This window comes from Coregonus clupeaformis, chromosome 26 (assembly GCF_020615455.1).
Source record: "Coregonus clupeaformis isolate EN_2021a chromosome 26, ASM2061545v1, whole genome shotgun sequence".
In the NCBI taxonomy this organism is placed as follows: Eukaryota; Metazoa; Chordata; class Actinopteri; order Salmoniformes; family Salmonidae; genus Coregonus; species Coregonus clupeaformis.
Genome location: NC_059217.1, coordinates 33,583,592 through 33,655,680, shown reverse-complemented (window position 1 = coordinate 33,655,680; position 72,089 = coordinate 33,583,592). Strand labels below are relative to the sequence as shown.

The 72,089-nt window shown below is 42.7% G+C and overlaps 2 protein-coding genes across 3 annotated transcripts; one reads left to right on the top strand and one right to left on the bottom strand.

The window, feature by feature from the left end:
• The first annotated feature begins 9,642 nt into the window (after positions 1-9,642).
• Positions 9,643-23,741, top strand: LOC121540208 (E3 ubiquitin-protein ligase RNF170-like). Its single transcript, XM_041848897.1, has 6 exons — positions 9,643-9,782; positions 10,654-10,708; positions 13,788-13,896; positions 20,406-20,479; positions 20,641-20,751; positions 23,001-23,741. The coding sequence occupies exons 1-6, from the start codon at positions 9,754-9,756 to the stop codon at positions 23,316-23,318; spliced, it is 696 nt and encodes a 231-aa protein (XP_041704831.1). The 5' UTR covers positions 9,643-9,753; the 3' UTR covers positions 23,319-23,741.
• Positions 23,742-30,342: 6,601 nt separating this feature from the next.
• LOC121540207 (importin-13-like) lies at positions 30,343-71,137 on the bottom strand. 2 transcript variants are annotated; one of them, XM_041848895.2, is made up of 23 exons: positions 70,618-71,137; positions 58,689-58,814; positions 58,474-58,617; positions 58,110-58,322; positions 57,723-57,976; positions 45,122-45,262; positions 44,215-44,356; positions 43,923-44,089; positions 43,319-43,439; positions 43,089-43,236; positions 42,684-42,865; positions 42,549-42,575; positions 41,960-42,094; positions 40,574-40,726; positions 40,342-40,422; positions 40,027-40,164; positions 39,798-39,894; positions 38,171-38,223; positions 36,751-36,817; positions 34,868-34,926; positions 32,813-32,902; positions 32,512-32,693; positions 30,343-32,361 (listed from the first exon to the last, which is right to left on the bottom strand). In XM_041848895.2, exons 1-23 carry the CDS (start codon positions 70,684-70,686, stop codon positions 32,265-32,267), a joined length of 2,886 nt encoding a protein of 961 aa, XP_041704829.1. In that variant the 5' UTR covers positions 70,687-71,137; the 3' UTR covers positions 30,343-32,264. The 2 variants fall into 2 exon arrangements, with proteins under 2 accessions (XP_041704829.1, XP_045063758.1); XM_045207823.1 differs by lacking the exons at positions 30,343-32,361; positions 32,512-32,693; positions 32,813-32,902; positions 38,171-38,223.
• Between the last annotated feature and the right edge of the window lie 952 nt (positions 71,138-72,089).

Genomic DNA, 72,089 nt, shown 5'->3' with positions numbered 1-72,089 from the left:
TAGGGCTGATGGAATGTTTAGGTTAAAATGTTGATAAACTATTATTTCTTCACAGTTTATGCGCAGCAATGCACTCACATTTCTTTGGTGGGATTTTGGCTATAGGCTACTTTGAAGCAAGGTAAGACATGCCTCATAATATGAAGTAAAACGTCCAGGTTTCAAACAATTAAGAAACAGAACAAATATAGAGATGCTAATGATAGGCCTAACCAGATGGAAAGGCTTTCCCAAAAACCTTCTCTATTAAATGTTAACTAGCTACAAATTAGCCTATGCCTACCTGTCAGAATGATATCATGATTATTTGTTTCAATCCAGTGGCCATTTCTTTTGCAAACTCATGTGCTACAGAAACAACACTAATCAAACAATAGCTTTAGGTGCCTGCACACTTGAATTAAAGGGTAAGTACTCTCAAAAATCTAACTTTTTTGTATCTTTCCCAGACCTCAAAAGTTGTCTCCTGATGTGGTTTAATCATCGTTACGGACTTAGAGCATAAAATGTTGTTTTTCTGTTAACAAAGGTGTGACTTTGAGAACGAAAACCTGGAAAAAATTGGGGTGAAATCTGAAACCTGTGAATTTATGACTCAGTTTATCTGTTTCAATTGTAGGCCTACTATTAGCCTACTGCACAGTACAGCTTGGATTGGCCTGACTGTGAAAGACTAATATGGGATTCATAATTTTAGGTCATTCAGAGTGCGTCACTGTTTCTCATATAATTTTTCTCACAGGGCACCTTTCCTTCGCAGGGCAGACCATTTGGAAAAATGTTGACAAAATTTGAGTATACCCACTTCTCCAGGCACCGACGTCGGTTCAATTTATTTTGTATTTTATTTCACCTTTATTTAACCAGGTAAGCCAGTTGAGAACAAGTTCTAATTTACAACTGCGACCTGGCCAAGATAAAGCAAAGCAGTGCAGTAAAAACAACAACACAGAGTTACATATGGAATAACAAAACATACAGTCAATAACACAATAGAAAATCTATATGTGAGCTGTGTTCGAATACTCATACTAACAGCACATACCTTACTATTTGTGACTATTTGTGACGTAAATTGAGTATGTAGTATGCTTATTGGTCATAGTATGGATATAGTTAGTATGCCAAAAGTTCCCGAATGTCGTACTACATTTGCCAAAATACGAAGTATACAAACAGTGGACACTATTTCTGTGCTTTTAGGGCCCATAATGCAATTCTTCATAAAATGGGCTTCACAACGTTTTCAGATTTTAAGAAAATGGCATAAAATATGCAGCCGAAGTCCGACGAGAGCGGATACAAATTCATTGCTTTAACTAATTATGACAAATGTTAAGAAAATGTTGAGCAATGTAATAAAGTAATGACTTTTCAAATAAGTTACACATTATGTTGGCTGACATTTTGTTAGCTACGCTATCCTTACAAGCCGCATAGGAAATCATTACAGCAGTATGTACCAGTATGTTAGCTAGCTAACCTAACGTTAGTTGGCTACTAGTATATCGAACTTGCCAGTATATTAACTATATGCAATCTAACTAACTACCCAACGTTTATTGACTTGATTATTCACATCATTCTTAGCTTAGCTAAGTGGTATAGTCATTGTGTGTTCTCAATGGACATTGTTAATTCAGGGAGTAGTTCGTAAATTTGCTCTGGCTATCTAGTCCGATTTCAGAGCACTCTTGTCTGAGGGTGCCAGAGCGCAGAATAACAGATTAATTTACGAACGCTCAACACCGGTTGAATATGGCCAGTCATTAAATTGTTGCCAGCAGCACAGTTACAGTCACCAACGCTCTGGATAACAAGAAAACAGCCTAACCAGCTCTGCTAGGGCGAGTAAAATGGTCAGAGTGAGGTGTTCTCTCACTTGTGTCTGGAAGAAGCTAGCCAACGTTAGCCAGTTAGCTTGGGTGCTTGACTGCCGTTGTGAGGTCAGAACGCTTGGATCAATCCTACTCCTTGGCCAGAACGTCCAGTGTGCGCTCTGAACTCTCCGAGAGCGAAACACTCTGAATTTACGAATGGAAAATCTGACAACGCTCTGAATTTATGCACGACCAGAACGCACTCTGAGCGCACTCTGGCACTCCAGATTGAATTTAAGAACACACCCCTAGTAATTTGTTATGCTAATGTAGTGTCTTAGAGTCTAGAATATGCTGACCGTTGCAGAAAGTGTGTTAGAGGAAACTTGACTCTAAGATTTTGCTGATGTGGCAAAATGGTGTAATAGATGAACTGTATTCTACTTTGCTGAAAACATCTGGAAAGCATTACTAAAGTTCATGGAAAATGATAGGGGGAGAGATGTAGAAAAGAACAGGGATTGGTTTTTAGAATCACACCATATTACGTCATAAATGAGATAAAACCATGTCTTGAACAATAGAAGAGGAGAATAGCGAATTACAGAATTTGGCTCTTGCTGTTCCCAGATATCTGCAGTATCTGTCAAATTCCGATGCTGTATACCCTTTGTTATAATAAACCTTTATAAACAGAGTACAGTGTCGGCGGATTCCTTATCATTACAGCATGGACCAGCAAAGGTGTGTCTTTTAGACACTACACCTTCATGGTCGAATTGCTGCAAAGAAACCACTACTAAAGGACACCAATAATAATAAGAAACCTGCTTGGACCAAGAAACACAAGCAATGGACATTAGACCGGTGTAAATTTGTCCTTTGGTCTGGAGTCCAAATTTGAGATTTTTTGTTCAAACCTCCGTGTCTTTGTGAGATGCGGTGTGGGTGAACGGATGATCTCAGCATGTGTAGTTCCCACCGTAAAGCATGGAGGGGGAGGTGCTTTGCTTGTGACACTGTCTGTGATTTATTTAGAATTCACTAAACACTTAACCAGCATGGCTACCACAGCATTCTGCAGCGATACGCCATCCCATCTGGTTTGGGCTTAGTGGGACTATCATTTATTTATCAACAGGACAATTACCCAACACACCACCAGGCTGTGTAAGGGATATTTGACCAAGAAGGAGAGTGATGGAGTGCTGCATCAGATGACCTGGCCTCCACAATTCCCCGACCTCAACCCAATTGAGATGGTTTGGGATGAGTCGGACGGCAGAGTGAAGGAAAAGCAGCCAACAAGTGCTGTGCATATGTGGAAAATCCTTCATGACTGTTGGAAAAGCATTCCAGGTGAAGATGGTTGAGAGAAAAAAAAAAAAAAGAATGCCAAGAGTGTGCAAAGCTGTCATCAAGGCAAAGGGTGGTTATTTGAAGAATCTCAAAAATAAAATATATTTTGATTTGTTTAACACTTTTTTGGTTACTACATGATTCCATATGTGTTATTTCATAGTTTTGATGTCTTCACTATTATTCTACAATGTAAAAAAGAGTAAAAATAAAGAAAAACCCTTGAATGAGTAGATGTGTCCACGCTTTTGACTGGTACTGTATATTTAATATCTATATTCAGTCAGGTCCATAAATATTTGGACATTGACCAAGTAATTCTTATTTTAGCGGTCTACCACAACATATTGGAGTTGAAATTAAATATTGAATATGAGCTGAAAGTGCAGACTTTCAGCTTTAATTTGAGGGTATTTACAGTGAGGGAAAAAAAGTATTTGATCCCCTGCTGATTTTGTACGTTTGCCCACTGACAAAGAAATGATCAGTCTATAATTTTAATGGTAGGTTTATTTGAACAGTGAGAGACAGAATAACAACAACAAAATCCAGAAAACGCATGTAACAATTTTTTATAAATTGATTAGCATTTTAATGAGGGAAATAAGTATTTGACCCCCTCTCAATCAGAAAGATTTCTGGCTCCCAGGTGTCTTTTATACAGGTAACGAGCTGAGATTAGGAGCACACTCTTAAAGGGAGTGCTCATAATCTCAGCTTGTTACCTGTATAAAAGACACCTGTCCACAGAAGCAATCAATCAATCAGATTCCAAACTCTCCACCATGGCCAAGACCAAAGAGCTCTCCAAGGATGTCAGGGACAAGATTGTAGACCTACACAAGGCTGGAATGGGCTACAAGACCATCGCCAAGCAGCTTGGTGAGTAGGTGACAACAGTTGGTGCAATTATTCGCAAATGGAAGACACACAAAATAACTGTCAATCTCCCTCGGCCTGGGGCTCCATGCAAGATCTTAACTACACGGGAGGATCTTGTCAATGATCTCAAGGCAGCTGGGACCATAGTCACCAAGAAAACAATTGGTAACACACTACGCCGTGAAGGACTGAAATCCTGCAGCACCCGCAAGGTCCCCCTGCTCAAGAAAGCACATATACAGTGGGGAGAACAAGTATTTGATACACTGCCGATTTTACAGGTTTTCCTACTTACAAAGCATGTAGAGGTCTGTAATTTTTATCATAGGTACACTTCAACTGTGAGAGACGGAATCTAAAACAAAAATCCAGAAAATCAAATTGTATGATTTTTAAGTAATTCATTTGCATTTTATTGCATGACATAAGTATTTGATCACCTACCAACCAGTAAGAATTCCGGCTCTCACAGACCTGTTAGTTTTTCTTTAAGAAGCCCTCCTGTTCTCCACTCATTACCTGTATTAACTGCACCTGTTTGAACTCGTTACCTGTATAAAAGACACCTGTCCACACACTCAATCAAACAGACTCCAACCTCTCCACAATGGCCAAGACCAGAGAGCTGTGTAAGGACATCAGGGATAAAATTGTAGACCTGCACAAGGCTGGGATGGGCTACAGGACAATAGGCAAACAGCTTGGTGAGAAGGCAACAACTGTTGGCGCAATTATTAGAAAATGGAAGAAGTTCAAGATGACGGTCAATCACCCTCGGTCTGGGGCTCCATGCAAGATCTCACCTCGTGGGGCATCAATGATCATGAGGAAGGTGAGGGATCAGCCCAGAACTACACGGCAGGACCTGGTCAATGACCTGAAGAGAGCTGGGACCACAGTCTCAAAGAAAACCATTAGTAAAACACTACGCTGTCATGGATTAAAATCCTGCAGCGCACGCAAGGTCCCCCTGCTCAAGCCAGCGAATGTCCAGGCCCGTCTGAAGTTTGCCAATGACCATCTGGATGATCCAGAGGAGGAATGGGAGAAGGTCATGTGGTCTGATGAGACAAAAATATAGCTTTTTGGTCTAAACTCCACTCGCCGTGTTTGGAGGAAGAAGAAGGATGAGTACAACCCCAAGAACACCATCCCAACCGTGAAGCATGGAGGTGGAAACATCATTCTTTGGGGATGCTTTTCTGCAAAGGGGACAGGACGACTGCACCGTATTGAGGGGAGGATGGATGGGGCCATGTATCGCGAGATCTTGGCCAACAACCTCCTTCCCTCAGTAAGAGCATTGAAGATGGGTCGTGGCTGGGTCTTCCAGCATGACAACGACCCGAAACACACAGCCAGGGCAACTAAGGAGTGGCTCCGTAAGAAGCTTCTCAAGGTCCTGGAGTGGCCTAGCCAGTCTCCAGACCTGAACCCAATAGAAAATAATTGGAGGGAGCTGAAAGTCCGTATTGCCCAGCGACAGCCCCCGAAACCTGAGACAGAAGGTCTGTATGGAGGAGTGGGCCAAAATCCCTGCTGCAGTGTGTGCAAACCTGGTCAAGACCTACAGGAAACATATGATCTCTGTAATTGCAAACAAAGGTTTCTGTACCAAATATTAAGTTCTGCTTTTCTGATGTATCAAATACTTATGTCATGCAATAAAATGCAAATGAATTACTTAAAAATCATACAATTTGATTTTCTGGATTTTTGTTTTAGATTCCGTCTCTCACAGTTGAAGTGTACCTATGATAAAAATTACAGACCTCTACATGCTTTGTAAGTAGGAAAACCTGCAAAATCGGCAGTGTATCAAATACTTGTTCTCCCCACTGTACATGCCCGTCTGAAGTTTGCCAATGAACATCTGAATGATTCAGAGGAGAACTGGGTGAAAGTGTTGTGGTCAGATGAGACCAAAATCGAGCTCTTTGGCATCAACTCAACTCGCCGTGTTTGGAGGAGGAGGAATGCTGCCTATGACCCCAAGAACACCATCCCCACCATCAAACATGGAGGTGGAAACATTAAGCTTTGGGGGTGTTTTTCTGCTAAGGAGACAGGACAACTTCACTGCATCAAAGGGACGATGGATGGGGCCATGTACCGTCAAATCTTGGGTGAAAACCTTCTTCCCTCAGCCAGGGCATTGAAAATGGGTTGTGGATGGGTATTCCAGCATGACAATGACCCAAAACACACGGCCAAGGCAACAAAGGAGTGGCTCAAGAAGAAGCACATTAAGGTCCTGGAGTGGCCTAGCCAGTCTCCAGACCTTAATCCCATAGCAAATCTGTGGAGGGAGCTGAAGGTTTGAGTTGCCAAACGTCAGCCTCGAAACCTTAATGACTTGGAGAAGATCTGCAAAGAGGAGTGGAACAAAAATCCCTCCTGAGATTTGTGCACACCTGGTGGCCAACTACAAGAAATGTCTGACCTCTGTGATTGCCAACAACGGTTTTGCCACCAAGTACTAAGTCATGTTTTGCAGAGGGGTCAAATACTTATTTCCCTCATTAAAATGCTAATCAATTTATAACATTTTTGACATGCGTTTTTCAGTTTTTTGTTGTTGTTATTCTGTCTCTCACTGTTCAAATAAACCTACCATTAAAATTATAGGCTGATCATGTCTTTGTCAGTGGGCAAACGTACAAAATCAGTAGGGGATCAAATACTTTTTTTCCCTCACTGTACATCCAAATCGGGTGAATGGTGAAGGAATTACAGCACTTTTAAATGTGGTCCCCCCCATTTTTAAGGGACCGAAAGTAATTGAACAATTGGCTGCTCAGCTTTTCCATGGCCAGGTGTGTGTTATTCCCTCATTAGTTAATTTACAATTAAGCAGATAAAAGGTCTAGAGTTTGCATTTGGAATCTGTTGCTGTTAACCCTCATATTGAATTCCAAAGAGATGTCACTGCCAGTGAAGCAAGCCATCATTAGGCGGAAAAATCAAAACAAACCCATCAGAGAGATAGCAAAAACATTAGGTGTGGACAAATAAACTATTTGGTACATTCTTAAAAAGAAAGAACGCACTGGTGAGCTCAGGAACACCAAAAGGCCCGGAAGACCACGGAAAACAACTGTGGTGGATGACAGAATAATTATTTTCCTGGTGAAGAAAAACCCCTTCACAACAGTTGGCGAGATCAAGAACACCCTCCAGGAGGTAGGCGTATCTGTGTCAAAGTCAACAATCAAGAGAAGACTTCACCAGAGTAAATACAGAAGGTTTAACACAAGATGTAAACCATTGGTCATTCTCAAAAACAGGAAGACCAGATTTTGCCAAAAAAAACATCTAAAAAAGCCTGTACAGTTCTGGAACAACATCCTATGGACAGATAAGACAAAGATCAACTTGTACCAGAATGATGGGAAGAGAAGAGTATGGAGAAGGGAAGGAACTGCTCATGATCCAAAGCATACCACCTCATCTGTGAAGCATGGTGGAGGTAGTGTTATGGCGTGGTCATGTGTGGCTGCCAATGGAACAGGTTCCCTTGTATTTATTGATGATGTGACTGTTGACAAAAGCAGAAGGATGAATTCTGAAGTGTTTAGGGCTATATTATCTGCTCAGATTCAGCCAAATGCTTCAAAACTCATTGGACGGCGTTTCACAGCGCAGATGGACAATGACACAAAGCATACTGCTGTCACGCCCTGACTCTGAGGACTTTTGTTGAGTCAGGGTGTGTATTTTCTGTGTTGTTTGCTATGTCGATGTTCTATGTTTAAGATCTAGAATGTGTAGATCTATGTTGGCCTGTGTGGTTCCCAATCAGAGGCAGCTGTTGCTCGTTGTCTCTGATTGGGGACCATACTTAGGCAGCCTGTTGGCACCAGTTAGTTGTGGGATCTTGTTCCGTGTAAGGTATGTTGTTTGTATGCTACCTTGGACTTCACTTTTCGTTTGTTGTTTTGTCGGGTGTTTATTCAGTAGATAAATAAACATGAATGCTTATCACGCTGCGCCTTGGTCCTTCTCGTTCGTAAACGATCGTGACAACTGCGAAAGCAACCCAATACTTTTTTAAGGCAAAGAAGTGGAATGTTCTGCAATGTCCAAGTCAATCACCTGACCTGAATCCAATTGAGCATGCATTTCACTTGCTGAAGGCAAAACGCCCCAAGAACAAGCAGGAACTGAAGACAGCTGCAGTAAAGGCCTGGCAGAGCATTACCAGGGAAGAAACCCAGCATCTGGTGATGTCTATGGGTTCCAGACTTCAGACAGTCATTGACAGCAAATGATTTGCAACCAAGTATTAAAACTCACAATTTAATTTATGATTATGTTAGTTTGTCCAATTACTTTAGAGCCCCTAAAATTGAGGGGCTATGTATAAAAATGGTTGTAATTATTACACGGTTCATACAATAATTTTGACAAAACCCTTAAATTAAAGATGCAAGTCTACACTTAAAGCACATCTTGATTGTTGAGCCAAAATGATGCAAATTGTATCACTGTCCAAATACTTATGGACCTGACTGTATATATTTTGTAATGTCATATATTTAACCTGGACTCACTGGCCAGCCACGATGCCTTAGTAAGGAATGTGGGACAAACTGCTAGTAATCAGTGTGTGTGTGACATGGGACTTTAGCCATCTCCAGCGGCAAAGTCACTGTTAGTGGCCCCTGCGACATCGATCAACTCTTGTTATAATTAGACATTCTGAGGCATTTTGACCTTCTACTTTTGGCCAGGAACTGTAAGGTAAACGTTTGTGTAAATGTTATTATTCATTATCATGGCAGACTGTGGGAATTCAGTTGTAATCTTGACCTTGGGAATTGCTCATCTGTATCTACCAGTACCAATGTGACAGACTTATATATGAAGACTATTATGATGCCAATCCTAGTGAATTTAGAGAGGGTTTGATGTTCCTTTCAACTGGGTAGCTCTTCAACAGTAGTCCAATACATATTGATCGATAGACAATAAGTTATTTCACAACTCTATTTCACCACCACAGAGCTGGTGTTTTATGGTAAAAGAAAACTATGTGGGCCAGAGCTGAGTAAACGTATAGTAAATCATTGGCAAAGTTGGACTGAAAAGGTGGGGCCAAAGAGGATAGCTTTGACCTTGCGTGGGTGGTCACATGATCAAAATAGAATGTGGAGATGGGAGTGGCCACAGAAACAATTTCCGTTTTTTGTTTTGAGCCCTTATTGATTTCATGTTATAAACAAATTTACCAATCACATCTATCACATATGAGAGAATCTGCGTCTATGTTATGTCATACTAGTACATTGGCCCCGTGTAGCTCCGTTGGTAGAGCATGGTGCTTGCAACGCCAGGGTTGTGGGTTCGTTTCCCACGGGGGGCCAGTATGAAAATGTATGCACTCACTAACTGTAAGTCGCTCTGGATAAGAGCGTCTGCTAAATGGCTAAAATGTAAATTGTCATTCAATGGTCTCTCTAGGTCTTTGGCAGGCAGGCAGCCCTCAGCTCCCAGATCGAAAGGCCTAGTTAATGATTAACTGACCAGTCAGATATATTGTGTACAGTGATGCTGTCAGGAAGCCTTTCCTTCTCTAGCCTCTCCGGGAAACACACTCTACAGAGACACACTCTCAGGCTCTCTGCCTTTCTACAGCTACCAGACCTACACTTCTAGCTCCAGATCAGACAGCTGCCAGAAGAATCAGACCATGCAACCCTACCACAGCTCTCATCCCAGGTAAGTTTTTGAGCCCCTAAAATTGGGGGGCTTTGTATAAAAATGGTTGTAATTCCTCACGGTTCATACAATAATTTTGACAAAACCCTTAAATTAAAGATGAAAGTCTACACTTAAAGCACATCTTGTCTGTTTCCTTTCAAATCCATTGTGAGCCAAAATGATGCAAATTGTGTCACTGTCCAAATACTTATGGACCTGACTATATATTTTGTAATGTCATATTTAACCTGGACTCGCTGGCCAGCCACGATGCCTTAGTAAGGAATGTGGGACAAACTGCTAGTAATCAGTGTGAATCAGACCATGCAACCTTACCACAGCTCTCATCCCAGGTAAGTTTTCTTCTCTGGGCATAAACAGAGGATCTATACCCTCTCCTCTATACACCACCCACTCACACACTGCAGAGGCTGCTAGTGTAGGTGTGGTTGGGTGTTTCATGTGTGGGTGTCAGAAAATGTGGGTGCCTGGTACATAGACTGTAACGGTCTGGTATCTTGGGATTTTCACGGTTAACTAGTTTGGGTACTTGGTATAGGGCGAACATAATGGGGTATCTAGTATCTGGTTACTAGCTTTTATACCAACTAACTAAACTTGCACTGGGCGAATAGCCATAAGATCCCAGTTTGGCAGCAATGTATGTGTATTGTCCTCTATAGACAATGTATAGATGTTGGACAAACTATCTACAGACTTCAGTCAGTATCAACTGCAACTTCCAACAAGCAACTATTTGTACAGCTATGGTGATATTTTTATATTATATATTTTTATTGATCGTTTGAGCATCTACAAATCCTCTTCAGGGGAGACTATCCATTTAAATTGGGGAAGTAATTCTGAACCCCCTCCCCCCCTCCTCTAGATCCTCAGAACACACACAGGACCGAACAGCCCTCAAACATGTAAGCTACAGCAAGGTGAGGCCACACACACACACACACACACAGGGGTCAATTACTGATGACCCCTAACATCTAAAAATGCTAGGCCCGGTTGCATAAAACATCTTAAGTTAATTTCCCCCTTATCTTTTCCTTTAAAGTTTCCTTATCTTTAGGTCAGTTGTACAAAACATTTTAAAGTGAGTTTCCCCCTTAAATTAGGTGAAAAAGCTAAGGGCGCCCATAAGGTCCCTTAAGTGCTTCATTCAGTATGGATATCAATGTAAACAGCATTTGTGGAGTTGAATGTTGCTTTCCTCTGCCCTGGTTTCCAAAGGAAAACATCCACCGTTAGCTACTTAGTTAAACAATGGAAGGTGCACAATCCATGGCTACAAAGCTAGATGGCTAGCTACTTACTCTGTAAATTAGCTTGAAGTGCTAGAAAGTAATTGAAACAAGTTGAGAAAAAAGTAACTAAAATAAACGTGTTTTATTATCTTCTGAATGAATTTGTTTCTCCTGTCTTAAATTTAGCTAGAAGTTCTATTTTGATATCTCCCAAAATAAATCTCTTTGATGAGTAGTTCATTCAGTGAATCAGGTCATCTCCATGGTAACCAGAGACTCTTTCTGCCATACACATAGAGATCCTATTATATTACTAGAGGGGCTATGTCATAAATCCTCAATGTTCCATAATGGGGCCAAAATGACAGCCATATTGGTCAGGGAAAAATCTAAAACCAGTCTAATTGGAATTAATGGCAGTAGAGACATAGGCAGGGATGAAAGTAAGACGGTACGGTCTGGTATGGAGTCCCGTCAAAAGAGATAGAGGAGGTATGCCGTACCGGTAAAACATGAGCCTATCACAATAATTAAAACAAAATGTCAAGAAAACTGTAGGCTATTACACCATTATTTATCATTACCGTATGTCAGAGGCAGGAAAAATAAGCGAATGGACTTGAAAACAGGTGGTATAGCCTACGCTCCAAAATGCGATGTGGTTAAACGAAAACACTGACATTTTGCCAAGGCAGAGATGAGTGGCCGACACCGAAAACACACACGGACAGCAGTGGACGCATAAATTCTGGCCTAATGACAATCGCCAAATGTCATTACAGTTTTTGATGTTTTGTGTAAGAGATGTCTCTTTCCATTCACCACTGTTTGGAGACTGGGAATATGTTGCGAGTGGATGAACTTGCGCAGGTAGGAGCTGTTTTAAGTGATTGTTTGACGATCAGATGAAAACATCCTGACTGGTTGTATTTATGCCACAATAAAGGTAATACATTTTAAAAGTTAAATGACAAATCTTTACGACTAAGCCTACAGAGATCCTATTGAATTATGCGCAAAGACGTGCACATATAGGAGGTCCCGTACCGGGAAGAAATTAATTATACTTTCACCCCTGGGCATAGGTGATGCATTTCCTGCTTTTACTTAGACAGGAAAATAAAAGTAAGGCATGCTATGAATCAGAAATTGTGTAATGGAATTATAGTCAACCTAAAATATTATCATATAATAATAAATACAGTTTATACGGGTTTTATGCCCATTTTCTGTATAAATAGCCTCTAAAATATATGTAAACAGACCATAAATGTCTCAGATTTTGTTTTCATGGATAGCTGTGAGTGCTATTATATGATACAATATCAGTACTTGTTGCATTTACAACTTGTCTAAGTCCTATCATCAACTGATTTGAGCCAGTGTATGATTGGCTGTGGATTGACTGCATTGTTTTAAATGGAATGTTGGCATATTGGCAGTTAATTAAACACATTTATGGAATCATTCCTCTAAAACTGTCTGGCTAGCTAGCTAACACACATACAGTGCAGATCAATTCTTCACATTCATTGTTTTACACAATATCTTATCACAGCACTGGCAAACCATGGTAGACCAACTCCCTGACCAAAATGGCTGACCTTTGGACCATCATAAGAAGGTTCATGTCCATTCTAGTATTCTAATTCCTAATTCTATGGCCATACATGCCTTCAAACTACCATAAAACCCTTAAATTATGCCCTTACCTAAGGAAATGTTTGAGGGGCTCTATGCAACACCCTTACACAATTCCCTTAGAGAAGGGACAATTATTCCTTAAGGTAAACCCTTAAAGGCAAATGTCAAAGAAGTTCAACTTCATATTCATCATCTCCAGCACCAACATGCTGTATGTGTAAATAGAGTGTTTCTATGTTTTGTAGTCAAAAAGAGAGGAAGATAAGGGTTTCCAATGACACCATCAACTAATTAGTAGACAATTAGCAGGCAATGCCTACCCATAATTGGTTAAAATCACATGATGTACACCGATGATGTCATTGGAAACAGTTATCTTCCTTTTTTCTCCCCACAAAACATAGAAACTTGCCATTTTCACATATGTTGATGTTGGGGTGGTGCTGGAGATTATGAATATGAAGTCGAACATTTTTGAAATGTCCCTTTAAGGGAAACACTTAAGATGTGTTATGCAACTGCCCTGCAGGGTTCTAAGACCTAATGTGACAACCACTACAATCACACTGCAGTGTCAATCAAATTATGTTACAATGGACACTACAAGGTGTTCATAATTTTTTGTACACTCAGTGTATGTCCATTTGAAAGTGGTTACAATTCATGACATTTTGATTACGGTAGTATGAAAACATTTTCATCAAGGTTTTGACATTTTTATTTTTACTTTTTGTAAATACTAATATTAATGGACCAAAAAAATCAAAAAATGTGATAACTGATAACTTTTACTAATACTTATTACTGTTATTAATAATGCTGAGAACAGAGGCAGTCTGGAGTGAAGGAGGATATGGTAGAGCTCCATCAAGCTGGCAAGCTAACTTAGATTATATTTCCTTATGATGAGGTCCACTGTGATTTATAGGACCTTGGCTTCATCTCTTCCCTGGTGTTTGTTTCTGTTAATGTCCTGCTATTCCAGGGGTGTGTATCTCATGTTCCTGAGGGCCACAGTGTCCAATCACTCTTTTGTGATCAATTAAGTGCAGAGGAGAAACAGAAACCTGTGTTATATTTACCTATCTCTTACCGTACCAATGTACTCCTCTTTCTCAAGGACACCTCTCAGATCTGTCCATCCGCGGGCCACAGGGACTGGCTCTGCCCTGTGTGTCTGCAAACTGCCAGCTTCCCCGTACAGACCAACTGTGGCCATCTCTTCTGTGGTAAGACAGCACCACGACCACCATCACTACCACCTGTATATGACCAGATTTATCAAAGGGTCAAGAGAGACTTGTACAGATAGAAAGAGGTCTTCAGGGCCCAGAAGGTAGCATATTAACATTAACATTTACATAAAATCAAATCCAATCAAGCTTTATTTATACATCACATTTCAGACATGGAATGCAACACAATGTGCTTCATAGGAAAAAAACAAATAAAAAACAATGGGCTTAAAAACAAAGGTGTCATTGTACGCTGATGATTCATGTTTTCTTTTAAATCCACAACTAGAATCCCTCCACAGCCTCATAGAGGATCTAGATACATTTTCTAACCTCTCTGGATTACAACCAAATTATGACAAATGTACTATATTACGTATTGGATCACTAAAAAATACAATTTTTACATTACCATGTAGTTTACCAATAAAATGGTCTGATGGTGATGTGGATATACTTGGAATACATATCCCAAAGGAAATAAATGATCTCACTTCAATACATTTTAATAGAAAGTTAGCAAAAATAGATAAGATCTTACTACCATGGAAAGGTACAGTGGGGAAAAAAAGTATTTAGTCAGCCACCAATTGTGCAAGTTCTCCCACTTAAAAAGAAGAGAGATGCCTGTAATTTTCATCATAGGTACACATCAACTATGACAGACAAAATGAGAAAAACAAATCCAGAAAATCACATTGTAGGATTTTTTATGAATTTATTTGCAAATTATGGTGGAAAATAAGTATTTGGTCAATAACAAAAGTTTCTCAATACTTTGTTATATACCCTTTGTTGGCAATGACACAGGTCAAACGTTTTCTGTAAGTCTTCACAAGGTTTTCACACACTGTTGCTGGTATTTTGGCCCATTCCTCCATGCAGATCTCCTCTAGAGCAGTGATGTTTTGGGGCTGTCGCTGGGCAACACAGACTTTCAACTCCCTCCAAAGATTTTCTATGGGGTTGAGATCTGGAGACTGGCTAGGCCACTCCAGGACCTTGAAATGCTTCTTACGAAGCCACTCCTTTGCTGCCCGGTTGGTGGCGTTTGGGATCATTGTCATGCTGAAAGACCCAGCCACGTTTCATCTTCAATGCCCTTGCTGATGGAAGGAGGTTTTCACTCAAAATCTCACGATACATGGCCCCATTCATTCTTTCCTTTACACGGATCAGTCGTCCTGGTCCCTTTGCAGAAAAACAGCCCCAAAGCATGATGTTTCCACCCCCATGCTTCACAGTAGGTATGGTGTTCTTTGGATGCAACTCAGCATTCTTTGTCCTCCAAACACGACGAGTTGAGTTTTTACCAAAAAGTTATATTTTTGTTTCATCTGACCATAAGACATTCTCCCAATCCTCTTCTGGATCATCCAAATGCACTCTAGCTTCAGACGGGCCTGGACATGTACTGGCTTAAGCAGGGGGACACGTCTGGCACTGCAGGATTTTGACCCCACGGGGTGAGATCTTGCGTGGAGCCCCAGATTGAGGGAGATTATCAGTGGTCTTGTATGTCTTCCATTTCCTAATAATTGCTCCCACAGTTGATTTCTTCAAACCAAGCTGCTTACCTATTGCAGATTCAGTCTTCCCAGCCTGGTGCAGGTCTACAATTTTGTTTCTGGTGTCCTTTGACAGCACTTTGGTCTTGGCCATAGTGGAGTTTGGAGTGTGACTGTTTGAGGTTGTGGACAGGTGTCTTTTATACTGATAACAAGTTCAAACAGGTGCCATTAATACAGGTAACGAGTGGAGTACAGAGGAGCCTCTTAAAGAAGAAGTTACAGGTCTGTGAGAGACAGAAATCTTGCTTGTTTGTAGGTGACCAAATACTTATTTTCCACCATAATTTGCAAATAAATTCATTAAAAATCCTACAATGTGATTTTCTGGATTTTTTTTCTCAATTTGTCTGTCATAGTTGACATGTACCTATGATGAAAATTACAGGCCTCTCTCATCTTTTTAAGTGGGAGAACTTGCACAATTGGTGGCTGACTAAATACTTTTTTCCCCCACTGTATATATAAAAAACAATGGGGATTGGAAGTGATGCAGACAATTACATTGATAGAAGTTACAATCTATCTGCAATATTAAGCTGATGTACCCCCCCAAAAAAAATTTTCAATAAAAAATAACAATAAAGACTGAACGACTAAAAAGCACCCTAACGAAAAGCAACGCTAAAAAGGTGTGTTTTAAATACAGCATGTCCACAGTTTCGGCACCTCTCAGGTTCTCTAGCAGGCTATTCCAGAGGTATAACTAAAGGCTGCCTCTCCATGGCTTTGGGATTGTTAAAAGGCTAGTGCCAGAAGACCTGAGGGACCTACTGGGTACATAAGTCAAAAGCATGTCTGACATGTATTTGGGTGCACAATTTAAAAACCAATAGAAGAATCTTAAAATGTATTCTAAAACTCACAGGCAGCCAGTGCAGAGACCTTAAACCGGTGTAATGTGTGCTCTCTGTCTGGTCTTGGTCAGTACCCGTGCTGCAGCATTCTGTATGTTTTGCGGTTGACCAATGGCTTTCTTGGGTAGACCAGACAGGAGAACATTACAGTAGTCAAGCCTGCTTGTAATAAAAGCATGGATGAGTCTCTCTGTATCAGCCTGAGAGAGAAACGGCTGCACCTTGGCAATGTTCCTCAGGTGGTAAAAACCTATTTTGGTCACATTCCTAATGTGTGATTCGAAATTGAGTTCAGAATCAAAAATGACACCTAGGGGATTTACCTGGTATTCTATCAATGCTGTGCTTTCTGATAACGCTGCCAACCGGTAACATATAGAAACTGAACAGTACTGGACCCAAAATCGAACCTTGTGGAACTACACAGGTGATATATATTTTCTCTGAGATATGTTTATCAAGGGTGACAAAAAACACTTGACCGGTTAAATAGGTCATTAACCAATTTAAAACTACACCGGAGAGGCCAACCCACCTCTCCAGTCTGTCCAGAAGGACATCATGGTCAACAGTGTCGAATGCAGCACTTAAATCCAAGGACAGAGAGCTGTTTGGCATCTGTGTTGGCTCTAAGATTTTTTTTTTTTTTAAATTTTTAATCATTTAGCAGACGCTCTTATCCAGAGCGACTTACAGTTAGTGCATACATTATTTTTTTTCATACCCCCTGTGGGAATCGAACCCACAACCCTGGCGTTGCAAACGCCATGCTCTATCAACTGAGCTACATCCCTGCCGGCCATTCCCTCCCCTACCCTGGACGACGCTGGGCCAATTGCGCGACGGCCCATGGGTCTCCCGGTCGTGGCCAGCTACGACAGAGCCTGGATTCGAACCAGGATCTCTAGTGGCCTTAGACCACTGCGCCACTCGGGAGGGATTTACCCCTTTTAACTAAGGCCGTCTCTGTGCTGTGGAGGGCACAAAAAACAGATTGACATTTTTCAAAAACACAGTTGGCACAGTTTCTCCTGAATTTTGCTTAAGAATGGAAGGATGGAGATTGGCCGAAAACTGCTAAGAGCTGAAGAATCTAGATTACTTTCTTCAGAAGGGGTTTCACCATAGCAGTTTTTAGTGCAGTGGGGAAAGTGCCTGTGAACAGGGAGTGATTAACAATAGCTTGCACTTCTTGAGATATGCAATTAAAAACTGTTTTGAAGAAGGTGGTGGGAATCACTTTCCTGAGCATGTCTGTGTCAACCAGGGAAATAAATCCATAGTGCGGCAGGCTAGGGCACATATCAAACTTCTCTTTTTTTTTTTTGTCATTTAGCAGACGCTCTTATCCAGAGCGACTTACAGGAACAATTAGGGTTAAGTGCTTTGCTCAAGGGCACATCGACAGATTTTTCATCTAGTTGGCTTGGGGATTAGAACCAGCGACCTTTCGGTTACTAGCACAACGCTCTTAACCACTAAGCTACCTGCCGCCCCATCAGGTCTTGCTTGACTGATACCCAGCCTAATGTTTGTTATCTTATCTCTGAAATATGTTATCTTATCTCTTGATCGCAAATGGGTCTTCCAAATGGACAATGCATACTTCCAAAATTGTGGCAAAATGGCCTAAAGACAACAAAGTCAAGGCATTGGAGTGGCCATCACAAAGCCCTGATCTCAATCCTATAGAAAATTTGCGGGCAGAACTGAAAAAGCGTGTGCGAGCAAGGAGGCCTACAAACCTGACTCAGTTACACCATCTCTGTCAGGAGGAATGGGCCAAAATTCACCCAACTTATTGTGGGAAGCTTGTGGAAGGCTACCCGAAACGTTTGACCCAAGTTAAACAATTTAAAGGCAATGCTATCAAATACTAATTCAGTGTAACTAAACTTCTGACCCACTGGGAATGTGATGAAAGAAATAAAAGCTGAAATAAATCATTCTCTCTACTATTATTCTGACATTTCACATTCTTAAAATAAAGTGGTGATCCTAACTGACCTAAGACGGGGAATTTTTACTGGGATTAAATGTCAGGAATTGTGAAAAACTGGGTTTAAATGTATTTGGCTATGGTGTATGTAAACTTCCGACTTCAACTGGAGATGTGGAGGAAAGTTCACATCAGTTTGTGGGGGTAGGATTTATCAGGTCATCAATGGTCGAGAAGAGCACTCTCGAATTAGTGATCAAGTTAGAAAAATGAGCCCGCCTGGCATTTCTAATTGTCTTGTTATATATGCCAAGTTGTTCTCTCAGAATATCATAATGGACCTGCAACTTTGACTTTCTCCACTTCCGCGCTGCCTTTCTGCAATTTGTCTTTAATTGATTTGTTTTTTCACTCATCCAAGGGGCTCAACACAATCAACGCCCAACACAATGATTTTATTAGAGTTCTCAAGGACAATAGGCAATAGTTTAGAGAAATCAGTAAAGAAAGTGGGGCAGTGCTTTGGTGGCCAGCACTGGTGGCTGACATTTAAACAGTATGGCAAAATGCTCAAAAGACCGAAAGTCGCCAAATGAAATGTCCTTACAGCTGAGAGCATTAGTTAAAGTAGAGGCTGTCCCCCCCACTCGTTTTCCTTTTTCTGATAGAGTATGAAAGCTGTAGTCCGGGGGGAGGCTTCAATAAGAGCGGCACTACAGTCTGAAGACAGTCATGTTTCAGTGAGAAACATGCAATCAACTTTGTGCTCAGTAATGAGGTCATTCATGAGAAAGGTTTTACTAGTGATTGCTCTAACGTTTAAAAGCGACATATTCAATGAGTGTGGGCCACTCTGCCCCTGGGGCATCTGCTTCGAGGTAACCAATGGAATAACAACCAAATTATTAACGTTACAACCACATTTTCTAACAGTCTCCAATTTATCAGAATGGTAGGAGATGACAGTTTGAAAAAGCTCACTAGAAGGCGGAGTTAATGGAACATAAATTAAGTTACTCAGAATAACCATAGTGCCATTTCTATAGGAGTTGATATGCTTTCCAAGTCCTCTGTTGCTTATTCTGACAGGGAGAACTGGAGCACTACCAGACCCTGTCGGTCAGTCTCTAAAACAGTTTGTGATGGTGCTGGAAATAATCCTGGGGGATAGAAGGATTACTTTATCCTATCCCAGGTATTCCTTAAAGAGGAAGTGTGTCTAGCTTGGGGGGTTAATATTTGACAACCGTTGCTATAGTGAACAAGTGTGTGGCTCCCACCTGAAGGAGATCACACACACTCAGGCTTTGCTCATTCACACACACCTCTCTCATTTGGCCAAAGGGTCTCTATGGAAATAATGGAAAAGAGGAACTCCCACCAGCCATCCATGGTCTAAAAGGGTCCTAGGATATGGTGATCATATGGCATTGTTATGACAACGCTAACCTGGCTGCCAGTCTGTTCATTGGCTTGCTATAATACTTGAAATATTTGAGGTGTGCTTGATTTAGTTAGTCAAGCTCAATAGAACCAATAAATAGTCCCAAAAGTGCAAAATACAAATTTGCTAAATCAAGAGTACCAAGTATTTAACACATTTTAAATACTTTTTCGACCCAGTTCTGTTTGCTATCCCTGAGTATTCAACGGATCAGTTGAGTAATTTCATCAACAGTTCATCAACAGTTTTTCTCATTACAGAAGTGGGACAACAGTGATAGACAGCTATATGAGTGGTGGTTTCAGATAGTGGTTGACAATGGTAGAAGCATTGGCCAATCTCCTCTCCCCCTCCTTCACCATTATCTGTGTCATCATCACATGATGCAATAACTACTCCACTCGACCTGCCCCACTTACCCCTGCCTCCCCCTCAGATAGAGAGAGAGAGCGAGAGGAGCTGTACTTAATTAACATGCAGTAGACAAGGTCATGTCACTACTACAAAAGCATCTCATGCTGCCGTCAGCATTTTGCTCATACCCGCATTCCCCCTCACGCACAATAATATGAACACATTACACTAGCAATATGACAGTTTCCCTAATGGTGAATCGTTGTTTTGTGGGTAAAAATATTAATGAAAAGAGTAGTGATTGAGTACTTATTTATGTTACCTTGTTTCTCTGTCTGCAGCTCTCTGTCTGATCTCGTACTGGAGACATGGGTCCTGGCTGAATGCCATCAGCTGCCCTCTGTGTAGACAAAGGGTAAGCAAGACACACCCAACTGTAGAAACATACATTATTACCATGATATTACACTTGTTATCCGACAAGAAAAATAGCAAAATGATGTTGAATAAAAGTGATAAATAATGGTTCAGAATTAATTGAATGTAACTGGAATGGATTTTCCCTCTCTCTCTCAGGTCAGTGTCCTGTGTCGTCTATTCGGTGAGGGTCAGTCAGACAAAAAGGAGAGGGAGGTTCTGGGAGAAATCACAGACTACAACAAACGCTACTCAGGAGCCCCTCGAAGGGTCAGTACCACCATAGACCATATATTATATTGTTCTATCTCTACAGTGCCTTGCAAAAGTATTCATCCCCCTTGGCGTTTTTCCTATTTTGTTGCATTACAACCTGTAATTTAAATTGATTTTTATTTGGATTTCATGTAATGGACATACACAAAATAGTCCAAATTGGTGAAGTGAAATGAAAAAAATAACTTGTTTTAAAAAATTCAAAAAAATTAATAACGTAAAAGTGGTGTGTGCATATGTATTCACCCCCTTTGCTATGAAGCCCCTAATTATGGTGCAACCAATTACCTTCAGAAGTCACATCATTAGTTAAATAAAGTCCACCTGTGTGTAATCTAAGTGTCACATGATTTGTCACATGATCTCCGTATATATACACCTGTTCTTAAAGGCCCCAGAGTCTGCAACACCACTAAGCAAGGGTCACCACCAAGCGGCACCATGAAGACCAAGGAGCTCTCCAAACAGGTCAGGGACAAAGTTGTGGAGAAGTACAGATCAGGGTTGGGTTATAAAAAAATATCCGAAACTTTGAACATCCCACGGAGCACCATTAAATCCATTATTAAAAAATGGAAAGAATATGGCACCACAACAAGCCTGCCAAGAGAGGGCTGCCTACCAAAACTCACGGACAAGGCTAGGAGGGCATTAATCAGAGAGGCAACAAAGAGACCAAAGATAACGCTGAAGGAGCTGCAAAGCTCCACAGCGGAGATTGGAGTATCTGTCCATAGGACCACTTTAAGCCGTACACTCCACAGAGCTTGGCTTTACGGAAGAGTGGCCCCAAAAAAATAAGCAAACACGTTTGGTGTTCACCAAAAGGCATGTGGGAGACTCCCCAAACATATGGAAGAAGGTACTCTGGTCAGATGAGACTCAAATTGAGTTTTTTGGCCATCAAGGTAAACGCTATGTCTGGCGCAAACCCAACACCTCTCATCACCCCGAGAATACTATCCCCACAGTGAAGCATGGTGGTGGCAGCATCATGCTGTGGGGTTGTTTTTCCATCGGCAAGGACTGGGAAACTGGTCAGAATTGAAGGAATGATGGATGGCACTAAATACAGGGAAATTCTTGAGGGAAACCTGTTTCAGTCTTCCAGAGATTTGAGACTGGGACGAAGGTTCACCTTACAGCAGGACAATGACCCTAAGCATACTGCTAAAGCAACACTCAAGTGGTTTAAGGGGAAACATTTAAATGTCTTGGAATGGCCTAGTCAAAGCCCAGACCTCAATCCAATTGAGAATCTTTGGTATAACTTAAAGATTGCTGTACACCAGCGGAACCCATCCAACTTGAAGGAGCTGGAGCAGTTTTGCCTTGAAGAATGGGCAAAAATCCCAGTGGCTAGATGTGCCAAGCTTATAGAGACATACCCCAAGAGACTTGCAGCTGTAATTGCTGCAAAAGGTGGCTCTACAAAGTATTGACTTTGTTTGTTTCACAATAAATAAATAAATCTTCAAAGTGGTAGGCATATTGTGTAAATCAAATGATACAAACCCCCCAAAAATCAATTTTAATTCCAGGTTGTAAGGCAACAAAATAGGAAAAATGCCAAGGGGGGTGAATACTTTCACAAGCCACTGTATGTGTACCACACACATTTATTAAAACATGCTACAACCACACTACAACCTAGTAACACACAAAACCTTCAGACTATTTTTACCAATTAAACCATACAACACATTCTCAAGGGTCTTTCTGCAGGTATTTTTCTCTCTCTAAACTTCATAGCCTTTGTTATACTGTAGATAGCTTGCTCTCTTTCACCTTTTATGAACATATCAAGTTCTGTGATTTAATTTTGACCTTGAATGTGGCTGCAGAATAGATAACAGTATTTACATGATAATAAAAGTGAGTTGCTTTCCCATCCCTCTGACAATGGTTTTATAACTGGAATACTGCTTATGCAACCACCGCATAGAGACTGTATTGTACAAGGACAATGGAAGGATATCACACTAAAGTAGAATACAATTCTCTCTCACTCCTGTGGTTGATACTCTTGGGTACATCTCAATACTCTAAAGTGGCCACCTCTCCTCATTTCCTTTACTTCATCTGGACTGATCTAAAATAAGAAAACATTACAAAACCTTTTTCTACATTGTGCTCTACTCTACTGAACACGAGCCAGATCTCTGTCCCACCTGAAGCCAGGTGAGGTGACCGTGACACCCTCTACTCATACCTGTGCCCCTGTCTTGTCTTCTGTCCCTTAGGTGACAGACTACCTGTGTGACACACCCCTGTTCCTGCAGCTGCTAGCTCGCGGCCTGGGCGCTACGGGGGGGCTCGTATGCCTATTCTTTCTCAGAGTGGTGCTCTGCTGTCTGGGGGCCGTGGTGTCCCTCTCCTCTGCCCCCCTGGACACTCCATCCTCCCTGTCTGGCCTCCTGGGGGTCCTGGATGACCTGGTGGTCGTCTTCCTCCTGCTCACCTGTGTTATCAACATCAACCAGCAGATGACGCCAGAGAGTGGGAATTCCTCAGCACACACAGCCACACAGGGAGTAGGCCTGCTCAGCAACTCGCTGTAGCAGCAGAGATGAAAACCTGCAGTGATTTAGCCTTCGTTTCAACAGGAGATCTCAAGGTGAAGAACCTATTTTTTGAGAGAGACCTGGCAAGAAGTCAGCAGCGTCCGTCTGCTGGTTTTCATCCTGGTGTTAGCATGTGTTGGATTCACATTTAGGAGGTTTACAGCGAATTACAGCTGAACAGTGGACAGTCTAACCAGGGGCCCAGTTAATGTATTGATGAATGCATGCTGATGTAAGTGTGTCTCAACTGTCACACACCTATACTTCTTTCCTTCATGACCAGTGATCTGGTGAGATGGTGAAAGCAACATGGTAGAACCTACACAACTAGTTTCTCCATACATGCGGTGTAGGCCTACCAGTGGAGGCTGGTGGGATGAGCTATAGGAGGCAGGCTCATTGTAATGGCTGTAATGGAATTAATGGAACGGTATCAAACATAATGCCATTAATTCCATTCCAGCCATTACAATGAGCCCATCCTCCTATAGCTCCTCCCACCAGCCTCCACTGAGGCCTACTCAACTCATTTGGGAGTGGGCATGTTTTATGGATTATGATGAATGTTTTTCGATGTAGCATTTTATGAGATTTATTGTCTTGTTGGCAGATGTTTTTTGTGTAGCGTTTCTTTCTACTCCTACAGTATATACAGTACCTGTAGCCTATATTTTAGAGACAGTTATGGTTATCAATGGCCTTCAGTGGTTCAATGAGACCTGGGGTCTCTTCAGTGGGGTGCAGTTTAAATGTAGGCCTATTGTGTTGCACCCTGCTCAACGCAACCCTGCTGTTTCTCAGTGATGTCAGTACTGTAAAATTAAACTGTAAATACTTGATATTATACCAAGGCATTGTTGAATACTTGTTTCTGATTGGCTTTCTAGAGCATGCATTATGTAAGGGTTAATCAACAAGGAGCCATGCGTTTTATGGAAAATAATGAACGACGCACCGCTAGCGGAGTGGAACTGACCTTCCATGGAGTTGCATTCTTTTCCGGAGAACGCATAGAGACCCGAGTTGATTATCCCTTTTATACCATGGCTATAAATTAACACATTTGCCGGTATAAATGTGTTCAACATCCACTGAAGTAGCTAGCTAGCAAGTTTACTAGATAGCTACAGTAGTTGCCGTGGTAACCAAACAAACAGACTTGCTAGTTTAGCTAACCAAACCATTAGTCCTAGCTTGCTATTATGAATTTCGAATTCAACATTACCAATACTGTTTTCAGCTCAAACAGAACATGTAAAAATTCACTATAGCCATTGAATTCTACAGTGCAAATACAGTGATATGAAAAAGTATTTGCCCCCTTTCTAATTTTCTCTACTTTTGCATATTTGTGATACTGAATGTTATCAGATCTTAAACCAAAACCTAATATTAGATAAAGGGAACAGAAGTGAACAAATAACACAACAATTACATATTTATTTAATGTATTTATTTACATAAACAAAGTTATGCAACACCCAATTCCCCTGTGTGAAAAATGAATTGCCCCTTTACACTCAATAACTGGTTGTGCCACCTTTAGCTGCAATGACTCCAACCAAATGCTTCCTGTAGTTGTTGATCAGTCTCTCACGTCGCTGTGGAGGAATTTTGGCCCACTCTTCCATGCAGAACTGCTTTAACTCAGTGACGTGTGGGTTTTCAAGCATGAACTGCTCGTTTCAAGTCCTGCCACAACATCTCAATTGGGATTAGGTCTGGACTTTGACTAGGCCATTCCAAAACTTCCAATTTGTTGCTTTTTAGCAATTTTCATGTAGACTTGATTGTGTGTTTTGGATCATTGTCTTGCTGCATGACCCAGCTGCGCTTCAGCTTCAGCTCACAGACGGATGGTCTGACATTCTCCTGTAGAATTCTCTGATACAGAGCAGAATTCATGGTTCCTTCTATTAACGCAAGTCGACATGGTTCCAGTAATGCCTGGCGAAAACCAAACACTGCATTCCACAGTAAGAACATCATACCAAAGGTCAAGCATGGTGGTGGTGGTGGTGTGATGGTTTGGGGATGCTTTGCTGCCTCAGGACCTGGACGACTTGCCTTAATAGAAGGAACTCGTGTTCAGTAGTGTAGAGCACGATGTAGCAAAAGGTTTTGTAATGTTTTCTTATTTTAGATCAGTCCAGATGAAGCAAAAGTAGAGAAAATTAGAAAAGGGGCAAATACTTTTTCATAGCACAATCTAGAATGCACTTCATGCCAATCAGAACGGACTATTCAACAATGCCATGAAATAATTAAGTGATAATGCCCTCAATGCCGGTGTTTGGAGGATACAGTGGGGAAAAAAAGTATTTAGTCAGCCACCAATTGTGCAAGTTCTCCCACTTAAAAAGATGAGAGAGGCCTGTAATTTTCATCATAGGTACACGTCAACTATGACAGACAAATTGAGAAAAAAAAATCCAGAAAATCACATTGTAGGATTTTTAATGAATTTATTTGCAAATTATGGTGGAAAATAAGTATTTGGTCACCTACAAACAAGCAAGATTTCTGGCTCTCACAGACCTGTAACTTCTTCTTTAAGAGGCTCCTCTGTCCTCCACTCGTTACCTGTATTAATGGCACCTGTTTGAACTTGTTATCAGTATAAAAGACACCTGTCCACAACCTCAAACAGTCACACTCCAAACTCCACTATGGCCAAGACCAAAGAGCTGTCAAAGGACACCAGAAACAAAATTGTAGACCTGCACCAGGCTGGGAAGACTGAATCTGCAATAGGTAAGCAGCTTGGTTTGAAGAAATCAACTGTGGGAGCAATTATTAGGAAATGGAAGACATACAAGACCACTGATACTCTCCCTCGATCTGGGGCTCCACGCAAGATCTCACCCTGTGGGGTCAAAATGATCACAAGGGGGGACCTAGTGAATGACCTGCAGAGAGCTGGGACCAAGGTAACAAAGCCTACCATCAGTAACACACTACGCCGCCAGGGACTCAAATCCTGCAGTGCGAGACGTGTCCCCCTGCTTAAGCCAGTACATGTCCAGGCCCGTCTGAAGTTTGCTAGAGTGCATTTGGATGATCCAGAAGAGGATTGGGAGAATGTCATATGGTCAGATGAAACCAAAATATAACTTTTTGGTAAAAACTCAACTCGTCGTGTTTGGAGGACAAAGAATGTTGAGTTGCATCCAAAGAACGCCATACCTACTGTGAAGCATGGGGGTGGAAACATCAAGCTTTGGGGCTGTTTTTCTGCAAAGGGACCAGGACGACTGATCCGTGTAAAGTAAAGAATGAATGGGGCCATGTATCGTGAGATTTTGAGTGAAAACCTCCTTCCATCAGCAAGGGCATTGAAGATGAAACGTGGCTGGGTCTTTCAGCATGACAATGATCCCAAACACACCACCCGGGCAACGAAGGAGTGGCTTCGTAAGAAGCATTTCAAGGTCCTGGAGTGGCCTAGCCAGTCTCCAGATCTCAACCCCATAGAACATTTTGGAGGGAGTTGAAAGTCCGTGTTGCCCAGCGACAGCCCCAAAACATCACTGCTCTAGAGGAGATCTGCATGGAGGAATGGGCCAAAATACCAGCAACAGTGTGTGAAAACCTTGTGAAGACTTACAGAAAATGTTTGACCTGTGTCATTGTCAACAAATGGTATATAACAAAGTATTGAGAAACTTTTGTTATTGACCAAATACTTATTTTCCACCATAATTTGCAAATAAATTCATTAAAAATCAATGTGATTTTCTGGAATTTTTTTCCTCATTTTGTCTGTCATAGTTGACGTGTACCTATGTTGAAAATTACAGGCCTCTCTCATCTTTTTAAGTGGGAGAACTTGCACAATTGGTGGCTGACTAAATACTTTTTTTCCCCACTGTATATATTGGCACGGTGGGTGTTGTTAGGCCCGAGACGAAGTCGAGAGCCAGCAAACCGTGCCAATATATCCTCCAAACACCAGCTTTGAGGGCATTATCACTTTTGAGGGCATTATCACTAATGATTGACATATTTTCATTAAAAACTTTATTTTTATGAATTTATTCATACTATTTAATCCTTCCACGAGATATAGTCCCGACACAAATCTAGGGTTGCTACCCAAGCCGGCTGGTTGTTCATTCTATCGGTTTCGGTTGCCAGAGACACGACACAGTCGTTCAGTCTTTTTGTTCTGTATCTATGGATTTTATTCAAAATGTTCTGTTGCCATGATGGCTGGCAACGTTCTTATCCCTTGCTTGCTAGCTAGCCAACTTTGGCTAACACCGTCATGTCAAATAGTGCAGCCACAATAACAGCAAAGGAGCTGCATTTGCGTTTGTTTAAGCTATTTTCTAGTGATTTTTTTTTTAGATACATCCATAACAATGAGCAAATAATGTGTGATTTCGCCTGGCATAGAACATTTGCTCTCTCGCCAGGCCACTGTTCAGAATAGATAGCCAACTACACAGCTAACACATTCACTTCAAACTGAAGCTGGAATGACAGCAAACTAGCTGCATTTCGTGTTTTTCTGTTGACATTTCCTTGTATATATCCATAAATATTATGCTGATTCATGATTTCGACTGGCTAAGAAAAGCTGCAAGCCTGTCTGACTCGACACGTTCATTACCATAGGACAGTTGGAGATCGAATTTCAATATTGAAACAATGTTTAAATGTTGGAGAGACAGACAGCAAGGTTATTACAAATCTCCGCTGTTGAAAAATGTTAGTCTAAAAGAAATGGGAGATAATGTCTAGATACTTTTTACAGTGTAGATCTAGTACAGTTGAGTCGAAAGTTTACATACACCTTAGCCAAATATATTTAAACTCAGTTTTTCACAATTCCTGACATTTAATCCTAGTAAAAATGTCCTGTCTTAGGTCAGTTAGGATCACCACTTTATTTTAAGAATGTGAAATGTCAGAATAATAGTAGAGAATGATTTATTTCAGCTTTTATTTATTTCATCACATTCCCAGTGGGTCAGAAGTTTACATACACTCAATTAGTATTTGGTACCATTGCCTTGCAATTGTTTAACTTGGGTCAAACGTTTCAGGTAGCCTTCCACAAGCTTCCCATACACAAACATGTATGCACGCATGACTGTAAGTCGCTTTGGATAAAAGCGTCTGCTAAATGGCATATTATTATTATTATTTTATTATTAAGTTGGGTGAATGTTGGCCCATTCCTCCTGACAGAGCTGGTATAACAGAGTCAGGTTTGTAGGCCTCCTTGCTCGCACACGCTTTTTCAGTTCTGCCCACACATTTTATATAGGCTTGAGGTCAGGGCTTTGTGATGGCCACTCCAATACCTTGACTTTGTTGTCCTTAAGCCATTTTGCCACAACTTTGGAAGTATGCATTGTCCATTTTGAAGACCAATTTACGACCAAGCTTGAACTTCCTGACTGATGTCTTGAGATGTTGCTTCAATATATCCACATAATTTTCCTTCCTCATGATGCCATCTATTTTGTGAAGTGCACCAGTCCATCCTGCAGCAAAGCACACCCACGCTTCACGGTTGGGATGGTGTTCTTTGGCTTGCAAGCCTACCCCTTTTTCCTCCAAACATAACGATGGTCATTATGGCCAAACAGTTCTATTTTTGTTTAATCAGACCAGAGGACATTTCTCCAAAAAGTACGATCTTTGTCCCCATGTGCAGTTGCAAACCATAATCTGGCTTTTTTATGGCGGTTTTGGAGCCGTGGCTTCTTCCTTGCTGAGCGGCCTTTCAGGTTATGTCGATATAGGACTTGTTTTACTGTGGATATAGATACTTTTGTACCTGTTTCCTCCAGCATCTTCACAAGGTCCTTTGCTGTTCTTCTGGTATTGATTTGCACTTTTCGTACCAAAGTACATTCATCTCTAGGAGACAGAACGTGTCTCCTTCCTGAGCGGTATGACAGCTGCGTGGTCCCATGGTGTTTATACTTGCCTACTATTGTTTGAACAGATGAACGTGGTACCTTCAGGCGTTTGGAAATTGATCCCAAGGATGAACCAGACTTGTGGAGGTCTACAATTTTTTTTCTGAGGTCTTGGCTGATTTCTTTTGATTTTCTCATGATGTCAAGCAAGTTTGAAGGTAGGCCTTGAAATACATCCACAGGTAAACCTCCAATTGACTCAAATTATGTCAATTAGCCCATCAGACGCATCAAAAGCCATGACATCATTTTCTGGAATTTTCCAAGCTGTTTAAAGGCACAGTCAATTTAGTGTATGTAAACTTCTGGCCCACTGGAATTGTGATACAGTTAATTATAAGTGAAATAATCTGTCTGTAAACAATTGTTGGAAAAAGTACTTGTGTCATGCACAAAGTAGATGTCCTAACCGACTTGCCAAAACGATAGTTTGTTTAGTTCAAATTAACAGATCAATTTATTCAACATGAATAGCTTGGCGATTTCGAGGTAAGAAGTGCTTGTGTTTCCCAATAGCCTGCTGGAATAGGCTACTGAGGATGTGGTTGTAATTTCAATCACTCAATTAAATATGAATAATATGTATATGAACTGAATGATTGTCAACAGCCAGTGTTATATATTTTTTTACCTGTAGCCTAATCTAATGCGTTCTAATAACTGATCGTCAATTGCGATAGAGCTTTGATAACTTCCTATTTAATTAACTAAACATGGCTATTAATAATTGCATAAAAACACAAGGCTACAACAATAAATATACTGAAGTTATGCTATTTATTACATTCGTTCTCCAGCTTCAGGTGGGCTACACAAGTGCGTGTGTGCTGCTTGGTCTCCTCTCACTCACGTGACTCAGCCAATAGTGGACTAAGCATGCTGCAGTGCTCTCTCAGCCTTTTTAATTTTCATTATATTAAACACAGACCTAACATAGTGGCCAGTAGGAAGTGCCTGAACGTGTGAAATGGACACATTTGCACACAGTCAACATCACCAGACGTGTCGTCTTAAGATATATTTAATAAATTAAAACAAGGTACAAAAAAGAAACAATGTACATTTCACCCCCCCCCCACCCACTCCTCATCTCCTTCCCCTCCTCTCTCAGTGACAAACATATTCTCAGACTGTACCCTTGGGCGCAGGAAGAAGTCAACCCTGGACACTGATCTAAAGTCAGTCTTGCATCTTCAGCCCGTAATGGTTAAGACGATCCAGAGGTTAAGCTTATCCTAGATCTGTGTCTAAGGCCAACTTCTACCCAGAGCATTTTCTCACAGTGTCACACTCACAGTATTTCATAATCTCCCACCCCCCCGTACCCCAAAACACACACATGCTACATGTCTGCAGGCACCTAGTGACAGAAAGAGGGAATGGACCGAGTTGATGTAATAAGGAACCAGGAAGTACACATGGGAGCCGGCTGCACCAATCTTTTCATCTGTCCTAAATGGTACCCGATTCTCTGATCTCCATCTATTCTCATAAAGTAGTGCACGTTGGTTTCATTTCAGACACAGTCTCAGTTCCATTCACTGAGAGGAGTTCCATTTCATCTGGCGCCCCCCCCCACCCCGGTTTCGTTCTAGACAGGCAACCGGTTGGTTGATAAGACACCGGTTGCTTGTTGACAGGCACCGGTTAAGAGCAGTATGGTGTTCAGTTTGTTCTATTGGTCTATAGATCATATGGATGAGTTCATCTAGTCGTTGGTTAGGACTGGTCAGTCAATCCAGGCGATGTGGAGGTTAGTGGACTGTTTTATTGTTTTGTTCTGTGTGGCGAGCGGAGAACATTGAAGTGGAGTACTCAGGATATGTGCTGTATGTATGGGAGGACTAAGAGTGGCAAATGGGAGGACGGGGTCAGTTTTTAAAGGGGGTGGGGCCACGGGGGTTGGAGGGGGTCTGTGTGTTTGGTAGGAGAAAGTGATGTAGGTCCGATATAAGTGCACTCAATAAGTGGGGAGGCAGACATTTATTTGCACACTCACGCAAACATGCGCCCATACACACACACACACACACGGAAATGTTCAGTAATGTGACTGTTAATACGCACAACATGATTAATAGATTTGCACGATTACAGTGACTGTAGAGTCCACAGCTAGGACCCCCATCTATCCCCTCCAAACATTCATAATCTCTCCTACCTCTGTATCACTCTCTCCTCAACAAAATACATTCTAGATTCATGAGGAAACTACAGTTTTGTGACCGTGTATGTGTGATTGTATGTTTGTGTGTGTGTAGGGCATGGGCAGGAGAGCAGACTGTATAATCTTCTGCTTTAGTCTCAGTCAGTGGTTCAATCTTCGATCAATCACCTCATAATTTCCCCATAAAGGCAAATATCACATATACAAAATTAAAATGAAAGACTAGTTCACATGACGTTCCACAAAATATTTTGGCAAACGTAAGAGCATGGGGGTGCGCAAGTCAGTGTTGTACGATATACATTATGCTGTAAATATGTGTCTCTAGCCACTGAATCCTATACCGTCCTTGGTCCTTCTCTCTTCCTGTCTAGCAGCAGCAGGACTGGCACCCCGTGTTTCGTTACATAGATGTGTGTGTGTATATATATATATATTTCTTTTGGTTTTCTTTCCAAAGGTAAACTAGCTAGCTACGTACGGTAGGTACAGTACCACTATCGTCTCAGATGCTAAACAACCAGGAAACAGCAGGGAAACGGCCTTGGAGCCATGGAAGATCGTAACCGAAAGTCAGAGCAAGACAAACAGAGGGCATGCTGGGAGTTGAAGTCACAGAAAGGAAGGTGAGAGGGGGGCAGGGGGAGCAGCCTTCCTCAGACCGCTGTGGGGTGTGACAGAGCGCTGTCAATGGCAGGCCTGTATGGGGAGCTGTTTTCTGTTCTAGGGGGAGGGTCTTGTTTCAATCGTCCAATGGAAACTCCAGTGTTGAGGGGTTTGTGGGTACTGTAGTACTGTGGCGTCCGGCCTGGGGAGTCGTGGCAAGGTCAGGGGTCAGAGTCAGTATTCAGCAGCATACTCTGTCCCGTTAAGACCTCTGCAGACTAGTGTAAACTCCTTCACTATGTCCTTCACCCTCCGCTTATTCACTCGCTCTCTAGAGTACGGAGAAAGGGAGGAGAGAGGAGAGAGAGAGAAAGAGAGAGGGTCAGAAAAGCGAACAAAAGCATGTGTGTGTGTGTGTGCAGATGTGTGTGTGCATGTGTATGTCTGTCTGTCTATACGTGTGTGTGTGTGCGTGTAGTACCTGAGTATCTGTTGGGTGAAGGTGTCTTTCTGTTCTGTGGTGACCCTAGTAGAAGGGAAGCCTTGTGCCTGCAGCGCCTCTTTCAGCCACATGGTGAGCAAAGGGAAACAGTGCTTATTGAGACTGAACAGCACCTCAGCAAACTGTTCCATCAGACTACGAGATGAACCTCCACCGATTGCCTGGAGAGATAGAGAAAGAAAGGAAAGGGGGGGCAAAGACCAGTCAGTAAGGTGATATGTTTCAGTTTACAGTAGGACAGGTGAGAGACATTAGCGAGGATGTGAGTATGTAGGTTTACCTCTAGTACGGCCTGCAGCAGTAGTTTTCCGTTCTCCTGCACCACTCTGGCCACTGGGGGCACATCTGAGCAGCGGGGCAACAACTCAGTCTACGGCGCACACACACAGGGACAATCAGAACAAACACTAATATCACATCTCAACAACAAGATTCACATCTGTTAACCAACAATGGGTGTGTGTGTACTAGGGATGTGACGTTTAAACGAATTTGGGATCGTTAACATTTACAAAAAGTCCATAACCAATTGTTTTTTAAAATTAAAATCACAGTGCAGTTATCACAAAACTACCATTAACAGGTCCGATCATCATCATAAAGGCAAAAATTAAAATGTAACAAATACCTAACGCAATAATGCTGTAAGTAGGAGGAAATATGCATCTTTTAAATTATACTGGACAAAAATAAACGCAACATGTAAAGTGTTGGTCCCATGCTTCATGAGCTTTCCATATGCACAAAAAGCTTATTTCTCTCCAATTTTGTGCACAAATTTGTTTACATCACCGTAAGTGAGCATTTCTCCTTTGCCAAGATAATCCATCCACCTGACAGGTGTGGCATATCAATAAACTGATTAAACAGCATTATCATTACACAGGTGCACCTTGTGCTGGGGACAATAAAAGGCCACTTTAAAATGTGCAGTTTTGTCACAACACCATGCCACAGATGTCTCAAGTTTTGAGGGAGCATGCAATTGATACGCTGACTGCAGGAATGTCCACCAGAGCTGTTGCCAGATAATTGAATGTTAATTTCTCTACCATAAGCCGCCTCCAACGTCGTTTTAGAGAATTTGGAAGTACATCCAATCGGCCTCACAACCGCAGACCACGTGTAACCACGCCAACTCAGGATCTCCACATCTGGCTTCTTCACTTGCAGGATCATCTTCAATTGATCAATTTCAATTGACTGATTTCCTTATATGAACTGTAACTCAGTAAAATCGTTGAAATTGTTGCATGTTACGTTTATATTTTTGTTCTGTATATTTGCCACGGATATAAAGCGCGTCACACGTCATCGTTGGAAAAATTGCAAAGTGAGACAGGGAAGCGATAGCAGCGAAGTCCTGTATGGCAATACTTTGACAAGTTAAATGAGAAGCTAATGAAATACAAACTTTGCGAGGTGGAATTGAGCTACAGTGGCATTACAATGCTGAAAGGAGGCACCGTGAGACCCAACCCATTGCTGGGCAGCAGTGCGATAAGGGACTGAGTGAGAAAATCACAGAGCTGATTATAGAAATGATTGCAGTTGATATGCAGCCATTGTCAATGGTAGAGGATGTCGTCTTTAATACCCTAACGGCATATCTAGAACCAGACTACAAGATGCCATGTCGATAAACTGTGACGGACCTGATGGACGTCTATGAATCCGCCGTCATAAATCACTGCAACGAGCCATCACATGAATGAAAAGTGGGACATGAAGTCCCATGTACTGACAACTGAGGACATGGAGGAGAGGCACACAGAGAACCTAAAACGGCATTAATACCGTCGTTGCTGAGTGGGTGGGGGACAGCAGTAAGGTGAGCGCAGTCTGGTAGGGTTTCCACTATGGGGGACAGCAGTAAGGTGAGCGCAGTCTGGTAGGGTTTCCACTAGTTACCACAGCCACAAAGTCAAAATTGGCTATATCGTAAAAATGTATGAAAACAAAAATGATATTTTTGGTCTTAATTTAAGGTTAGCAGTGTGGTTAGGGTTTAGGTTAGGTTTAAAAATGACATTTTAAGAAGATACATTGTAGAAATAGGCAGACTTTAGGACTTTGTGGCTGTGGTAACTAGTGACGACCGGTAGGTAGGTAGCCAGGACTGTGGTAACTAGTGACGACCGGTAGGTAGGTAGCCAGGACTGTGGTAGACTGAACTGCATTGCTCCCTAGTGGTCATACGCAGAACCATATCTGGATTGTAATTTCAGGTCATTTTATGAAAAAAATTGACAAAATTTAAACGCTATATGAAAATGGCAGTTTAAACGTTAAGACATTTTTTTACATTTTTCACATCCCTAGTGTGTACACTCACAAAGAACAAGCAGGTAGACTTGACTGTTGGAGCCTCAGGGAATTTCAGTGACATTACTCCTACAGAGGAGAGGGAGAGGAGGGGAGGGTATTAGAAACATCCAAATACTAAATTCTATTTAAACACTAACAGTTTTGCTCTTCAGATGTTTCCAGCACAATCTCTGTGGATCTCTGAGGCACGACGATTGACAAAGTGTGTGTGTGTGTTAAGAGAAATGCAGCAACACATACAGTGGGGGAAAAAAGTATTTAGTCAGCCACCAATTGTGCAAGTTCTCCCACTTAAAAAGATCAGAGAGGCCTGTAATTTTCATTATAGGAACACGTCAACTATGACAGACAAATTGAGAATTTTTTTCCAGAAAATCACATTGTAGGATTTTTAATGAATTTATTTGCAAATTATGGTGGAAAATAAGTATTTGGTCACCTACAAACAAGCAAGATTTCTGGCTCTCACAGACCTGTAACTTCTTCAAGAGGCTCCTCTGTCCTCCACTCGTTACCTGTATTAATGGCACCTGTTTGAACTTGTTATCAGTATAAAAGACACCTGTCCACAACCTCAAACAGTCACACTCCAAACTCCACTATGGCCAAGACCAAAGAGCTGTCAAAGGACACCAGAAACAAAATTGTAGACCTGCACCAGGCTGGGAAGACTGAATCTGCAATAGGTAAGCAGCTTGGTTTGAAGAAATCAACTGTGGGAGCAATTATTAGGAAATGGAAGACATACAAGACCACTGATAATCTCCCTCGATCTGGGGCTTCACGCAAGATCTCACCCCGTGGGGTCAAAATGATCATAAGAACGGTGAGCAAAAATCCCAGAACCACACAGGGGGGACCTAGTGAATGACCTGCAGAGAGCTGGGACCAAAGTAACAAAGCCTACCATCAGTAACACACTACGCCGCCAGGGACTCAAATCCTGCAGTGCAAGACGTGTCCCCCTGCTTAAGCCAGTACATGTCCAGGCCCGTCTGAAGTTTGCTAGAGTGCATTTGGATGATCCAGAAGAGGATTGGGAGAATTTCATATGGTCAGACGAAACCAAAATATAACTTTTTGGTAAAAACTCAACTTGTTGTGTTTGGAGGACAAAGAATGCTGAGTTGCATCCAAAGAACACCATACCTACTGTGAAGCATGGGGGTGGAAACATCATGCTTTGGGGCTGTTTTTCTGCAAAGGGACCAGGACGACTGATCCGTGTAAAGGAAAGAATGAATGGGGCCATGTATCGTGAGATTTTGAGTGAAAACCTCCTTCCATCAGCAAGGGCATTGAAGATGAAACGTGGCTGGGTCTTTCAGCATGACAATGATCCCAAACACACCGCCCGGGCAACGAAGGAGTGGCTTCGTAAGAAGCATTTCAAGGTCCTGGAGTGGCCTAGCCAGTCTCCAGATCTCAACCCCATAGAAAATCTTTGGAGGGAGTTGAAAGCCTGTGTTGCCCAGCGACAGCCCCAAAACATCACTGCTCTAGAGGAGATCTGCATGGAGGAATGGGCCAAAATACCAGCAACAGTGTGTGAAAACCTTGTGAAGACTTACAGAAAACGTTTGACCTGTGTCATTGCCAACAAAGGGTATATAACAAAGTATTGAGAAACTTTTGTTATTGACCAAATACTTATTTTCCACCATAATTTGCAAATAAATTCATTAAAAATCCTACAATGTGATTTTCTGGGATTTCTTCGCTCATTTTGTCTGTCATAGTTGACGTGTACCTATGATGAAAATTACAGGCCTCTCTCATCTTTTTAAGTGGGAGAACTTGCACAATTTTGGTGGCTGACTACATACTTTTTTCCCCCACTGTACAATGAACAGTGTGTGTGTGTGCAGGAGCAAAGCAACACACACTTACCACAATGGAACACAGCTTTCACGTCAAGACTCTCAGACAAGAAGAGATCTGGCTTCCGTTTGAGGGCCTACAGTAGGAGGCAGACAGAGGCATGACACAGGGCAGGAGTCTATTCCCCTACTCCAGGGGTACAGCCCAACCCCTACCTCCCACCCCGGAAAATACTGAACACCCCACTCTCCTAGCCTCATAGACAGAACTGTGTCTGCATTAGACAACTCCTTTGTCATTGTCATGTCCAACTGTTTGCCCACAAGGTCAGGAAAAACTTCTGGCCTTAGATATGACAACAAAGCCAAATTCTGATTGTCCCCCTTCTCCCTGAGGTGTGATCTCGTTCACTCCCCCTTTGGGATTTAACAGCATTGGATTGGTATAGACAAAGTGTTTCTTACACCAATCCCAATGCTTTTAAATCCTTGAGGGGGAGTGAATGAGAATTGGGCTAAAGCAGTCATCTCCAGCAGATCAACAGTGGAGGCTACCAGGCTAGACTAATCCACTCTCCCTCTCTCTATGACAAACTACCACTTATACAGTACACAACTCTGCTCCAATGCAAACTCAGCAAGCAAACTGGAGAAAATCAAACAAAGTATTTAAAACTTAGGTCAAACTAAAGGCAATGATGGTTCTGCAGCTTTTGTCTGTATTAATTTCATTCCGATACACTATTTTTTTCTCCCTTTTTTTGGCTAGGTTGGATTGAATATGCAACATAAGTAAGTAAGGTACATGTACGGATAAATACAACTGATACTGTAATGAACTCATTCAGGATGGAGGAAGAGAGAGGGAACGAGGGAAGTGGAGAGGAGAGATGGAGATCAGCTCTATCCAAAGAGAGAAATTAAAGGAAGAAGAATGTAGAAGACAAAAACAAAAAAAAACAGAGGGCAGCCAATTCGACTGAATTAATTAATTAATGGAATATTAATTCATTTGGGCTTTGATTGGCTCTGGGCTGGAATGACATCAGAAAAGGGGTGTGGCTAGGGGATTCTAACCAGTGAGGTCACAGGGAACTACATCCCAGGGTCATGTTAAGAAGACAACCGAACATGAACATGTTTCTTATGGGACACGTTCAGGTAGTCCCTCCTTGTTTCAAAACATTCTGTCCTGTTTTATGCCTACTGGACAAGACCTTGATGAACTCTGACCCTTACTCCCTCATCAGACAAAGGTGTAGCTACTGGTTAGAGCCCTGAGTATTGAAGGAGACAGACTCCGTCCTTCAATAGCACCACCTACTGTCTATTCTCTGCCATGCCATTATGATGGGTCGCCCTCGGACCCTTAAACAAAGAACAGAAAGAGAAAGGGAAAGAGAGAACTAGAGAGAGTGTGTGAGAGAGAAAGAAAGAGAGAGAACGAGAGAGAAACCCAAAGTGAATGAAATAAGAAACCAAAAACACACCTGAGCTTGGAGTTGCATAAATGAATCAACAATATCAGGATGATCCCTGGGTCCTAAAATATAATAAAGATGAAACTTAACAAATCATAAAGAATAAAGAGAAGAATAATAATATACAAACAGCAACTCAACCGATTCAACAGTCATGTGGAAAGAAAAGAGAACAGAAAAGATCTCATTGAAATAATCACACGTGAGTAAAGAACGAACAAAGGGGAAGAGAGAGGGAGGAGGGGCGTGTGAAGCTTTGGAAGAGTCTTGGAAAAACAGTGAGCGTTTGAACAAACAGAAAACAGGCAGAGAAAGAGAAGACATGGGTTCCATTTGGAGATAAAAAGAAAGTAGTAGTAACGAGAGAAAAATAAAATACCTAAAAATAACAAAAGTGGTTTTGGAGTAGGAAACCCAGGAGGCCTCTGTTACTGTCACGCTTCAGAGAAAGGGGGCGTCAAGTCCCAAATCAACCCCTCGCCCCTACCCTCTAGGCGTGTATGGGGAGTTGGGGGATGGGGTCTAGTTTGGAGTCTAGGAACAGCGAAGGGAAGGGTGGCCTCCTAAGTGTTCACCTTTTTGCGGGGCGAGTAAGGGTCAGGGGTGCTATTGACCCAAATCAACCCCTAGCCCCAGCCATCTCCCCTAGACCCTACACCCTTGGGGCTTGCTAATAGCTCCACCGTGTAATACGATATGCAAGAATAAAACATTGTGTGGCTTACACCATCCATGTGCGTAGTGGGTAGGGGTTGATTTGGGTCAATAGCACCCCTGACCCTTACCCACCCACCAAAAATGTGAACACTTAGGAGGCCACCCTTCCCTTCGCTGTTTCTAGACTCCAAACAAGACCCCATCCCCCAACTCCCCACCTAACAGACTTTATTCAGTGGGACGCAACCCAGATAGAAATGCAATGAATAGAGCCCACACAATCCCCTGTTCTGTAAAAGAGGATGACTGTTCTACACAATACATTTCTATATGAACGTTGTTCTGCAACAACATTCTGTAATGTTTTGTAACGTTGCACCATAATGTATAAGATACTGGCCACAGAGCAACATTGAAGAACACCTGCTCAGAAAGAAATAGTTTTTTTAAAAAGAGAGCAGAGGAGAGGCAGCCAATATCAATCAAACCCAGTCAAAGCAGAAGAAGGGGGAGAACTGAAAGGGGAAAAGAGAGAGGCAGACACTATTCAGGTAAGACCCACTAGATATTATCAGCTTGAAAAACAAAACTTCCTTCTAATGCTTTTTCTTGTGTAATTCTCCATAGCAGCACAGGAGGACAGAGGATGCATCTCAACAGTCTAAAGTGGCTTCCTCTCCTTATCTCCTCCCCTTCATCTGCACTCATCTAAAAACACAGGGCAGGTGAAAGCAATATGGTGCAATAGGTGCTTTCAACTGTCCAGCTCCAAGGAGAGGAGACGAGGACTTTAGACTATTGAGATGCAGCCATCATAGTTTCCCCTTGTGCTATGGAAGCCATGTTCATTCTCCACGTTCCTTGTTCTCCTGTTCTCAGGTGAAAGCAGGAGTGTGTGTAAGTTTGCCTGTCAATCAAAATCACCCAAAACAAGAACAGACAGATCACCCCCCTCCCTCTCCCCTGCAGGACCCCCTACCTTGCTGGAAGATGGAGAGTGTTACTGAGGTAACCAGCTCAAATAGAGCCTTGATGGGTGGGAAGTGGTCCGTCTCACTGGCAAATATATGGACCATCTGTCAAACAAAACCACAGACTGTTTCACACCGGTCAAGGTGTTGGTGTGAAAGAGTGTGTGTGTGCCTCTGAACGTATGCATGTGAGTGTGTATTGTGTATGCGAGTGTGCTCAAGCGTGTGTGTGTGTACCTGTCGTGTGAGGTCCAGTGCTGAGGCCTGTGGTATGGTACTGTACATCTGTCCTAGCATCTCACTGAGCTGAGACACCATGGGGGCAAAGTCATGGAGCAGAGTCTTCACCGACTTCTCAAAGATAGCACACACCGCCTGGGAGGAAGGCGGGAGAGAGAGGGGAGGGCAGGGAGAAGGGGGGGGGATAGTGAAATGAGTGTTTATTTTCAGCTGGTTCAGGTTGGATTTTTTAATGCTTCATGAATGTGCAGATCATTTATTAAAACTGTTGAGTCAACGCGTCACTTTTTTTTGTGTGTGTTTGTGTCTCACCTCCACCACCTGAGAGTCATTGAGCCACTTGCTGAGGACCGTCTGAATGAGAGCAAAGACCTGCTGTAGGACCACCACCACCTAGAACACACACAGGTTAGTTTGACAGCACTAGCTAAATGAGTAACAAATGAGGAAAACTGGATGAACTTTCCCTTTAAAAGAGCTTGTGTGTGGCTGGCTGAGTGCTGCTGATGATAATGATGATGACGAAGATGAAGGTGCATCTCACCGGGTTAGGCCCTGGTGGGGGCGGGGCAGGTTTGACAGGGGGAGCAGTGCTCTCTCCTGATTCGTCCTCCTGTTTGCTAATGTCCAGCGTAGTGAAGAGATTGGACAACAGACCTAGGATGTGGATTATCGCTAGTTTATTGGACGGGTTGGGCTGGAGAGAGGGATGGAGGGAGGGAAAGAGGGAGCGAGAGTAAGTCAATAGCTTTAGGAAGCCAGACTGAAACAAGATTTGCCATCACTAATTTTCTATCTGTTTGTTTTTCGTGAATGAGTTAACGAGTGAAGCAAAAAGAAAGCCAGTGAAAGAGAGGGATGAAGAAGTGAAAGACAGATCAGTGAAAGACAGAAGTTTGGGTGCGTCAGTCAGTTGATGGCTTCATTTATCTGCAGATTTCACTCACTCACACACACACACACAGGCTCTCTCCAGGGTGACAACACTAATTAAAGCTTCGTTAGCAACCATTTAATCACTGCTCGGTATCCATGACAACTGAGCTGTGGAGTACAAGGGAGGAGTCATGTGGCTGGGCTGACTACCCTTCTCTTAACGAGCAAACTGTGACGCTGCTACTGAACACACAAACAAATTTGAGATAGGTATGTTCAACTTGGATTTATGCCTTAATCATTCAGAGCGCACAGTATTTAAGTCAGAATACCACCCTAAATGCATAAAAACAGACAACGCTTGTAGCTAATTATATAGTGGAGGTGCAGTTTCACCTCTTGCCTTAGGGTGCCAGTGTTTGTTAGGCTGCACAGACAACCTGATTCCATAGTATGATGTCATGGCTATACGTCAGACAGACAGACAGACAGACAGAGAGAGAGAGAGAGAGAGCGAGCGAGAGGTAGAGAGAGTGAGAGAGAGAAAGAGATGAAACTCTTCATTTGAACTGCCATCTCTGTTCACCCAGACACTCAGGTCTCTGCAGACTCCAGAACAGTAGATCAGGGGAGAAAGACTAATTCAACACTGATAATGTCACGTCCCTATTTTTAGCTCCTATAAGGCCCGGATTCATTAGACCTGACATTTAATGAAGAAAGAATCTGGTGTGTGTGTTATGGCCCTGTGATTCAGTATCCCATTGTGTAGTAATGAAGCCAATCTGGTCCCACAGAGAAATGTTCAACTGCAGTGGAGCCACACAGATACAACACCTGTTCATATGGACACAGTCCAACAGGGAGAGGGGGAAGAAAGAAAGAGAGCGAGAGAGTGTGTGTGTGTGTGTGTGTACGCGCTAGTGTGTGTGTTAGTGTGTGGTGCATCCATGCAGACACACAGTCTGTTCATATGGCCGCAGTCCAACAGAGAGAGGAAAATATGTCACTATAACACTGTTACCATAGTGTGTGTCTATGTGTGTCTGTGTACCGTCTCATCAGCTAGTTTCTCAAGTTGTTGGATGTAGGGAGTGATGAGAGAGTGCAGGTTCCTCAGTATCTCCTCCACAGGCAGAGCAGACAGCAGGAAGCCCAAGGCCTGCATCAGCCACATACACTGACTGGTCTGGAGATGGAGAGGAAGGGAAGAGGGAGGGAGGGAGGAAGAGAGAGGGAGGGGAGCAGGAAGAAAAGCGAGAGGGAGGGGAGCAGGAAGAAAAGCGAGAGGAAGAGGAGAGAACATTGTTACACATTTCCAGGACTTTTGAAAGACTGACTCCTTGTGTAAGTGGTCTTTGCTAGCTACCAATAATCAGTCTTGTCACCAGCTCTAACCTTGTTGTCATGACTGAATGGGCTGACTGATTCTATGGTCGGATGTACTCCCTGTGCTTGTATTGAATATGCTCATTGTTTGCATGTACCAAATGCACAGGCAATAACGTTTTTAAAAGTTTGACTCTGTCCCTGACTTAAACTATAAATTATTATCCAGGATGTTGTATACAGTAGAGTGGGTCCAGTGAGTTGGGACATTGGGGTTATGGCTTGCATTATTTCCAGACAGGACGGGGACTGACCTTGTGAATCTGCTTGATCAGCACCTCCTGTGAAGAAGAGAGGATAGCAGAAGCATAAGTAGAATAATATTATATTGACTTAAATGTAAATGTAAAAACATGATATATGGTACACACACACACACGCGTACGTACACGTGATACAGCCACTATATTGGAGGCATAGGGTGGCAGGTCGTATTTGCACTCTCGGCAGATCTTCTTGAGTGTGGAGACAGAGGAGATGGAGAGGTCTGGGTTCCCCAAGGCCTGGAGTACCAGAGGTAGAACACTACTCAACATCACCGGGTGGTCCGCCAACCACTCGGCTAGAGCTCCTACAGGGAGGGAGGAGAAGAAGAATACAGTGGATGAAAATATTTAACACTTTATGCTACAGGAGACTGAAGCAAAGGAGACTGATGCTTTTCCTGTTTTCCTGTCCAATTTGTTTAAATTTTTTCCCCTTGTTATTTCCCTGGATGAACAAAACACAACAAAATCACAGGTATGACTGTATTAATACCTATCGTGAACATGTATGAGCGTATCAGTACCTACCGATAGTGAACATGACGGTGTCGGCCAGTTGGACGTTGTTGATGTTGATTCTGGGGATGAGTCCGATCAGGCCTGGGATGACATCAGAGTAGTTGACATCTATCGTCTCCGCTATCGACTGGAACCCATATAGCAACGCTTCTGTATGCTGGAGGAGACAATAAAAGGCCTCAGACAGCGTGTTCAGTGTGTGTGTGTGTGTTCAATGCGTGTTTATGTGTGTACCGTACCTGCCATGACAAGGCTTGTTCTGTGTTGGTCAGTATTCGTCCTAGTTTCTCATAAAGGTTACTGAGCAGCTCAGCTCCTAGCATCTCATACACATACATCAGAGTGTCTGAGATATCCACCCTGGAATACACACAAAAGTGTTAAGTCTTATAATATAGAAGTGTAATGCATATCACCAACAGGAGGCAAGGTTTTGTTATAGAGGTGGAACAATCAATACTATGGTAGAAAAGTGGTGTGCCACAAGGTTCAGTTTTGGGTCCGCTGCTTTTGTCTATTTTCGTAAATTAGTTAATATGCAAAAAACTTGTGTTTACACCTCAAATCAAGTGAAATAGAAGGCACCATTTAACTGGCACCACTAACAGCAGGGCATCATTTTATAATGTGCTGTTAGTAATGTGCTTCTGAGCATCTGATGATCTGTGACTCAGACAAACATTGTCATCCATCAGACATTTGTGCCCTCTCAGCTGCCACTTCACTTCCAGGCTGTTACAATCACAAACACACCCACCAATAGACCTGTCAGCATATTGCATTTAGCTCTCTCCCACACACAGCCCTGCACTCACCCACACAACCCCACCCACACTCTTGTACCTGTAGATCCTGAACTGTTCCTTCTCATCCGAGGACCATGATGCGTACTCCTGGTCAGAGGGGAACTGGGCTTTATGTAGCAGAACATCCACCAGCTGGAAATACACTGGTCTATACACCTGCAGATACACCGCCTGTCTCTCGGAGTCAAACGACATGATGTCATCCTGGAGAGAGAGCGAGTGTGTACTGTTAAGTGGTGTTATTCTGAACAGGGTAGTTGGGTTTATGGTGTAACGTTAGTGTCCTGGGTTAAAGTGTAGGGGTCTGGGTTACAGTGTAGGGTGCATACCTGTAGTGTGTACCAGAAGGTGAGTGTGAGGGAGCTGGTAGTCTCGTTGACTGGGTAGTGTCCTGGTATCCCAGTGCAGAACATGATAATGTTGACCAATGCGAGAAAGCTCTGCCAGTGCTCAACCTGCTCCAACAGAGCCCTGGGGGGGGGAAAGAAAGAAAGAAAGAAAGAGAGAGAAAGAAAGAAAGAAAGAAAGAAAGAAAGAAAGAAAGAAAGAAAGAGAGAGAGAAAGAGAGAAAGAAAGAAAGAGAGAAAGAAAGAAAGAAAGAAAGAAGAAAGAGAGAAAGAAAGAAAGAAAGAAAGAGAGAGAGAGAAAGAAAGAAAGAGAGAAAGAAAGAAAGAGAGAGAGAGAGAGAGAGAGAGAGAGAGAGAGAGAGAGAGAGAGAGAGAGAGAGAGAGAGAGAGAGAGAGAGAGAGAGAGAGAGAGAGAGAGAGAGAGAGAGAGAGAGAGAGAGAGAGAGAGAAAGAAAGAAAGAAAGAAAGAAAGAAAGAAAGAAAGAAAGAAAGAAAGAAAGAAAGGAGAGAAAGAGAGAGAGAGAGAAACGGACACAGAGCCAGGAAAACTAGGTCAGTGCTCAGGGAGAGTGAGGTGAGGTGGGACAGGCAGGGATGTTTCTCTAGATAGAGTGTGACAGGTGAAGGGTTCAGACTGGAGCCATTGACATACACAGTGAGACATGAGGCCTCCGGAGACAGAAACACACAATAACTAACAAACAGCTTGTTTACTAGGTTGGGCCTGAGCTTGAAACTGAACACATCATCTGATCGGATTATTTGTTGATTGGTTTGTGAGAATGAACCCAGAAGCATCAATGTCATCACCAAGAGTGTGAGGAGGGGAAGTGAAAGGATTGATTGATTGATGATTTAGAGGGGACAGTGCATGCACATGCACACGCACTTGGAGTGGTTTTCGCCCAGTGCGACAGCGATGCGACAGATTCCGTGTGACGTCTCCATGTCTCCGTTCTGGACGGCCTCTCTTAGCTGCTCCTGCAGGGACAAGACCTGGGTCACCAGCTTCAGCAGCGTGTTCACATATCTACACACACACACACACACACACAAAGACACAGGGAGACATAAAGAGATGGGTTAGTTCACATACTAGGGGGAAAATCTCTACTCAAACCCCCACACACACATAACTCTCACTTTTCACCAGCTTCATCTCTCCATTGCTTTGTTCCATTTCTCAATTTCTCTTGGAGGTTTCAATTACTCTGGTCTGTTCTTCCTGCTGTCTCAGCCCTTTCTAATACATCTATTATCTTTCTCTCTGGAAGCACAAACACACCATCTCTCATTTAGACACACAGACCCATTTAATCATCCCACATCTATCCGTCTGTTTCCGTTGTCTGCATTATACATGTTCACACACACGCTGGGTAATATCACTCTCTCTCCCCCTCCATCTCTCCAAGGTATTTTAGGGTCGTTCATTGTGAAACTGGAACAGTAATGTCGATTAAATGTTGTTATTTTACCCACTAAGAGGGAAATAGAGATTGGCTGGAGGTCGGACACAATGTAAACAGAATACAGAAGCAACACCCCTTCGCATGTATGTATGCACACACACACCCCTCACCCCCTGTTCTGCTATTCTGATTAAGCTCAAACTGCCTCTCTTACCTTACAATTGACACTATGTGTGATGCAGGTGTGTGTGTGTGTGTGTGTGTGTGTTCACAGATCCGGCCAACCTTCCAGTATCATTGGTTCTGGCTTCTGAATATTTACAGTGCCTTCATAAAGTATTCACACCCCTTGACTTTTTCCACATTTTGTTGTGTTACAGCCTGAATTTAAAATGGATTAAATTGAGATGTTGTGTCACTGATCTACACACAATACCCCATAATGTCAAAGTGGAATTTTGTTTGTAAAACATTTTTGTTCCATAACCCCTTTGTTATAGAAAGCCAAAATAAGGTCAGGTGTAAAAATGTTCTTAACAAATTGCATAATGAGTTGCATGGACACATTCTGTGTTCAATAGTGGTTAACATGATTTTTGAATGACTACCCAATCTGTGAACCCCCACACTGTGGTCCCTCAAGCACAGATTCAACCACAAAGACAAGAGGTTGTTCAATGCCTCGCAAAGAAGGGCACCGATTCGTAGATGTGTAAAAAAAAAAAAAAAGAAGACGCTGAATATCCCGTTGAGCGTGGTGAAGTTATTAATTACGCTTTGGATGGTGTATCAATACACCCAGTCACTACAAAGATACAGGTGTCCTTCCTAACTCAGTTGTCGGAGAGGAAGGAAACTGCTCAGGGATTTCACCATGAGGCCAATTAGACTTGTCACGATACCAAAATTGTACAAACAATACGATACCAGGCCAAGAATCACGATACCGAGTAGTATCGAGATACCATGGTGGAAAAAACATCTGTGGCCAAGCATCCTGTTCACCCCGTTCCCCGGACACTTGTTCATTTTTTCTAAACGTTCTCCAAAAACCTGTCACAGAAATTCACACTTCTACTCTAATAAAAAATATTGAATTTAACTTCACACTGTTCAGTGTATAATAGAATATTGCATAGAACGGCTGATTTGCTCATATTTGCAAAGGCCTACCTGTGATTTGGCTGGAGGAATGGGAGGAAGTAATATACATCAGTGGAGGCTGCCTAAAGGAGGACACCTCATAATAATGTCTGGAACGTCGCAAATGGAATGGCATCAAACACATAGAAACCATGTGTTTGATACCATTCCACTCTTCCACTCCAGCCATTACCACATGCCTGTCCTCCCCAATTAAGGTGCCACCAACCTCCTGTGATATACAGTTGAAGTCGGAAGTTTACATACATTTAGGTTGGAGTCATTAAAACTTGTTTTTCAACCACTCCACAAATTTCTTGTTAACAAATTATCGTTTTGGCAAGTCGGTTAGGACATCTAGTTTGTGCATGACACAAGTACTTTTTCCAACAATTGTTTACAGACAGATTATTTCACTTATAATTCACTGTATCACAATTCCAGTGGGTCAGAAGTTTACATACACTAAGTTGACTGTGCCTTTAAACAGCTTGGAAAATTCCAATCCCCATGGCTTTAGAAGCTTTTGATAGGCTAATTGACATCATTTGAGTCAATTGGAGGTGTACCTGTGGATGTATTTCAAGGCCTATCTTCAAACTCAGTGCCTGTTTGCTTGACATCATGGGGAAATGAAAAGAAATCAGCCAAGACCTCAGAAAAAAAATTGTAGACCTCCACAAGTCTGGTTCATCCTTGGGAGCAATTTCCAAACGCCTGAAGGTACCACGTTCATCTGTACAAACAATAGTACGCAAGTATAAACACCATGGGACCACGCAGCCGTCATACCGCTCAGGAAGGAGACGCGTTCTGTCTCCAAGAGATGAACGTACTTTGGTGCGAAAAGTGCAAATCAATCCCAGAACAACAGCAAAGGACCTTGTGAAGATGCTGGAGGAAACAGGTACAAAAGTATCTATATCCACAGTAAAACGAGTCCTATATCGACATAACCTGAAAGGCCGCTCAGCAAGGAAGAAGCCACTGCTCCAAAACCGCCATAAAAAAGCCAGACTACGGTTTGCAACTGCACATGGGGACAAAGATCGTACTTTTTGGAGAAATGTCCTCTGGTCTGATGAAACAAAAATATAACTGTTTGGCCATAATGACCATCGTTATGTTTGGAGGAAGAAGGGAGGTGGGGCTTGCAAGCCAAAGAACACCATCCCAACCGTGAAGCACGGGGGTGGAAGCATCATGCTGTGGGGGTGCTTTGCTACAGGAGGGACTGGTGCACTTCACAAAATAGATGGCATCATGAGGAAGGAAAATTATGTGGATATATTGAAGCAACATCTCAAGACATCAGTCAGGAAGTTAAAGCTTGGTCGCAAATGGGTCTTCCAAATGGACAATGACCCCAAGCATACTTCCAAAGTTGTGGCAAAATGGCTTAAGGACAACAAAGTCAAGGTATTGGAGTGGCCATCACAAAGCCCTGACCTCAATCCTATAGAAAATGTGTGGGCAGAACTGAAAAAGTGTGTGCGAGCAAGGATGCCTACAAACCTGACTCAGTTACACCAGCTGTGTCAGGAGGAATGGGCCAAAATTCACCCAACTTATTGTGGGAAGCTTGTGGAAGGCTACCCGAAACATTTGACCCAAGTTAAACAATTTAAAGGCAATGCTACCAAATACTAATTGAGTGTATGTAAACTTCTGACCCACTGGGAATGTGATGAAAGAAATAAAAGCTGAACTAAATCATTCTCTCTACTATTATTCTGACATTTCACATTCTTAAAATAAAGTGGTGATCCTAACTGACCTAAGACAGGGAAGTTTTACTAAGATTAAATGTCAGGAATTGTGAAAAACTGAGTTTAAATGTATTTGGCTAAGGTGTATGTAAACTTCCTACTTCAACTGTACATGCATAATGATCTGCATGTCATTGTGTCAGTATGGGGAAAACACGCATGAACCCTTCTGTGCACTTCAGTTAACACAGACACAGACTCTCCCTCCTTTTCTCACACACACTCTAGGTCTCCCTCACTCTCATAAACAAACACCACTCTCTCTCCCACAAACACTGCTCCCAACTTTTAAAACGTTAGGCACCAAACAGAGTTTAAGGAGCACCAGAAATACAATAGATTTTTGATACAGTTTAAGCTTACATTAGGCCTATATGAATCCCACCATGAGTAGCAACCCATTTTCTTCCTGTGCCAATCAAATTTGCCTAAACCTACTGTCAAATTACCAGGTTGTTAGCTAGCTAGGTAACATGACTGAACAACGTTGTTTGTTATCAAACCAATAATTTGCGATCCGGGATTAGTTTAAAACGGCCCGCGACAGGGTTTGTGAAATTATATAAAATGCGTGCAAAAAATGCACCTCGTGTAATATGGGTCATATTTTTTTAACCGTTTAGGCTAGCGACAACCCGTTTTCTTTGCTGTAAAGCTGCAAGCATGCCTGTCACGAAGCGGTGCTCCATTTTCCCTCTCTGTCACTCTGAGGCTGCATAACAGTGCACTTGCAAAGTCTACTCAGACTGGTCTGTGCTCTCAGTTATAACAGGCGATGAAATGATACAATGTATCAACATTGCTCGCATTGCGCGCTGCTCCAAAGTAACAAATGTACAAATCTAACAGCAGACTCATCAGGGTCTGGATCCCCACTCGCCATCACGGCTAAATTATATATTTTTTAAACTGACAGAGGAATAGATGCGTGTGAAAAGCAGACTGAGAGAAACAGGTGAGTGAGGGCTGGTAGGGGATGTGGCTGGCTGAGTACAGTTGCCACACGTGATATGCACATTAAAGTGAAGTGGATATTATTGGACATGCACATACAAGAGACTAGTGGCTTTATAAACATTTTATAACAGGCACCTGCTGGTTTTTTAGATAGGTCAGGCTTGTCAAAGAAATTGACAAAGAATTTAACTTTGTCTGAATACAAAGCATTATGTTGGCAGCAGATCCAACAACACATCACTGAGAAGCACTCTTCATATTTTCAAGCATTGTGGTGGCTGCATCATGTTACATTTGAGTAATTTAGCAGACGCTCTTATCTAGAGCGAGTTACAGTAGTGTGCGCCTACATTTTCTTACTTGTCCCCCATGGGAATCGAACCAACAACCCTGGCGTAGCAAGAGCCATGTTCTATCAACTGAGCCACACGGGTATGCTTGTCATCGGCAAGGACTAGGGAGGAAAACCTGGTTCAGTCTGCTTTCCAACTGACACTGGGATACGAATTCACCTTTCAGCAAGACAATAACCTAAAACACAAGGCCAAATCTACACTGGAGTTGCTTACCAAGACGACATTGAATGTTCCTGAGTGGCCTAGTTACAGTTTTGATTTAAAATCAGCTTGAAAATCTATGGCAAGACTTGAAAATGGCTGTCTAGCAATTAACAACAATTAACTAGAATAATTGGCATATATTGTACAATCCAGGTGTGCAAAGCTCTTTGAGACTTACTCAAAAAGACTCACAGCTGTAATCGCCGCCAAAGGTGCTTCTACAAAGTATTGACTCAAGGGTGTGAATACTCATGTAAATTAGATATGTCTGCATTTAATTTTCAAAACATTTGATACAATTTCTAAAAATATTTGATCCATTTTGAATTCAGGCTGTAACAACAAAATGTGGACTAAGTCAGGGGGTATGAATACTTTTTGAAGGCACTGTGAGTGTGTCTTTATCGACATTATTATGAAGGCTGCTGTACCACTTGCATGACAACAAGCCACACACACACACTTTTGTGCTCAAAACCATACACAGTGCTACTCTACTGTAAAGCTCCTTCTCTCTTTCCCCAACCTGCATCTACAAAATATACTCCCTTGATTTCTCGGTAACCCATTCCCCCTCAGCTAAGAGTGCACGACCTGCATCTCCAAAGCAGCCCATTAAAAATGAATGAATACTGAGTGCAGTCTGCCACTGCTGAGATGTTATGGAGTAGCACAGACAGAAAACCCAGAGGTAACACTGTATGTGTGAGAGAGACTGCTGTGTTCCTGTGTGAAATCTGGGGCTGGGATTTTAAGCATTAGTGTGTGTATCATTACTGTGTCTTCTGTATTTTTTGTGGGGAACAAACATCTGACTGAAGACGGGACAGCCGGGCATTCGTGTGGTTGAGTCCATTTCTGCGATAACATGGACTCTTAACAACGTGTTGAAACTTTGTAGCCTCTTGCTGAAACAAGCAAGGTGTTGCAGCAAACGATGAATAGAATGGGCTTGGAACCTCTAACCCTGACAATTTGACTGCTTAAAGGCTGGTTTATACTTTGTCTATCGACATGTCTGTAGACAATTAGAATGTGACACATGTCAATAGTCAAAACATGTCATTTATACTCCGGTGTAATGTCTGTAGACGGTAGCTGTTCAACTTTGAGCCAGCAATGAAACAAGGCCCAAGTTCTTAAATTCTCCGGTAGTATGCCCTGCTTTTATTTAATCACACTCACAACCGTAAGCTATTTTCTGTAATTAGCTCACCATTAACTTGTAAATAATTACCTTGTCGTGAGTTTGTTTTCCTGTAATAGTGAATAGAAATTAGCTAAAGTTAAGATGTCAGCTATGATATGGTCATTATTTGAAATGGCTAACCAGCTAATGTTAGTTAGCTAGCAAGCTAGAAACGAACCAAAATATTGTTAGAAAGTTGCTTTTAGTTGCCTGGTTTGCTAGATTGACATATACTAAATATATTTTTTAACGGATGGGTTTATTGGTGTTAAAATACACCAGTTATGTTATTTTGGACCACCAAGCTGCTGATGTCATGCAACCTTTTGTTTTTGTGTTTGACAAGTTTGATGTCACTGCGACAACTGTCTACAGAGATGTCGATAGACGAAGTATAAACCAGCCTTAACTCATGGGAACACTCGCAATGGCTGCCTGGCATTGTGACACAATAATTTCCATGGTAACGTAGAATGTTCATTCAAATGATGTTAACTGATGTGGGGCATTCAATGGAATGTATTTTATTGTAATGTCAGTTGAGTTGAATCAACAAATCACAGCACATATTGATGATGGGTACATTTCCTGCTTTTACTTCCACCCATTATGCCATCCTTTACTTGAATGGGGACGGCCATTCTATTTCTATGGCAGCACATGCAGTCAGGAGCGGAGGAAAGGAGAAACAGTGGGTAAAAAATAAAATGTGTTGCTATTCGAACGGTTATTACAGAGGCCGCAGTCATTTGGTTGGCCAATTACAGTCGTCCAAAATTCCATGACCATCACAGCCCTATGTGTGTGTGTACGCATGTTATTCAGAGGGCAATGGGTCGGTATTTCATTGACTGCGCATTTAGGAGTGTGAGTGTCTATCAATGTTCCCTCTAAGTTTGTGGGGCACTGAGCAAATTTTAGGTCTTGTGAGCGGAAACTTGAACATTGTGAGAACTTTGTGCAACTTCCAGCGCACGTTTACAATGAACACTGAGGCTGTACCTTTACAATTTTAGACAATAGCCAATAGACTATTGTGGCTATTTGAGCATAATTTAGACTACCACCAAAACCAAATGGAGCAAATCCCATAACATTTTCACATGGAAATAGCTTTTGACTTCTATGATATAGCCTAAAGTAGCCTATACAATGCATTCGGAAATAATTCAGACCCCTTCCCTTTTTCCACATTGTTACATTACAGCTTTATTCTAAAATTGATTAAATATTACTTGTTTTCTCATCAATCTACACACAATACCCCATAATAAGAAAGCAAAAACAGGGTTTTAGAAATGTTTGCAAATTTGATAAAAATAACAGAAATACACTTTATTTACATAAGAATTCAGACCCTTTGCTATGAGACTCGAAATTGAGCTCAGGTGCATCCTGTCTCCATTGATCATCCTTGAGATGTTTCTACAACTTAATTGGAGTCCACCTGTGGTAAATTCAATTGATTGGACATGATTTGGGAAGGCACACACCTGTCTATATAAGGTCCCACAGTTGACAGTGCATGTCAGAGCAAAAACCAAGCCATGAGGTCAAAGGAATTGTCTGCAGAGCTCCGAGACAGGATTGTGTCGAGGCACAGATCTGGGGAAGGGTCCCAAAAAATTCTGCCGCATTGAAGGTCCCCAAGAACACAGTGGCCTCCATCAGTCTTAAATGGAAGAAGTTAGGAACCACCAAAACTCTTCCTAAAGCTGGCCGCACAGCCAAACTGAGCAATCTGGGGAGAAGGGTCTTGGTCAAGGAGGTGACCAAGAACCCGATAGTCACTCTGATAGAGCTCCGGAGCTCCTCTGTGGAGTTGGGAGAACCTTCCAGAAGGACAACCATCTCTGCAGCGCTCCACCAATCAGGCCTTTATGGTAGAGTGGCCAGACGGAAGCCACTCCTCAGTAAAAGGCACATGACAGCCCGCTTGGAGTTTGCCAAAAGGCACCTAAACGACTCTTAGACCAAGAGAAACAAGATCAAACTATTTGGCCTGAAAGCCAAGCGTCACATCTGGAGGAAACCTGGCACCATCCCTATGGAAAAGTATGGTGGTGGCAGCATCATGCTGTGGGGATGTTTTTCAGCGGCAGGGACTGGGAGACTAGTCAGGATCGAGCAAAAGACGGAGCAAAGTACAGCGAGATCCTTGATGAAAACCTGCTCCAGAGCGCTCAGGACCTCAGACTGGGGCGAAGGTTCACCTTCCCACAGGACAACGACCCTAAGCACACAACCCAGACAACGCAGGAGTGGCTTCGGGACAAGTCTCTGAATGTCTTTGAGTGGCCCAGCCAGAGCCCGGACTTCAACCCGATCGAACATCTCTGGAGAGACCTGAAAATAGCTGTGCAGCGATGCTCCCCATCCAACCTGACATTTCATCAATTTCATCAATTTTAGAATAAGGCTGTAAAGTGGTCTGAATCCTTTCCGAATGCACTGTATGTCGAGAAACGTACCTATTTTCCTCGAAAGTACGTAATGTCACGATTCCAAAGCTATATGATATTACAGATAACAAGTTAATTATCTCACATCTCGGGAAAAGATTTATAATGTTTTACTTCTTGTTGATGAAATCCGTGCCAATGTTGGGTTTTTGAGCTAGCGCCCAATAGACTCCCTTTCATTCCTTGAAGGAGAGAGCTCCTTGTCCCAGAATCACCCAGAATGCACCGTGCGGCCCATTGACGTAGCATGGGCAACGTTTCCCATCTCCTCAAAAGTACACTACCACTCAAAAGTTTGAGGTCACTTAGAAATGTCCTTGTTTTCCATGAAAACATACATGAAATGAGTTTGAATAGGAAATATAGCAAAATGCATAGGAAATGTAGTCATTGACAAGGTAAGAAATAATGATCTTTAATAGAAATAATAATTGTGTCCTTCAAACTTAGCTTTCGTCAAAGAATCCTCCATTTGCAGCAATTACAGCCTTGCAGACCTTTGGCATTCTAGTTGTCAATTTGTTGAGAAATGTCACCCCATGCTTCCCACAAGTTGGATTGGCTTGATGGGCGCTTTTTACGTACCATACGGTCAAGCTGCTCCCACAACAGCTCAATAGGGTTGACATCCGGTGACTGTGCTGGCCACTCCATAATAGACAGAAAACCAGCTGACTGCTTCTTCCCTAAACAGTTCTTGCATAGTTTGGAGCTGTGCTTTGGGTCATTGCCCTGTTGAATGAGGAAATTGGCTCCAATCAAGCGCCGTCCACAGGGTATGGCATGGCGTGGCAAAATGGAGTGATAGCCTTCCTTCTTCAAGATCCCTTTTACCCTGTACAAATCTCCCACTTTACCACCACCAAAGCACCCCCAGACCATCACATTGCCTCCACCATGCTTGACAGATGGCATCAAGCACTCCTCCAGCATATTTTCATTTGGTCTGCGTCTCACAAATGTTCTTCTTTGTGATCCAAACACCTCAAACTTCCTATGTCCATTACACTTTTTTCCAATCTTCCTCTGTCCAGTGTCTGTGTTCTTTTGCCCATCTTAATCTTTTCTTTTTATTGGCCAGTCTGAGATAATACTTTTTCTTTGCAACTCAGCCTAGAAGGTCAGCATCCCGGAGTCGCCTCTTCACTGTTGACGTTGAGACTGGTGTTTTGCAGTGACTATTTAATGAAGCTGCCAGTTGAGGACCTGTGAGGCGTCTGTTTCTCAAACTAGACACTAATGTATGTCCTCTTGCTCAGTTGTGCACCGGGGCCTTCCACTCCTCTTTCTATTCTGGTTAGAGCCAGTTTGCACTGTTCTGTGAAGGGAGTAGTACACAGCGTTGTACGAGATCTTCAGTTTCTTGGCAATTTCTCGCATGGAATAGCCTTAATTTCTCAGAACAAGAATAGATTGACGAGTTTCAGAAGAAAGTTATTTGTTTCTGGCCATTTTGTATGTAGATATTGCATAAAAAAATCAGCCGTTTCCAGCTACAATAGCCATTTACAACATTAACAATGTCTACACTGTATTTCTGATCAATTTGATGCTATTTTAATGGACAGAAAAATTGATTTTCTTTCGAAAACAAGGACATTTCTAAGTGACCCCAAACTTTTGAACGGTAGTGTATATCTGTTGTTGTGAATATCAGACTCTAGGCACATTGATCTGCAGGTTAGACATGGTGAGATTGTAGACTCCTAAATTGACAGTGCAGTTTGTTTAGGCCATTTTACAGCCAACTAGCTACATTACATGCTGATAATGTCTTTGGTATTATTGTGTGTAGCTATGTTTGCTTGCTAGCTAGCTACCTACCTAGCCCATAGAGAGAGCATTGCATTGTGGATTTTGTAGTTGACTTGAGCTGCAAAAGATTTCCACAACGATTTTCCATGTTGCCACCAACCTTATAACACCAAAATGAAAAATATTGTTCTCACATAGTGTTATTTAACAATGTAAATTAAAGGAATGAGTGGTTTTCGGTGGATTTTTCCTTTAAAGGCGCCTCTCTCTTTTCACCTCCCTCTTTTCCTCCCTCTCCCTCTGCTTAAACACATTACAGTCAAGTAATTTTGGAGAATGCTATTGGTCCAACTGTGTCCTGTTGCCAGGCAACTAATTTCCCCTGTCCAGTATTTAAAACGAGGACAGAGAAGGAGGAGGGAAGAGAGAAATGGGTGAAAAGGAGGAACGAGAGAGAAAAGAAGGGTGAGAAGGAGAGAAAGATTGTAAGTGAACGAAAGAGAGGAAGGAAGGACACACAGACACAAACATTGAATGTAATTGAGTGTTTTCTGCCCCAGGTTTGATGACACTACAATTAAGAGAGAAATGTGAGGTTCACATTCATTCCTCCACCAGTCATACTGGCCTTACTTATAGAGCAATTAAAACAACATGAAGGATGAGGAGACTTGAGAAGTTCACACTGTCAGCAGTGTGATCATAGCTCCAACCTGCTCTAGGTGGATATTCTCTCTCTCTCTCTCTCTCTCTCTCTCTCATTGGAAATCCCGCTCATGGAGCTCCATGTCCTTTCCAACCGCTCCACTAAAAACCGCTCCACGCTCACATGAAAAAAAACTGATGCTACAAATTCACTCCATTCATTAAAATCACAATTGAACCAACACCCATCTATTTTTGTGACTACCTGGACCTACCATTTGTTTTGAAGTATTGAAACCAAACCATATGGATTTGAATGAAAAGTATTTGAATAAACATGAAAAGGTGAATGTAAGAAGCGCACATAATTTCAAATAGGCTACATGTCATATTAAACAGCATATAAACACTAAATAGGTCAGGAGATAGACAGGGAGCCTAAGAATGAACAAAAACTAATTGTATAATTTTAATTAATTCAAGGCTATAGCCTACAAAGAAATACATTGTGAAACATTTGTGATTGTGACACAATAGGCTGGTAGGGACATAAAGGGCTCAGCATTTAAACATTTTGTTGTATTTAATCATTATAGTCTATAAATTGCGCATATATGCTGTGATTTACTTAGAATTAAATGAAAAATGACTTATCAGTGCCTTTGAAACACGAGTTTGGCCAGTCTGTGGCTTCAGGCTCACGCGATGGTGCCTGGAGAGCAGGTCAGCAGGGGATTCTAAACACCCTTTTGCCACTCTTGCCAGGCTGGGGAGATGCAGAGTTGTTTTTTTATTTTTCTATAGGTAGGCCTAAAGGTTTTTAGGCAAAATAACCCAATCAAAACGGAAATCTCCTTGAACGTGGGAATATGCCAGGCCTATTGGGCCAAAATCTATTATGGCCCATTGTATAGATAATAGCTCAGTTGGTAGAGCATGGCGCTTGCAACGCCAGGGTTGTGGGTTCGATTTCCACGGGGGGCCAGTATGAAAATGTATGCACTCACTAACTGTAAGTCGCTCTGGATAAGAGCGTCTGCTAAATGACTAAAATGTAAAAAAAAAAAAAAAAAAAAAAACTTTAAGAGATCAGATGTTGTTGTTTATAAATACTTTGCTACAATGAGACACTTAGTTATCTACCCACCTCCTTCCTTTCTGTTAGCATGTGCACGTAGTAAGCATACCATCATGCTTTCGGGATACATGTCTTTTCAGATTCCACAATGATTCTTTAGTTGTGGACACTACATCACCCCACTCCCTCTCTTGCTCCTCATCTTTGTAAGTCACCTTGACTTAGCACCTGTGTGTTTTATCAGTTTCTTTATGAAAATATTTAGCAAACTCCATGACAGTAGGTAAAGCAAGGGGCGATAGCAGCACACAAGTAGACTACAAATGCATGCTGGGCCGGCATGCCCTGAGTTGGTGAAGTGAGCGCTACTGGAGCGCTACTAGAGTGAAATTGGAGCGGGCGAGAAGGTCGACGCTCCAGCCTTTGGGAATCTCGCCCCACGCTCCAGTCAAATTGGGCACACTCCGCTCACATACTCTGGTTGACACACACTCACAACCTCCCCCCGGCCCATACGCACCTCTGAGAGTCGGGTTGTGATATGGCGTTGACAATAGCCTCCACGGCGGAATCAAACAGCTCGGGGTCTGGTAAAGCAGTGAAACAGTCCTCCACCAGTCCTTCACTCTCACTGAGAGGGACGTCCAGCAGCACCCATGAGGACAGACAGCGCAGGACACGAGCCTTCACTGCCCCGGGACTGTCCCCTCGACGCAGCAGCTGCTGGAGCAGTGGACACACTGACCCCCACTCACGACCCAGAGCACCTCGCACCTACAGACAGAGAGATACAAGGTTACAGGAAATACTAACCCACCACCACTTGTCCTTTTGTGTGTCTGTCTGTGTGCCTGTCTGCCTTTTTGTTGTGCCCATTGGCACCCTTCAGTCTCTAGCGCCCCCTCACCTGTCCCTTGCGGTACTGCGGCAGGCGGCTGGTCTGGAACTCTTCAGGCAGGACAGTCAGAAGCTCCAGCAGGGCCAGACACCTGGCCCGGCCGTCCACCCCCCCTCCCTCCTCCTGGAACACACGCACCATTTCTGGCACGGCGCCCGGCCACACCTCTGGCATGGTGTTCAGGGCCAGGGAGGCCAACGCCACACACAGACGCGTCAGCACCTTGGAAACAGGACCACAACGTCTTGTAAGTCAACGACTTTACAATTGTGTTTATGCTTGATGGTTTTTAAGGCACATAGCTACCGCCAGTTATATGTATTTTTATTGATCTAATAAATCCATCCAACTGTCCATCCATCCATCTACCCACCATCTTGGACCCGGAGGAGAAGCATGCGATCTGGGAGAAGAGTTGAGTCTTCAGGGTCTCATACTGGTCAGAGGGGATATCAGACCAGTAGCGGGATATCTTAGTGTGGAGGGCACTAGCCCCAAAGTACTGGATCTCAGGAACCTAGGAAGAGAGAGAGAGGGTTAGGTGTAGGTGTGTGCGCGTGCGTGCGTGTGCATGTGGGCATTTCATACCTTGTCAGGGCTGAGCAGAGCCCAGCAGAACTGCCAGGCCTGAGGGGAGACCTGAGCCTGCATCAACCACTTCTGGGCCAGGTTCTTATTCTCAATGTTAGGGTCATAGTACAACTGGTGGAGCCCCTGGAGAGAGAGATGGGAGGGAGGGAGGGAGAGTCAGTATTATTCTTGCAATGCAATTATATGTCATTTAGAACAGGAACATTAGTGTTTCTAGACTAGTATGACTGACTGCTGTCAGTATCAAGAGGCTCTACTACTGGTGTGTAGGTTAACCCTAGCGCCCTGATTACTGAACACTCACTCACTCACTCACTCACTCATCAAAACCTGGGGTGTGAGACCCATCTCACTACAGCCAGCCAAATGCATTAAACTAACAGCTCTGTTGTTTCATTAGCCACCAGAGATCAGATATGCTTTCTGTTCAGGGCAACTGGAAACACTGCTGTGGCTGTAATGTGCCAGCCTACTGCCCAGCTGAACCACCTCCCCTCCTGCAGCTTTGGAGCACCTGGTATTTTATTTTGTATTTATTATCCCAGATCTAGCGACTAGTCACATTAAGGCACATCACCCAAAAATACACCCAAAGTTGTGGCAAGTTGGCTGGATGTCCTTTGGGTGGTGGACAATTTTTGATACACATAGGAAACTGTTGAGTGAGATGAGTTTTAAAAGCACAAAAGTTTTGATGATAAGTGTTTGATGTGATTTTTTATTTCATTTGCATTGACGTCAGAGTGGTTAGAGGGACAATAGAGCGCGGAGTACCAGGCCATTAGCGACCTGATGGTTGTTAGCTAGTTGGGTACTACTGACTCATGCCCAGACTACATAAAAGGAGATTACCGTGACTCAACGGTCACGTGGACCTTTACTGCGGTCATGACTCATGACTGCTGTTTTGGCAATGAGAGGTCCCGGTGAAGCACTGGCCAGTCAGTCAAAGAGTGGTGACAGGGCAGTGATACTCTCACCACATCGGAATGACGTCCAGCCTGAGGTGTAGAGAAGGAGAAGGTAGGTGGACGTACTGGTTTCCCCAGCAAATTGTGCAACACTGAGATTTGCTTGCTTAGGGTAGACAGCTCTGTCCTATTGTCTTCCGTAACTAGGCAGTTGTTGCATTGAAAATCCGGTCGGTCCACAGTGTCCCAGAAAATAGCATAGTAAAAGAGACAGCACCTGCTATTTTCTGAGTAATTAAATAAACATGAATCTGTCTCTATCAGCCCATCACATGCAGGTTGTCTGTTGACGACTGTTATGTCCTAGTAGCCTGCCTTCCATCAGGAATTCCCTCTGGTGAGTAGTATGAAAATAGTGTGCAGGTGTAACCGGCCACATAAAAAATCTGCTCCTAACTGTGATACTGTGAGAGTGCAGATTAATGTATAGGCTATGCAGTGGAGGTTCAGTAAACTGTGTTGAGTAACGTTGACTGAGACCTGAAGACTTGTTGTAGCTCCCAGATCTAGCGACTAGGCTTTAGCTCAGCGGGCTAACATGCTCTTTAGTCACACAGAAGACCTGGGTTTGGTATCCAGTGAAGCTACTGTAATGTAATGTTCTGTTTTCCTTCTGTACTCCTGGGGGACAGAGAGCCGTGCTCAGAGACTCTTCTTGAAGGACAGGATATTGATCCACGTCTGACTGATCATCATTATTGATTAGATCCATGTCATCTTATATCATAATTGTTCATATTCATGATGTGAAATGGAGATTAAATAACATGCAGAGGGAGTAGGGGATTTGATTAATGAAGCGGGGACAGTGTGTGTGATTGCGTGTGTGTGTGCTCGCACGCATTTTGTGTGTAGGGTCGTTTGTAGGGGCGTTGGTGGTTGTTGACCGTGTCTGCAGTCTGCACAGAGATAAAAATAAAAAAACGAATTCCATGTTGCCAATTTAGACAGAAAACGATGAAGACAGTTCACACTCGCTTCAGCAACAATAAGACAACCTGTCACCACACACACACACACAAAATGATCATTATGTGGTTGCCATTGAGAAGACTGATGATATCCAACCCCTGAACAGGAAATATATGAGATAAGGTACCAGCCCTAGGCTCTAAAATAAGAAACAATCATCGATAAGGGATAGAGAACTGACACAATGCTTTATTCTGTCAACTGGAAGTGATCTACCTCTCATATCAGTCATGTCTGAAATAGCCTCTAGTCTCTCCAGTGTTTCCCACAAGTACATAGAGTAGCCAACCAAATAGAAAAAGTAGACAGATCCCCAGGGTTGTACATTTTTTGCTAAAGGTGCTTTATGTTGGTGCAATAGTGCAACACTAACAAAACCAATATTATTCTATAACATATGCGCTGTCTCCCGCGTTGGATAGTGGTCGCTGTCCGCGGTTCTGAAACATCAGTGCGCTGTTGAATTGAAGCCTTTTCCTAGACCATGTTGCTATGTGCATAATAGCAAAGTTAACCAGCATATTGGTATTGAGAACAATGCGGTGGAGGCTGCAGCAGAGTTAGGAGATGAGAAAACAGCCCTTTAAGAAAAGTGAGGAGAGAGGAAACTAACTTAATTAGGTCTATAATCAATAGCCTAACTGTTAAACATGCCTGGCTTTACAAACCATCATATACAGTGCCTTCGGAAAGTATACAGACACCTTGACTTTCTTCAAATTGTTACTTTACAGCCTTATTATGAAATTGATTAAAAAAAGAAACATCCTCAGCAATCTACACACAATACCCCATAATCACAAAGCGAAAACAGGTTTTTAGAAATGTTTGCAAATTTATACAAAATAAAAAACCTAAATACCTTATTTACATAAGAATTCAGACCCTTTGCTATGAGACTCGAAATTGAGCTCAGGTGCATTCTGTTTCCATTGATCATCCTTGAGATGTTTGTACAACTTGATTGGAGTCCACGTGGTAAATTCAATTGATTGGACATGATTTGGAAAGGCACACACCTGTCTATATAAGGTTCCACAGTTGACAGTGCATGTCAGAGCAAAAACCAAGCCATGAGATCAAAGGAATTGTCCGTAGAGCTCCGAGACAGGATTCTGTTGAGGCAGAGATCTGGGGAAGGGTCCCAAAAAAATTCTGCAGCATTGAAGGTCCCCAGGAACATAGTGGCCACCATCATTCTTAAATGGAAGAAGTTTGGAACCACAAAGACTCTTCCTAGAGCTGGCCGCCCAGCCAAACTGACCAATCGGGGGAGAAGGGCCTTGGTTAGGGAGGTGACCAAGAACTCGATGGTCACTCTGACAGAGCTCTAGAGTTCCTCTGTGGAGATGGGAGAACCTTCTAGAAGGACAACCATCTCTGCGGCCGGCTGTCGTGCCCACTTGGAGTTTGCCAAAAGGCACCTAAAGACTCTCAGACCATGAGAAACAAGATTCTCTGTTTGACGAAACCAAGACTGAACACCTTGGCCTGAATGCCAAGCGTCACGTCTAGAGGAAACCTGGCACCATCCCTACGGTGAAGCGTGGTGGCAGCATCATGCTGTGGGGACGTTTTTCAGCAGCAGGGACTGGGAGACTAGTCAGGATCGAGGCAAAGATGAACAGATCAAAGTACAGAGAAATCCCTGCTCCAGAGCGCTCAGGCCCTCAGACTGGGGCGAAGTTTCACCTTCCAACAGGACAACGACCCTAAGCACACAGCCAAGACAATGCAGGAGTGGCTTCTGGACAAGTCTCTGAATGTCCTTGAGTGGCCCAGTCAGAGCTGCAAATTCACAAGCATCATGGTCTCTCCCTCCACCGCGTAAAGAAATTAAAGACTGCAACCAACCACAGCGCACACAAATTATACCAGGAGGCGGGACAGACAGCACACTACGTTTCCCTGTCATCGCTTGCTTTGTGACTGACAGGACTCTGTCCTATCAATAGATCACTAGAAGATGCATATCATTAATTCTAGCGGAAGAGCGCTCAACGGACTTACGAATTGAAACTTTTAAATGAAAAGTAACCTAGTTAATATGAAGTGGAAAAAGTAGCCGGCTGATTAGCCAACGCTAATGGAAAACACTCTCTCTACACAACACTATCCCTCGCGCTCCTCTACACAACGACTCGCCAGCTGGAGTGCTCTTATGTATATATATATATAAAAAAGTAATACATTCATTCAATCAATCACACAGGTGCTCAGATGTCCACACAGTCAGGAAGACAAAGGGATTGTGCTAGACACATACACAGTTGGGAAAAAGGCTATTGTACTGCTGGAACCAAGACAGGGCCAGGAACCAACCTCTCCATGACACACACGCTCCTTATCCACTTATGGGAAGCACAACTTAGCTTTAGGACACTAAAGAGATGTTTGCATGTGCGTTGAACTCGGTTAATAGAGTTACCTACTGGGGGACTAGGTATATACCTGACCAGCCTACAGAGAGAGTCTCTCTCTCGCTTTTCTAGTTTTCGCTATTCCGAGCAGATAAAGGAGAGGAGACAATGAGAGGAAGGGGAGGAAACTAGGAGGAGAAAAATAGAGGAAGCTACAACACAATTATTGACACTAGCTTTAAAATGGTGTGAAACAGACAAAACCAATGATAAGGGGGCCACCTGTATCTATTTAGACACACCTTTCTCTACTTTCTTCATCTCCATCCCTCACCCCCGTCATCTGTGTTCTATCAGGGAAAAGCCATTTCCCCTGCACTTTCCACCCTCCCTCCTTTACCGTCAGAGTCACAGACACTACCCTCCCACCCCACCTCTGTCCTCCATCTCATTACGTCATCTCTGCTTCTTTGCAGCAACACCTTTTTCTTTGTGTCTCACCCATCCCCCACTCCTCTCCTCTGGCCCTGGTCACTGGTTAAGCTTGGGCGGTATTCAGATTGTCATACCTTCATACTGACCTTGTAACATTCGCTAATACCGGCACAGAACATAAGGAGCGCTATTTTCAAACTCCACTGAGCCTCTGAGATCTGAAGGTTAGCAATGTTAACAAGTAAAAGTTCGGTCTCTCACCTAAACTACAGTATTTGCAGGACAGACATCCCAGCTCATAGTTATAAAAGTAACTCAAAAATGCTACTCACAGTTTGCTGCACACACAAAACAAATAGACAGCAAGGCACTTGATCCAGGAAGGGATGCTCTGCTGTTCCCAAGCAAAGCTTGATTTTGCAAGAAGCTAAGCACTGGGCGATATGGACAACATATAATATCACGGTATGACGGTATTTTAAGGTTTTGAATAATAAAAAGTTCTACATTTGCTTTATGAGTAGTGCGTGACCCTAGGGTGGCAACACATACATTCTAAGTGATTTCAATGGGTCTTTCTCCATTCTGATTGTTTTATACCGTTTAATTCAACTTCAAACAAAAATAATTTCCAACATTTTCATCAATTTCTGCATTTCCTGCACTCATTTGAGATCATTTCCACACTGCCACGTAGGGCTGCACGATATGGGCAAAGAAACAAGGCCTTATTTTTTACCAACTGTTGCAATTGCGATTTGACTTGGGTGAACTGTTGGAATCATGGAAATAGAATGATTATTCTAATTCTATAGTTAGAATATAATAGTGGGCACTTTGAATACAGTGGTGATTGACATGACAATAGATGAAAATGCCAGGGAGGAGTTACTGTGACAGGGTAGGAACCAAAGTGTTAAGTGTTTCCTCGGGGACCCTATAATCTTTGGCTACATTGAATGTATTCCTCTTTGATTGCACAAAGAACATGCTGATTTAGGTCTACACCATCACTGGTATTAATCAGCCTGTATAGCTAATTACGTTTGCTCTGACACAGTACATTTATTAGCTAGCGAGCTAGCCAGCTAACTAGTGTGGGGATCTATTTTCTTATAACTAGATGTGATGCCTAGCTTAGAAATAATGCATTAATGATTAAACATAATAGGTTTGTACTGTACTGATATACATTGTTTAACATAACAAGCTGTGATTCATGTGAGGAATGTTAGGGAGTAGGGTGAGACAGACTTGTGATTCTCACAGACACATACACACTGCCTCTTTGTTAAACCGCGCTCAAGGACGTGTACTGCAAAAGTGCTGACTTTCTGGACAAGTTGCAAAACAACTAGACACCTGGCAACAGGGAAGCGCCAAGGGGCTGGGACCAGCCTGTGCGCCAACGATAGGCTGAGTAAGTCTAAACCACGCTCAGTCTCTACTCTGATAAGCCAGCAGGGAGCGGGAACTATCTCTGTCAGAGTATTTGGAGAATAACTTAGAACAATGGATCAGTTCTCTGTCTGCCCTGCGTGGTATTTCAGTGGACCCGTATATACGAACATCATATTTTCCATCGAAGTTTTTTGCATTAATTAAAATACTAGTCTATTTTAGAAGACATGTATTGACCTCTTTTTGTTCCCAATACCAGATTTGAATTGACGCAACTTAACACTAGCGATTAGCATTAGCAGCTAACAAGATTTAAGCCCAAATTCCTAAGAAAATACTAGCTGATGTAAGAAACACAAACTACTAGTTTAATAACAGAACGCTAGTGGATTTATATTAAGAAGCAAAGTGAAAACAGCATCATTGTCATCAACATTGTTGCATGTGCTGCATTGACCATGCAGACTGAACGCAAGTGTCTCGTGGTCGAGGAACCACAAATGCGCTCCTTGAGTGACAGGGGGCGGGGCTAGGTCTGTGTGGAAAGCCGCATGGAGAGAGAGAGAGAGCGATGAATAAAAATGTACGTTACACACGGTGTATCACATTTAACAAACCAAACATTAAAATACCGTTATAGAAGGTAAAGTAAAAACACAAACTTGTCCATGCATCAATACCGGTATATCGTAAAATACGGTATACCAGCCAGCCCTAAGCTAGATAGCTAACTAGCTACTAAATTTGCAAACCAAATGCACCACAGCAGAGCATTTAGCACACTTCAGACAGTTAACGTAATACTTTTAAGATATCTAGCTGGCAAACATTTAGTTGTAAATTCCATACTGTAACTAGATCACCTGGCGCGTGCTGCACAACAGTGACTGACTCACAAGGCTCGGTCTCTCGTTGTTGTACGCTTGCAAACAAACACCACGTGACGGGACTACTGGTAAGCTTCATAATGAAATATTATGTGACAGGTGAAATGAAGAACACAATCTTTATTACCTAACATATTGCACAAGTTGACTGCAGGTATTTACTTAAAAAGTAGCTATAAATATTCAAATGTATTTAAAAAACTTCAAAGAAATAGTTTTAAAAAATACCCCGATATATGGTATACTGCCCAAGCCTACCACTGGCCACCCAGCAACATGGAGATTCATTACAGAAACCTGGCAGCCATAGCCTGCCAACACACACACACACCTCAGGGGTCACGTTACCTCAGAATTCTGAATTTTTCATGCAGAAAAATACAAAACGCATAAGAAAAATCGTACTGCTTTTTGTAAACGCAGATCTAATATGCCTCATTGTCATTTCTGCTCGGCATCAGACTAACTTTGTGCTTCAGTTGCACTTCTCCACTCTGATGAGAATTCACGAATGGGCATTCTATCTGCAGACAGCGCTCTGACTGATGTGTAGCTACTTTTCTCGGTGGAGCCAACTTCTCTGGTAAGAAGATTAACTTCCAGCAAAACATTTTTAAATGTAGCTGGCTACATTCTTTCTATGATAAACATTAGAAATATGATGCCATGCATTATTCTTGCAAAAAACACCTCACCTTCTCATTGTAAGCTCATTTGCTTGTGTGGCTGCTAGCCAAATAGCGTTGCACTTCTGTTGTCATCTGATGAAAATGAAGCTACTGTATTTTCTGCTGAATGTATTGCACTAATGTATTTTCTGTGAAGGAAAACTATAGTCGCACGCCCCTTATCACTATAGTGCATTCGGGAAGTATTCAGACCCCTTTACTTTTTCCACATTTTGTTACGTTACAGCCTTATTCTAAAATTGATTACATTTGGTTTTTGCCTCATCAATCTACACACAATACCCCATAATGACAAAGCAAAAACAGGTTTTTAGAAATTTTTGCTAATTAATAAAAAATAAATCAGACCCTTTACTGAGTACTTTGAGTTCAATCCAAAGAGTTCAATCTTGGTTTCATCAGACTAGAGAATCTTGTTTCTCATGGTCTGAGAGTCGTTTAGGTGCCTTTTGGCAAACTCCAAGCGGGCTGTCATGTGCCTTTTACTGAGGAGTGGCTTCCGTCTGGCCACTCTACCATAAAGGCCTGATTGGTGGAGTGCTGCAGAGATGGTTGTTATTCTGGAAGGTTCTCCCATCTCCACAGAGGAACTCTAGAGCTCTATCAGAGTGACCATCGGGTTCTTGGTTATCTCCCTGACCAAGGCCCTTCTCCCGCAATTGCGCAGTTTGGCCAGGTGGCCAGCTCTAGGAAGAGTCTTGGTGGTTCCAAACTTCTTCCATTTAATGCTGCAGACATTTTTTGGGTCCCTTCCCCAGACCTGTGACTCAACACAATCCTGTCTCGGAGCTCTACGGACAATTCCTTCGACCTCACGGCTTGGTTTTTGCTCTGACATGCACTGTCAACTGTTGGACCTTATATAGACACGTGTGTGCCTTTCCAAATCATGTCCAATCAATTGAATTTCCCACAGGTGGACTCCCAAGTTGTAGAAACATCAAGGATGAGCAATGGAAACAGGATGCACCGGAGCTCAATTTCGAGTCTCTTAGCAAAGGGTCTGAATACTTGTGTAAATAAGGTATCTTTTTTTTTTTTTTTTATACATTTGCAAACATTTCTAAAAACCTGTTTCATTTTGTCATTATGGGGAATTGTGTGTAGATTGATGAGGATTTTTATTTATTTAATCAATTTTAGAGTAAGGCTGTAACGTAACAAAATGTGGAAAAAGTTTGAGGTGTCTGAATACTTTCCGAATTAAGCAAAAAACATGCAGGTGAAATGGTTGAAAACACATTTCTTGATGGTCTGCGTTTTGAAAATGCAGATTTCTCAACTCTAAGCAACCCCTGCGCGCACACACACACCTTAGATGACAGATGGAGAGAGTTGGCTGGTGGCTATAATGACCTCCAGTGTCAGAATAGTCTGTGTTTCTCTCGCTCCCTCCCTCCACCACCCTCTGACAACTCTTATCCAAGCCGGCTAGTCATTAGCTGAGTGTTTCACTGCACAGCAGTTAACCAGACAGAGGGACAGACAGGTGGCATGATATTGTGTGAAGATCACAGTAGCAGGACTGTCTACACTTAAAATAACTGAGAAATAATCACACAAAAGGGGGGATATTCCTTGGGTCCCTGTGCCCAAGGAAGCGAAGGTAACCTGCCTAAATGATTACCGGCCCGTAGCACTCACGTCGGTAGCCATGAAGTGCTTTGAAAGGCTGGTCATGGCTCACCTCAACACCATCATCCCGGAAACCCTAGACCCACTCCAATTCGCATACCGCCCCAACAGATCCACAGATGACGCAATCTCAATCGCACTCCACACTGCCCTTTCCCACCTGGACAAAAAGGAAAACCTATTTGAGAATGCTGTTCAATGACAACAGCTCAGCGTTCAACACCATAGTGCCCACAAAGCTCATCACTATGCTAAGGACCATGGGACTAAACACCTCCCTCTGCAACTGGATCCTGGACTTCCTGACGGGCCGCCCCCAGGTGGTAAGGGTAGGCAACAACAAATGCCACGCTGATCCTCAACACAGGGGCCCCTCAGGGGTGCGTGCTTAGTCCCCTCCTGTACTCCCTGTTCACCCATGACTGCGTGGCCAAACACGACTCCAACACCATCATTAAGTTTGCTGATGACACAACAGTGGTAGGCTTGATCACCGACAACGATGAGACAGCCTATAGGGAGGAGGTCAGAGACCTGGCAGTGTGGTGCCAGGAGAACAACCTCTCCCTCAATGTGAGCAAGACAAAGGAGCTGATCGTGAACTACAGGAAAAGATGGGCTGAACAGGCACCCATTAACATCGACAGGGCTGTAGTGGAGCGGGTCTAGAGTTTCAAGTTCCTTGGTGTCCACATCACCAACAAACTATCATGGTCCAAACACACCAAGACAGTCGTGAAGAGGGCATGACAACACCTTTCCCCCTCAGGAGACTGAAAATATTTGGCATGGGTCCCCAGATCCTCAAAAAGTTATACAGCTGCACCATCGAGAGCATCCTGACTGGTTGCATCACCGCCTGGTATGGCAACTGCTCGGCATCTGACCGTAAGGCGCTACAGAGGGTAGTGCGTACGGCCCAGTACATCACTGGGGCCAAGCTTCCTGCCATCCAGGACCTATACACTAGGCGGTGTCAGAGGAAGGCCCAAAAAATTGTCAAAGACTCCAGTCACCCAAGTCATAGACTGTTCTCTCTGCTACCGCACAGCAAGCGGTACCGGGGCGCCAAGTCTAGGACCAAAAGGCTCCTTAACAGCTTCTACCCCCAAGCCATAAGACTGCTGAACAGCTAATCAAATGGCTACCCGGACTATTTACATTGACCCCCCCCCCTTTTACACTGCTGCTACTTGCTGTTATTATCTATGCATAGTCACTTTACCCCTACCTACATGTACAAATTACCTCGACTAACCTGTACCCCCACACATGACTCGGTACCAGTCCCCTTGTATATAGCCTCGTTATTGTTATTTTATTGTGTTACTTTTTTTAATTTACTTTTTTACTTTAGTTTATTTAGTATATATTTTCTTAACTCTATTTTTTGAACTGCATTGTTGGTTAAGGGCTTGTAAGTAAGCATTTCACGGTAAGACGCATGAGACAAATACAATTTGATTTGATAAATGGTACAATTCGGAGTACAACATTTTTCATCCTTGGATTGAGGTACGTTTTCTGAGCCATTACCTTTTGCCAGCTCCGCGGTGTCCTAATCTACACAGGAAGCCTGTCCGACGCTAGTGCAGCTGTATGCAAGCGAGTCGGACCTGCCAGCTACTGTTTAATCATGCCTATCAAGACCAGGAGTTCCCTGTGGCGGAATATACGGTCAGACCACACACACACACAAGCCGCTGTGCATTCATTAAAACAGCTTTTACATGTTCAAAATAGGCTACTGATGATGAATCCTACCACTTGTCAGTCAGTGACAGATGAAGATGAATGGATAGTGTGTGTATGAGACATTAGGAAAATGGTGTAACACTCTACATAGGCTACTAGAAATTACATTATCAGAGAAATTACATTCTCATATTGATTGTGATGGTTTCCCATGTCTCACTCACTGACAAAGACTATGCTGAAACACCTCATGTCATATAAATAAAGGCATTTCAAAACACTACGACAAGTGCCTTGCTTCTCTTTCTGGTTCCCATTCTAGACCTCTAAACCAAAGAGCACTTAGTTTAAAATCTACTGTTGTTTTGATATTCTGCAGTATATCCAAAAGCACTCCACTTTTCCATTCTCTTCTTCTAGTCTACATTCGGTCACAACAACCTTATTAAGACTCGAGAGTGGTTTGGATGATGTAGTGTCTCACACAGACAGGTGTGAGGAGGACAGAGGATGGATGTATTGCCCTGTCAGTCAACTAATGTACACAGAGAGAGACAACAATTAAGCCCTCCAGTCATATTGGTTTAGATTAGTCAGGGTAATACACAAACAAGGGGACAGAATGGAGACTTGCTAATTGTGGAATTTTCAGCTGCTGGTACAGGGACAAAATACAACGCGTTTGTGGCACCACGGAATGGTTAGCTTTCTAGCTAGCTGTTAATTCACGCCATGATACAGTATGTTGTAGCTAGACCCGCCACCATTGTAGCTACCCCATAGAAAATACATTACAGAGACCCACATAGGCTACACATACATTTAATATTGTGATTCTACATGTTTGATTGGAGAATGTGTCCATACACTAAGATTCTTACCTTCTCCACGTTTTCCACTGTGAAGTCGAGGGCGTCTGGCGTGATTGCTATTCTCCCAAATGTCTCCATGTTAGCCCAACCGGCCGGTCTGTCAATAAATGACAGAGCCGCTTCTTTAGCTAGCTACAGAATGCGGCACTAGTCAATTGTCTGTAACCACGATTTGGATTGGTAGCTATTCTGTGTTAGCTGGCTAACTAATGTTAGCTTCCGTAGCAAAACCCTGTTAGCAAGCTGACTGACCGGCCTCAGTGGGTACCGATTATGTTCTGTCTATCTGGGGTCACAATTTATGGCTTGATGACAACATTAGCTAGTTTGCATCTCGCTACCCAATTGAAAATGTATCTGTAAAGATAACCTAGCTAGCTAAGCCTGTCCTTAGCTGACGTTATAAGTCATTAACATCCAAAAATGCGTTGGCATAAGAAATTGGTGGTAGCTATTTGTTGCTAAATATCCAGTATATAGCAGCTGTGTCTTTGCTACGACGCTGGTCAAAATGATCTTCTTCTTCTTCTATAGTTAAGGCAGTCCGCAAACAAATGTGAAAGGTGCATGCCGCCACCTACTGTGCAATCCATTATACGTGGTGATAGTTTTAAAAAAATATTTGGTGATACAAAATTGGGAAAAATGAAAAATTACCCTGCCAACTATTAGCCCTCATTAAAAACCCCACCACCCCTTTCCACTATTTAATACTATATAATCCTACAGAACAGAACACTACCACTCAACACTCCCTGGAATTATTCTGCAGTAAAACCTCACAATCCCAAGTACCTCTCTGCAGCTGCCACCACAACCTCTATTTTCTGTGACTTATGTTCCATTTCAGCAGTACAGTTGACAACCATGGCTATGAATGCTAAGAAACCCACCTTACTGAAGCACATATTATTCCTATCACTCTCTATTGGCCCACGTGCCTACTCTCAGGGATCCTCTCAGGATCCCTCGCCCTGTACCCATCTTCCTCCACTACTCTCTTCACTGTCTCAGCATACAACACCTTCTGTACTACTCTGACCCTGTCAACTTCAACCTGCCTTTCTCTCACCAGATACCTCTGATCTCCTGCACCATGGGCACTTCCACAGCTAACACACCAGTAGCGGTGTGTGGCTAAAATCACTGGAGAAGCCAAGCCAGGGGGGGAAAAGCCATATTACAACCTATGTGTTGTGGTAATTGCATGTTTTGCTCTATAACCTGTTAGTTCATATGTCTTGCCACCGCGATATATAGGCTTAAGGCCGAGACAATAAGAAGACACAGTGGCAGAGTAAATTCAACCACACCTTTGCTTCATCACAAAACCGGAGAGCAACATCTGTCTGGTGGAGTCCACAAAGCATATTGCATGTAACAAACAGTTGCATGACCTACAGCATGGTCAATCAAGTTAATGTTTCCGACATTTTCGGACTACTAAACAACTATTGATTTAGAGCACCGGAGAGTTACCG

Excerpts from the sequence above, each read along its gene's own strand:
- LOC121540208 (XM_041848897.1), top strand. The coding sequence starts at position 9,754 with ATGCAACCCTACCACAGCTCTCATCCCAG. Across the intron at positions 10,709-13,787 it reads AACATGTAAGCTACAGCAAG|GACACCTCTCAGATCTGTCC; the intron begins GTGAGGCCACAC and ends CTCTTTCTCAAG. Across the intron at positions 20,480-20,640 it reads GCCCTCTGTGTAGACAAAGG|GTCAGTGTCCTGTGTCGTCT; the intron begins GTAAGCAAGACA and ends TCTCTCTCTCAG.
- LOC121540207 (XM_041848895.2), bottom strand. The coding sequence starts at position 70,686 with ATGGAGACATTTGGGAGAATAGCAATCACGCCAGACGCCCTCGACTTC. Across the intron at positions 43,440-43,922 it reads GAACAGTTCAGGATCTACAG|GGTGGATATCTCAGACACTC; the intron begins GTACAAGAGTGT and ends TGTGTATTCCAG. Across the intron at positions 34,927-36,750 it reads GAAAGCTGTGTTCCATTGTG|GAGTAATGTCACTGAAATTC; the intron begins GTAAGTGTGTGT and ends TCTCCTCTGTAG.